The 72089-nt window shown below is 42.4% G+C and overlaps 2 protein-coding genes across 2 annotated transcripts; both read left to right on the top strand.

Moving 5' to 3' along the window:
• The first annotated feature begins 14103 nt into the window (after positions 1-14103).
• Positions 14104-27181, top strand: LOC141127260 (keratin, type II cytoskeletal cochleal-like). Its single transcript, XM_073613540.1, has 9 exons — positions 14104-14854; positions 14946-15166; positions 19408-19468; positions 19630-19725; positions 22980-23144; positions 25539-25664; positions 25774-25994; positions 26398-26432; positions 26521-27181. The coding sequence occupies exons 1-9, from the start codon at positions 14207-14209 to the stop codon at positions 26946-26948; spliced, it is 2001 nt and encodes a 666-aa protein (XP_073469641.1). The 5' UTR covers positions 14104-14206; the 3' UTR covers positions 26949-27181.
• Positions 27182-38529: 11348 nt separating this feature from the next.
• LOC141127259 (keratin, type II cytoskeletal cochleal-like) lies at positions 38530-59997 on the top strand. Its single transcript, XM_073613539.1, has 9 exons — positions 38530-39089; positions 40373-40593; positions 43765-43825; positions 44958-45053; positions 46845-47009; positions 54534-54659; positions 55356-55576; positions 56612-56646; positions 59534-59997. The coding sequence occupies exons 1-9, from the start codon at positions 38568-38570 to the stop codon at positions 59761-59763; spliced, it is 1677 nt and encodes a 558-aa protein (XP_073469640.1). The 5' UTR covers positions 38530-38567; the 3' UTR covers positions 59764-59997.
• Positions 59998-72089: the final 12092 nt, after the last annotated feature.

Raw genomic sequence — 72089 nt, 5'->3', positions numbered from 1 at the left:
ATCAGATATTGATCCGATCAGATACTATACCACTAAGGGAGGTGTACGGTGCGTGCGTGGGTGTTAGCGGTACTGGCGCTAACCTGACGCTGCCTGGTGCTTGCTTGCCAGTTCACCAAAATGCTACCAAAAAAACTGTTAGCGATCGCAGGGATCAGGCCTGACTCTGCGAACGCTGCAGTTATGCGTTTAGTGTTTTGTAAGTGACAGTGATCGATCGATACTGCACTTGGGTGGGCTGGGCGGAGGGGCAAAACGCAGGTGCTAGCGGGTATCTGGGCTGATCCCGCTAACACTGTGTTTTTGGGAACCCTAAACTGCTGGGGACGCTAGTATAGATCTGATCAGATCAGATATTGATCCGATCAGATACTATACCACTAAGGGAGGCGCATGCTGCGTGCGTGGGTGTTAGCGGTACTGGCGCTAATCTGACGCTGCCTGGGGCGACGCATATCACCGCCGGGCGATCAGGGGGCTAAACCTTTATTAGGTAATAAACGGCGGGTGCCCTGACACTATAAAAAATAAACGAACTAACCTGCGTCACCCGTAACGGTTATACAGTGATCAGTGGTGAAAGGGTTAACTAGGGGGCAATCAAGGGGTTAAAACATTTATTAGGTAGTATATGGGGGTCCCTGTCACTATAAAACGCTGACGGCGAACCTAAATATTTACCTCACTAACTAGCGTCACCAGCGACACTAATACAGCGATCAGAAAAATGATCGCTTAGCAACACTGGTGACAGGGGGTGATCAAGGGGTTAAAACTTTATTAGGGGGGGTTAGGGGGGTACCCTAGACCTAAAGGGGGGTAATATTCACTGTCCCAACACTGTAACTGTCACAAACTGACACTATGCAGTAATCAGAAAAAAAAAAAAAAAAAAAAAAAAAAAACACCTGCTGGTGTCAGTTTGTGACAGGGGGGGGGGTGATTGCGGGGGGATCGGGGGGCGATCGGGGGGGGGATCGGGGTGTTTTGTATGCCTGGCATGTTCTACTGTGTGTGTAGTGTGTTGTGCACTCACATTGATGTCTTCTCCCCTCGGCGCTGGAACGGAAACTACCGAGCCGAGGGGAGATGACATCATTTCCTTTGCTGCTGTTTAGCATACAGCAGCAAAGGAGTGTTCCCATTGGCCGGCGGCGATCGCGAGGGGGGGGCCACGAACGGATGGCCTCCCCCTCATCTCGGATCGCCGGGGAACAGAACGGGACCGCTTCGGGCACCGGGGGGGGGTCCGATCGGACCCCCCACCCGCGAGAGGCAAATCACGTACATGTACGTGATTTTGCCTGCCCGTGCCGCCTTGCCGACGTAAATCGGCGTTAGGCGGTCCTTAAGTGGTTAAGGACCACGTGTATTATTCTGGAGGAGGAAAAATGATCACATCTGTTAGTAGACATTTGGACCTTTACCATAGATTCGACACCTCGGTGGTTTCCTTTTTTGCCCTTGCGGTTATTCCAAGGAGCCCCCGGGGTGGCGACTGGGACAAACAAATTTTAAGGCAGGAAACTTTGTGGATAGAGCGGTTGAATGCGACTCGGGCCCCTGGCATTAACGAGTCGCAGTCCTATAAACCTTTTTTGTGACTACTACTGGGCTATAGGCTAGAGGTACAGGCTCTGAGGATAATCTAGGTGGGTCTACGTGTTTTTAGGTCCACTTAGATATATAGATTTGAGTTGAGGTCCATATATACTTCTGTATATAGTAAATATATCAATAATATAGATATGGAGATATTTACATGCAATAATAGAAATTTTTGTATTGCCTTATTGTATATAAATGTGTGTTTTAAAATAAAAACCCTCTTTAATGTATATGCATATGATTTCCTTTGTGTTGCTGAGCTCTACAGGTGCGGTTTGTGTTAGCGCCAGCTGGTGGTGCATTCTCGATTGCTATGCGGCCGCCCAGCGCCGCATCGGTTTCTCCTGATGTAGCGCGCATCGGCTGGCTATTCCAGCCAGCGGATGTAGCTCGCGGTGGGCGTGCGCCGCCCTCCTGCTGGAGGCACCGTCTGGATTGACGGCTCTTCCGGCTGGTCGGGGCGCATGCGCACGGCGAGTACTTGGCCGGTCCGGATGACGTCACGTCGGCAGCTGCCGATTGGACGACGACGGACGGGACGGGCACACAAATAGGACAGCGTCCTAATACAGTGTGCGTTCCGCTCCAGTTCTAGGAGGACATTACTTGCCACAGGCTTCCTTTCTACTATACTCAGGTACTTTTTCACCATAGTATCAACTACCAATATGTTGTATACTGCTGGATGTCTGTTTCCTAGTTTTAACCAAAGCTTTACTCTCCTCCCTTCCTCCTCCTTTTTCCCTCCCTCCCCCTTCTTTCTCTTTTTGACCTTACTTATGCTTTAGGAGAGAGTGTCTGAAGTCCATATTGGATAATACAATACTGATGCTGCGGTCTATGTCTGCCTGTATCCCATGGTGGAACTCAGAGGCACATAGACTATAAATCCCTATCTGTAAGATAAATAGTGGTGAGTGTCCCAGATTACAGTAAGGAATAGGATTACTTAAAAACTTACATGTTGTATGTTTTTTTTAAAAAACTTTCCTCCTTCCTTTAAATTCATTATTCTCCCTTTTCTAGGAACAGGTCCATATATATAAGAAAATAGTTAATACCAAGAACATACTTACCTTGATGCGCATATTCTACTATACTACCAGCTATCTGGTTCCTCCTTACTAGCGGACTATTACCCTTCTTTATGATTTCATAATTGTTTTAAATGTGAGTATCTTTCTTTGTATTATGTTTCCACTGTTTTTCTGTCCTATCTGGGGGCTGTCTTTGTATCTTATACTTCCTTTTCCCCTTTCCCCCCCCAATAAAGAATAAAGACAAAAAGAATAGGAACACAGCACAACTACTTACTTTTTTGCAGCACTCTCCGGATCTTTCGGTACTGCTCTGGCTCTCTCAATTTCAGGTCCGACCACCGCTTCCTGAGCTGATCTTTTGATCTTCGGACCCCGAAATTCCTCTCAAGACTCCTGACCACTTTCGCCATGATCTTAGCCTTTCGGATGTTCGGGTTGGGGTAAGGCCCATATTTTCCGTCATAGTCGGACTTCTTCATGATGTCGACCATCTCCAACATCTCCCCAAAGGACATATTTATGGCCTTAAAACGTCTCCTTCTGGATCGGGACGTGCCTGAATCCGGGCTTTCCTCCTCCTCCTCCTCGTTCCTGCAATTATCACGCACCTGCTGTGACTCCGCCATGTGCTCTTCCCCCACTGCGCCGAACGAAAAGGGGCGGGGAATAGACTAGAAAGAACGTCAGGGGCGGGCGGAGTTACACGCATGCGCAGTGTATATAAAGCGTAACACGCGTGTGTATTACGTACGATCTGTGAGCGGAGGAAGGAGCATTGGAGGTGCCGATCGTAAGAACGAAGGTAAGAGACAAACTTGTGCCTATACTGCTTCTACATTGAGGCCTATATTGTAAAAGATTAGGAGAGTTTTGTCTGACATTAGGCTTTGTCTTGTGTTGTGTCTTGCAGTGAACATGGATATGGTACTCAAAGATGATGACTTCATGTCAGTATTCGTAGATATGTTAAGGGAGCTGCCCTGTCTGTGGGAGATTAAACACCCCCATTTAAAGAACCAAGCAAAGAGGAAGGCAGCACTGGTGCAATTGTTGGTAATTGTGAAGCAGGTGATCCCCATGGCAGACATCACCTATTTAAAGATATTAATTGGTTGCCTGAGGAGCACATATCTAAGGGAGCGCAAGAAAGTCCTGGATTCACAGAGATCCGGAGCAGCAGGTGACATCTATGTCCCCAGGATGTTGTACTACGACAGGCTGCATTTTCTGGCAGGCCAGACTGAACCCAGGCCATCCCTCTCCAGTCTTCCTTCCACGCTTCCTTCCCCCCCGGCTGAGGCTTCTGACGCCCAACCTGGGCCTTCCAGGCCACATGTGGAGGAGCCCAGATTGAGCCAGGTATAGCATTCCTCTAAATATTTCTGCTTGTACAATCAATGATGTTAACTAGATGTTAGTTGGGAGTACTAATTTAGGATTGTGATTGATGATGCAAAAACTAAAACCATGTCCCTTTTTCATACACAGGGAAGTCTCAGCCAGGAGGTGGCCGGGCCGAGCCGGCTGGCTGATCTGCAGGTCCCTCCACCCCCTTGAAAATAGAAAGTGGCAGTAGGAGGAGTGCCCTAGAGGAGGCTGCTATAGGATTCTTTTGGAGGGCTACAGAGGTCCTGGGAGCACCACACACCATGGAGGAGAACATTGCTGCCTTCATAGCATATAAAATGCAGAGGATGGAGGAGGGCCAAAAAGTCTTGTGTGAGGCCCTCATATCGGAGGCTCTGGAGAAAGGTATGAGGGGCCAAATTACACCTCAGACACACCTTCGCCTTGGTCCTCCTCCTCCTCCTGCAGGTCCTCCTCCTCCTCCTCCCTCTCCTGATGTGAGGGAGAGCTCCACTGGGGACACCTGATGTGAGGGGGAGCTCTGCTGGGGACACCTGATGTGAGGGGGAGCTCCGCCGGGGACTCCTGATGTGAGGGGGGCTGCACTGGGGACACCTGATGTGAGGGGGAGCTCCGCCGGGGACTCCTGATGTGAGGGGGCTCCACTGGGGACACCTGATGTGAGGGGGAGCTCCGCCGGGGACTCCTGATGTGAGAGGGGGCTCCGCCGGGGACTCCTGATGTAAGGGGGGGCTCCGCTGGGGACTCCTGATGTGAGGGGGAGCTCCACTGGGGACACCTGATGTGAGGGGGAGCTCCCCTGGGGACTCCTGATGTGAGGGGGGGCTCTGCCGGGGACTCCTGATGTGAGGGGGAGCTCCACTGGGGACACCTGATGTGAGGGGGCCCCACTGGGGACACCTAATGTGAGGGGGGCTCCACTGGGGACACCTAATGTGAGGGGAGGCTCTGCCAGGGACACCTGATGTGAGGGGGGCTCTGCTGGGGACACCTGATGTGAGGGGCAGCTCCGCTGGGGACACCTGATGTGAGGGGGAGCTCCGCCGGGGACTCCTGATGTGAGGGGGGGCTCCGCCGGGGACTCCTGATGTGAGAGGGGGCTCCGCCGGGGACTCCTGGTGTGAGGGGGGCTCCGCCGGGGACTCCTGGTGTGAGGGGGGGCTCCACCGGTGACTCCTGGTGTGAGGGGGGCTCCGCTGGTGACATCTGATGTAAGGGGGGCTCCGCTGGGGGCACCAGATGCAAGGACAGACTCTGCTGGGACATCTGACGCAAGGACGGATGGCTGGTGGCAGGCGACGTGGCTAGTGACACGCTCAGGGATCCCACTGATTCTGCATTATGGTGAGTTGAATGATTTCATTTTATATTACAATGTAATAATAGAAATAATGCACTTCAATCATCCTGACACCAAAACAACCATGGTGCCGGGATGATTGAAGTGCTAACACCAGGTGTTTGGAGTATCTTTATCTGCTGATTGTTAAACTTTCTAGAATACACATATTTTTATTGTGTAGGATCTGGGGCTGCTGTCCCGTCAATTCCCTCTCCCCCTCTCCCCCACTCCCCCTCTAATCCCTCTCCCCCTCTCCATCCCTCATTCATCTCAGACTCTAACCACACCCTCTTGAGTCACGCCCATTTAAGCCACGCCCACGATGTCGCGTAAACCTTGCCCATTTTTCGCCGCGGCGCGCCGCACTTGTATATTTTTCCTAAGCCACGCCTACACATGAATGCCCCGCCCCCTAATTATTGTACGGCTCCACCTACAGCCACAAAAGTGTCCCACATTTTTTTTTTACAATGTTGGCAACTATGTTAATCTAACTCAAGCTATCTCTCTGTCTACACCAACAACACTACACATGGCCGCTCTGTAAGCAGCCTTATATAGTGTGGGGCGTGGGCTTAGTCCCCCTGAGCCATGATTGGCCAAAGGCACCCTTCCTTTGGCCAATTATGGCTCTCTCAGAACAGCACGCTGTGATTGGCAAAGCATGCAGGTTAGGTGCATGCTTTGACCAATCATCATACAGTAATGCACTGTGATCTCGCAGTGCACTATGGGACATTCCGCGGCGCTCGAATTTTCCGCAAACGCCCAATATGTTCGGTTAATTTTAGTGGCCCTAGTGGCCACACAAAGAAGTTGGATGAGAAGCTGTTCAATCTTAAACTGCATAAGTTGTTATTTGCCGTTAGAGCAGTAAAGATGTGGGACTCCCTTTCGCAGTTAGTCACATTAGTGGAGAATGTAGATAAATTCTAAAAACTATGGGGTTGATTTACTAAAACCGGCGAGTGCAAAAACTGGTGCAGCTCTGAATGGCAGCCAATTAGCTGCTAACTTCAGCTTGTTTAATTAAGCTTTGGCAATAAAACCCTGAAGCTGATTGGTTTCTATGCAGCACTGCACCTGATTTTGCACTCTTCCGTTTTAATAAATAAACCTCTATGTGTTTACATCTGTTTAAGTTCAGCTCAAAACACTGTTAGGGCTCATTTACACTGTTACATTGTGGTGCTGCAAAACAGTATTTTCCAGCAGATCTTATGATCCATAAAACACATTTAAATATTATTCGTCCAAATGAGAATGTCCTTTTTGCTTAGACTGACATGTTTAGTCATATTAATGTTTAATAAGTGTGTTCTGAACTATAGTGCCAAGAGGTTTAACGTTAGTTAATATTGGGATTTAAGCACTAGTAAGCAGGTTGTTACTATGAGTGTCTATGAGTAATTGATCTGTAATAGTGAGGAATTATTATGAGTAAAGCTCTGATACTGCTGATCTATGCACTCTCCCACAGATAAAGTGCATTTGTAATGTAATTTATACAAGACAGTGTGTAATGCTGAGCAGATTTATAGGAAAGTATTAAGTCCCCACAAGGTATCGTACAAAAGCATAATTTGTACCCTAAACCATAATTAATATTAAAAAAATTAAAGGTTTTCTTAGGACATATAGTCCACGTTAATGTGCTTGCACTAAAATATTGCAATGAAACAGCATAGTGTACAGGGGGCCTTATTGGGGCCCAGTGATAGACATCCTGTTAAACTAGAACCTAGACCTAGATTGTAGCAGACCAACAACAATCCATAACCACAAACATTAAAGTGCCTTTGGTGGCATAGCAAAAATCTGATTTAACAAGCTGTAGCTCAAAACCATGACATAGTTTTGCAATGGAATGTATTGATGTACTTTGCAGCATGGAGCATCAACATCAAATTCTGGACACCAAAAAAGAGCCTTGTTCTATAGTGTACTTCTTATGCAAAACTTCTATTCATGACACAGATTACATTATCTTGTACTTTTGTTTAACTTAATAGTTGTTGCTTTCAAATTAAAGCGGAGTTCCAACTGTACACATTTTTTTTTTTGGATGAATATTGTTTGTTTAAAACTCATTGTCACGGAACGTCCCACACTCCGCTTGAGTGCTTCCGTCAGTATACCGCTTCCTAAGTTCTGGAACACGAGTCCAATGGATCTGGCTATAGGAACCCCCAAGAATTAGACAACACCAGTCTTGGAGTACATCAGGACTAACTCTTTATTTGAGATCTCACACACATTTATACAACAGGCTGACCCAAAGCTAACCTAATTAACATGAGCTAATTTACTACAAAATTTACCCAGACCAGATGACAGACTTGTGGGCACCGAGCTTCACACAGTAGTATAAACACAATAGCTGGAGCTAATTACAATTAACAATACAAACAACAATCTCCCCCCTCCTCAGCCTAGTCATCAACAGTTCGTCTCCTAGCCAGTCCTGGAGGCTAATGTGATCAGCTCACGCAATTAACAGGTTGAGTTCAGAATCAACCAAACCAATAATAGTCTCTACATACATCCTGGGAGATATTGTGGACAAATATTACTGTCCCATTTTAAGTAGTCCAAGATATATTTCCTCACTCACCCTGTGCCAGGATGGCACAGGGTGACTTAGACATAAGATGTATTCTGAGTTCCACGGGCCCTCCCGTCACACTCATATTTATAGTACTCACATTTTAGGGATCTATCGCCGCTCGATTGCCGATTACCTATCGTAAGATATCTTATATTCTTCTCTCCTGGCATTTTCCATAGTGCTTGTGGGCATGTGAAGTCCACAAGCACTATCTTCCGGGATACGGTGCATCTGAGCGACCAGCATGCACCACCGCGCATGCGCAGTATGTACGGCTCGCAGCGCCGTACACTTCTGACGTTGCCATTACAACGGGTGGCGTAGTCAGAAGTGCCCGCCCTGTTGTGATGGCAGCGATGAAATCTTGCGATGCTGAGCGGCGGTGATCCACACTGATTTCTGGGAATTATGACACCAAGCTCCCAGGAAACAGTGAGCCGCCGGGAAATGACGTCACTAGCCATGGGTGGGAGATGGAGTAAGTGCAATAGATCAGCTTATAAACAAGGTAAGGAGACGGAAAAAAAAAAAATAACCGATCAATGAGTAAATTATTAGCATTAATAGATTGATTAAGAAAAAGTAAAAAAGTGGGTGGAACTCTGCTTTAAGTCTATTACTATTAACCTCCCTGGCGGTATGATTATGTCAGATTTTTTATGCTGAAAGCGGTACAATTATTTTGTTTTGCATAGAAATTTGGCGTTTCATATTGTAGGCCTGTAATTCTTAGTAATAACACACTTAAATCTGTCCAAACAAGAGTCTAGTAGATATCCCGGGTATGATAAAGTTTGAAACACGAAAACATAAAATTATAATATAATAAACAACTATAAATAATTATAACAAATAATAATATAATAATAATAAAAATTATTCAAAATTATTCAATAATGTAATCAAATCAAAAACACAGAAATCTGCTCAGTTGCAGAATTGTCGCTGTCATTACTTTCAGTGTTTGATGACGGATCTCCCCACAAATCACTATCGCTCAATTCTGCAAGTGATTCTAATTTATTATCGCTGTTTTCTAGCTGGTCTAAAACCACTTTTGATGCAAAGGGATGGTGTTGGTTGCTATGGACATTCTTAAGTTTCCAGGCAGAAAGAACAGTATTTATAATATAAAACTACATGCAGGGCACTGGACAAACCACTAGGGACAAAAGGGAGGTGAAATTATTTGATACAGTAAGTAATGTAATCTGTAAGATTACAGTGTACTGTATGTGTTTTGTGTTTTTCACTTTTTGAATTTGTCGCAATGCTCGCAGGGAACGGAGTTCGGCACTGTGATGAATGGAGCAGAGGACACAGCTCGCAGACACAGTGGGGAGACATCGCAGGATCCTGGGGACAAGGTAAGTAACTTTGCCTGGATCCTGCGATGCAATCCCGAGTGTAGCTAGGAGTTATCGCTTTTGGTAATGAAAATTCACCCCGAGCCACACTCAGGAATACCGCCAGGGAGGTTAAGGGATTTTCCATTATTCTTTTTATTATTATTATACAGGTTTTATATAGTGTCAACAGTTTGCGCAGCGCTTTACAACATGATGGCAGACATTACAGTTACATTACAATTTGGTACAACAGGAATCAGAGAGCCCTGCTCGTTAGAGTTTAAATCTAAAAGGGAGGGTCAATTGATACAAAAGGTAATTGCTGTGGGGGATGAGCTGATGAAGTAAAACAGAGTTAGTTAGAAGCAGGATAGGCTTCTTTGAAGAGAAGGGTTTTCAGGGATCGTCTAAAGATGGATAGGTTAGGGGACAGTAGGACAGATTGGGGTAGGGAGTTCCAAAGGATGGGAGAAGCTCTGGAGAAATCCTGGGAGGAGGTGACAAGGGAGCTAGAGAGTAGGAGGTCTTGGGATGACCAAAGAGAGCGGCTTGGTTGGTATTTTGGGACTAGGTTAGTGATGTAGCTGGGGGCAGAGTTATGGACGGCTTTGTAAATTATTGTTAGTACTTTGAATTTTATTCGTTGGGTGAGTGGAAGCCAGTGGAGGGATTGGCAGATAGGGATGGAGGACACTGAATGGTTGGTAGGGTGGATGAGTCTTGCAGCGGCATTCATTATGGACTGAAGGGGGGATAGTCTATGTAAAGGTAATCCAATGAGAAGGGAGTTGCAGTAATCAAGGCGAGAGATGACCATGGAGTGAATTAGAAGCTTGGTGGTGTCATTAGGTAAAAAGGGGCGTATTCTGGAAATGTTGCGGAGGATAAGGCGGCATGATTTGGACAGGGATTGTATGTGGACCTGAAAGGACAGTTCAGAGTCTAAGGTTACCCCTAGCACCCTGGCATGTGGGGACGGACCCATAGATGTGTAGAGGGGCACGTGGGGGAGGAAGTATTAAGAGCTCGGTTTTGGATAGATTCAGTTAGAGGAAGTGGTTTGACATCCAGGCTGATATGTCTGTTAGTAGATCAGTGATGTGTGAGGAGACTGATGGGGTAAGCTGAGGAGTAGAGAGATAGATTTGGGTGTCATCAGCATATAAATGGTAGTGAAAGCCATGGGAGGCTATCAGCTCATTTTACACTAAACTAAAGGTACAACAAGAACTACTTCATGTTGCAGAAATGGTATAGTAGTTCCCATTTCTTTCATCTCTGCTATCTTCTCATTTCCGTCAGTAGTTGCCTGGATTCAAAATGATCTGCCTTGCTGCAGAAGAAATCTGAGGCTGCATCCAATCCATGTCTAAATACACTCACCGGCCACTTTATTAGGCACACCTTACTAGTACCGGGTTGGACCCCCTTTTGCCTTCAGAACTGCCTTAATTCTTCATGGTATAGATTTAACAAGGTGTTGGAAACATTCCTCAGAGATTTTGGTCCATATTGACATGATAATACCACGCATTTGCTGCAGATTTGTCGGCTGCACATCCATGATGCGAATCTCCTGTTCCACCACATCCCAAAGGTGCTCTATTGGATTGAGATCTGGTGACTGTGGAGGCCATTGGAGTACAGTGACCTCATTGTCATGTTCAAGAAACCAGTTTGAGATCATTTGAGCTTTGTGACATGGTGCATTATCCTGCTGGAAGTAGCCATCAGAAGAGGGCTCATCATATAGGAATGGACATGGTCAGCAATAATACTCAGGAAGGCCATGGCATTTAAACGATGCTCAATTAGTACTAAGGGGCCCAAAGTGTGCAAAGAAAATATCCCCCACACCATTACACCACCAACAACCTGAACCACTGATACAAGGCAGAATAAATCCAAGCTTTCATGTTGCTTATGCCAAATTCTGACCCTACCATCTGAATGTTGCAGCTGAAATCGAGACTCGTCAGACCAGGCAATGTTTTTCCAATCTTCTATTATTCAATTTTGGTGAGCTTCTGCGAATTGTAGCCTCAGTTTCCTGTTCTTAGCTGACAGGAGTGGCACCCGGTGTGGTCTTCTGCTGCTGTAGCCCATCTGCTTTAAGTTTCGATGGGCTGTGCATTTAGAGATGGTATTCTGCATACCTTACATAGTTACATAGTTCTTACCGCTCTTACAGTAAAGAACCCTCTACATAGTTTAGGGTTAAACCTCTTTTCTTCTAATTTTAATGAGTGGCCACGAGTCTTGTTAAACTCGCTTCTGCGAAAAAGTTTTATCCCTATTGTGGGGTCACCAGTCCGGTATTTGTATATTGAAATCATATCCCCTCTCAAGCGTCTCTTCTCCAGAGAGAATAAGTTCAGTGCTCGCAACCTTTCCTCATAACTAAGATCCTCCAGACCCTTTGTTGACCTTCTTTGTACTCGCTACATTTCCGGTACGTCCCTCCTGAGGACTGGTGCCCAGAACTGGACAGCATACTCCAGGTGCGGCCGGACCAGAGTCTTGTAGAGCGGGAGAATTATCATTTTATCTCTGGAGTTAATCCCCTTTTAATGCATGCCAATATTCTGTTTGCTTTGTTAGCTGCAGCTTGGCATTGCATGCCATTGCTGAGCCTATCATCTACTAGGACCCCCAAGTCCTTTTCCATCCTAGATTCCCCCAGAGGTTCTCCCCCAGTGTATAGATTGCATTCATATTTTTGCCACCCAAATGCATTATTTTACATTTTTCTACATTGATCCTCATTTACCATAAAGTTGCCCACCCCATTAATTGGTTGTAATGAGTGGTCATTTGAGTTACTGTTGCCTTTCTATCATCTCAAACCCGTCTGCCCATTCTCCTCTAACCTCTGACATCAACAAGGTATTTTCGTCCACACAACTGCCGCTCACTGGATATTTTTTTCTCTTTTCGGACCATTCTCTGCAAACCCGAGAGATTGTTGTGTGTGAAAATCCCAGTAGATTAGCAGTTTTTTAAATGCTCAGACCAGCCGGTCTGGCACCAACAACCATACCACATTCAAAGTCACTTAAATCCCCTTTCTTTCTCATTCTGATGCTTGAACTTCAGAAAGTCATCTTCACTGTGTCTATATGACTAAATGCATTGAGTTGCTGCCATGTGATTGACTGAATAGCGATTTGTGTTTCCAAGAAATTGAACAGGTGTACCTAATGAAGTGGTCGGTGAATGTAAATGGCATGCCTTTGAACCTACAGATAAACATATTGCCTGCATTCAACAAGCTGACATAAATAACTGCAGGATAAGCATTTATGTCCTGCTTAGAATTTTTTAATCCCTGATATTTTATCCATTTGTGTCATTATTCATTCTCTTTTCATCAGTTTATTATTCTGATGTGTCATCAGCTCTTGTGCAAAGTAGTGTGGTATGCTCTGTCAAAATGCAGTTCAAAAATCATCTCTACAAAGTTAGAGGAATTTCTCTAATCTCTATTGGAAAATTTACCCTAACCTCCTTTTATGGTGACAACTCAAAATTTTGCATTCATTATCACTTTCTATCTCAGTGGTAATGGTTCAGAGGACAAATAGAGATGGGAAGTTTACCTAGCTACCTTGCTACTCTATTAAAAAATAAAAATGATTATGGGTATATTTACACTCTGAAGAGAATATGTAAGATATTTTTAAAGTCAATCTAAGAGCTGTTATTACAAGGTGTTGGCTATAATCAATGTTAGTACTAGAAACATCCTCTGATTCAGATTGCACTTTATTATCACAAAAGCAACATTTATAATATGTTCTCATTTGACAGCAACAGAAGGGTATGAGGTTGAGCCTTAAAATCAGGTAAGTCAAGACCTTAGTAAAAAGCGACACCAGAATTCATGAGTGCACAGAAGAAGCTTTTTTTTTCTGTAGTGTATGCTCTTTGGCAGGATTGGTCAAATTTTTAGAGTTCAGAGTCAAAGGTACATTCTGCGTTTGAACTGTAAACTTGTTTAAACATACTGTACAAATACTTTAAGTATATATTTTATATAATTTATTATATTTTCAGACTGAAAAAAAATACTAAAACAATAGAGTCGTATATTATGAAAATGTCATCTAACAAGTCAGCTAGATAACTGTTAATTCTAACCTGTTTTAATTTGTTTAGGTTTATTTTTATTCTTAGTCTGAAAAATGTTTCCTGTGCAAAATATAAAACAGGAAAATCTGCAACTCTAGGTGTTTTAGAATTATAGAAACACAATGTTTTGATTGTTCACTATGCATGCTTTTGTTAATGTAATTTTTTTATCTTGTATCTTGCAAGGTTTCTTGTTTATATTCATTTAGATTTCTAATTCTAAAGATACTGTTACACCATTAGTGTTTTAATCACAGCGTAATTTGCATATTAATGTGCTGGCACAGAAGAAAGTATGCATTTGGATGACATAGTTAGGTGGGACATGAATAAAATTTATGCTTGTTCTGCACATTGATTACAAAATAAAAAAACCAGTAGCCTGGAGAGCTTTTCTGGAATAGGTTCGCTAATTAATAGATAAAAGGATTTCATAACCCTAGAGCAATGAAGTGAAGTAATATCTCATACCATCATTTTTTTTTCTTGCGCTTCATTGAGAGGTGTGTCTAAATTTATCAATCCACTAAACAGCTAAATAAATGTTGTGCTGCCAGGCATGCCAAACTTGCCAAGCCCAGGATTACTGTAAATTGATCTTCTGGTTCCCAAGGCAGCCAAGCCCACTTATCAAAAGATATAAAAGGTGTCAGAAAGACTTTTGGGCTCAGAGGGGCTTAGACTTCTTCCCTCTGCTTTTTTGCTTCTGTGGTTCAACTTGTTAATTTCTTCCATAATCTGCCTCTCTACATTTGCTAAAATGAAGAGGGTCCAGTCAATGGGCAGTAAGTCTGTAACAGGCAGTAGAAACTTTTCATCTGCCTCACTTGGTGCTGGAGGTGGTGGTGGTGGTGGAGTTAGGTCCAGTTTCAGTTCATTCTCTGTGGCTAGAGGTGGTGGTGGTGGTGGTGGTGGTGGTGGTGGTAGTGGCTATGGCTATTCACATTCTGGAGGTGGTGGTGGTATGACTTCCAGAAGCTATTATAACCTTGGAGGGTCTAAGAAAATAGCAATGTTCCATGGTAACCGTGGAAGCAGTGGTGGCTTTGGGATTGGTGGTGCAGGAGGAGGTGGAGCAGGCTTTGGAGCAGCTTTTGGTGGAGGAGCAGGTGCAGGATTTGGGGGTGGAGCGGGGGCTGGTGGAGGTGGAGGAGGATTTGGTGGACCTGGAGGATTTGGTGGACCTGGAGGATTCGGTGGACCCGGAGGATATGGTGGAGGAGGCTTTCCTGACAGTGGCCACGATTTTCCTGTGTGCCCACCTGGTGGAATTCAACAAGTTACCATTAACCAGAGTCTTCTAGCACCACTTAACCTGGAAATTGACCCTCTTATTTCAAAAGTGAGAACAGAAGAAAGGGAGCAGATCAAGACTCTCAACAACAAGTTTGCATCTTTCATTGATAAGGTAAAAAATACATACAAGAATTGCTAATTACCCTGATGTATGTTTTAGTTTGTATGACATTGTTACCTTTAACTGTATGTTGGAATTTTAGGTCAGGTTTTTGGAGCAGCAAAATCAGGTCCTCAAAACAAAGTGGAGCTTCCTGCAGGAGTATGGCCAAAAAGGGGGCACAAAAAGAAGCAACATTGAGCCCCTTTTTGAGACTTACATCAATAACCTTAGGCGACAACTGGATGCAATAAATAATGACAGAAGCCGCCTGGAGGCAGAACTGAGAAGCAACCAAGACATGGTAGAAGATTTCAAAAACAAGTATGCTTTCTATTTTAGAAAATTGTCTGATTTATCATATTGAAACTATATCATGTTATCTCTCTATAGGGTTGATTTACTAAAGACAAATAGACTCTGCAAGGGAATTATCCCCAGTGCTTAGTGAATGAGGTGGAGCTCTGATGACTTCCATCAGCCAACCATGTGCAAGCAATAATGCTGTTTTTTTATTTTTCCTTGCACGTAATTGGATATTCGTTGCATAGTGAAGCTTCACCATATTAGCTAAGCTAAAGGAAAATGAAGAGTGCAATTTACCTTTCGTAAAACAACCCTTTGATTTTCTTGAGAACAGGGCTTTAGAATTGCTAAAATAACATATATTGTTTAGTGACTCAGGCTATTGTTGATAACTGGTTATAATTCCCATTTTTCTAAGGTCTTTGCTTTCCCATTTTTCTAAGGTCTTTGCTTTCTCTTCAAGGTAACAATATGCTTTTGTGCAATGGATTCAAAATTGTATGAATTTGGTCTGTTACATAAACTATTGTATTATATAATTATATAAGTAATATAAGATCAGTTTAGAGAATATCTTTTTTAGAATACTAGCTACTGTTTTTATAGTACATAAAGTTACATGTATATGGTCAAAACAGTTAGCTTTTATCCCCCTCTGCAATCAAACAATAGCTGTAAAATAACTGTAACGATAGAGCTTACTTATGCATATATAAAAACTTCAGACTGATGGATCGTATGTGTTTTTTGTGCTTGTACCAGGGCTGCTGGAAACATTTATCAGTGATGTCACTGTTGCCCTGGAGCAAGCATACTTAATCACTTCAATACAGGGCATTTTCACCCCCTTCCTGCCCAGGCCAATTTTCAGTTTTCAGCGCTGTTGCACTTTAAATGACAATTGCGCAGTCATTCAACACTGTGCCCAAATGTATCATTCTTTTCCCCACAAATAGAGCTTTCTTTTGGTGGTATTTAATCCCCTCTGCGATTTTTATTTCTTGCGCTATAAACAAAAGAAGAGTGACAAGTTTGAAAAAAACACAATATTTTTTACTTTTTGCTATAATAAATATCCCAATTTAAAAAAAAATAAATAAAATGTTTTCCTCAGTTTTTTTCCTCATGTATTCTTCTACATATTTTTGGTAAAAAAAATTGCGATAAGCTTATATTGATTGGTTTGCACAAAAGTTATAGCGTCTACAAAATAGAGAATAGATTTATGGCATTTTTTGTTTTTACTAGTAATGGCAGCAATCTGCGATTTTTATCATGACTGTGACATTGCGGCAGACATATTGGACACTTTTGACACTATTTTGGGACCATTCGCATTTATACAGCGATCAGTGCTATAAAAATGCACTGATTACTGTATAAATGTCACTGGCAGGGAAGGGGTTAACACTAGGGGGCGATCAAGGGGTTAAATGTGTTACCTAGGGAGTGATTCTAACTGTAGGGGGAGGGGACTCACAAGGGGAGGAGACTGATCGGTGTTCCTCTGTACTGGGAACACATGATCGGTCTCCTCTCCCCTGACAAGACGTGGATCTGTGTGTTTACACACACAGATCCATGTCCCTCCTCTGTATTACTGGCAATCGCGGGTGCCCGCGGACATCGCGGCCGCCGGGCGCGCTCACCAGCTCCCGAGTGACGCAGCGCGCACACGCCCCCTGGATGGCCAGGAAGCCAAGGATGTCATATGACGCTCGCCCAGGATGGGAGATCCCTCCTTCAGACGTCATTTGACTATGGGCGGTGAAGGAAGTGGTTAATAATTGTATAATTGTAAATAACGTTTGTAAAGCAAATGAGATGGATGTTCACTAGGATATAACTGATGTGTTAACTGCATAAAAATGATTTCATGTACTGTACATGTCCTAGAAGTTAAACCCCCATAGCTTTATTAAAAATAGTGTGTTAGATTCAGGGTAAAGTGCAATTAGCAGATATCCATAGCAGTCGGTGAGATCTCTGTTTAATTGAATCAAAACAGATATCTATATTTAAAAAATGCAATAAAATCTGCACAGCCTTATCAAAGTAGTCTTGATGTACTCATAGTAAAACCAGAAGTTGTGTCACATTCCATAGTAATCAGTTGCCTTTATTTTGCAAAGAAGCATTGGCTGACAAAGGTTGAAATGGCCAGATGCGAAGTAATAGGATTTTTGGTCTAGATATTGCGGTTGATTTATTAAAGGCAAAAAGGCCGTTCACTTTGCAAGGGAATTTTCCCTTAGCTCACAGATTGAGGTGAAGCTCAGCTGACTTCCATCATCCAACAGTGTGTGAGCAAAAATACAGTTTTTTATTATTTTCTTTGTAGGTGATTGGATATTATTTGCAAAGTGAGTTTTAACAACATTCACTAAGCTAAAGGAAATGGCAGAGTAAAACTTCCTTAGCAACCGTCTATTTGCCTTTAGTAAATCAACCTCATTATTTTATGTGTTCTACAGTACTGTATAGAAGTTGAAAAACTTCCATACTTATTTAAAGGAGTGTTCCAGGAATTATCTCTGGAAAGGACAGCAAAAGCCAAGAGCCACTTATCTCCATGCTGTTCTTTCTGAGATACAGCTCTTTGAAAACCAGGACCAGAGTACAAAGGTACAGTTAGCTCAATGCTTGTGGTCCGCGCTCTCTCTTTATCTGGTGCCTGCTGTTTTCTGAATAGTATTAGGCACTGAAGAAGTTACCCCATAGACTACTACTGCATGACCTATTTCAAGACCAGAAGTAGAAAGCACACACACGGGAAGCAATGAGCTAATGGTACCACTGCACTCTGGTCCCAGTTCTTGGAGTTGTGGTGGAGCTGTTGTGGTTATGTACTAAAACTGAAGGGTGCAAAATCGGGTGCAGCTCTGCATAGGATCAGCCTCCAGGTTTTATTGCCAAAGCTTAATTGAACAAGCTGAGGTTAGAAGCTGATTGGCCACCATGCACAGCTGAACCAGAATCTGAGCGCACTAATTTTAGTAAATCTCTCTATGTATCTTGAACAGACAGCACGGAGGCAACTTAATCAACCTTTTATACTTATCTCCCACTTGCCACTCTTTTTTTCAGATAGAATTCCTGCCGCTATCCTTAAACATGCCTATAGATTAGCAACATGTTTGCCATTTAATTACTGAAGACCACTGATTATTATTGTAACACTGAGCTTATTTTATAGCAAAGAACAGTAATGGTGTGTGGTAAGCCATTTTAACCTAAGGGGTATAGCACAGAGTTGTGTTTTTGTAAAAGTCACAATTTTTTTTACCAGGTTGGAAAATAAGCCCTTAGAAAACGTACTTTGCTATTTCAAATTATAAGAGGCTCTGTGCAATTCCACAGCTTTGATCATTCTCATCCAGAGTAATTTCCTTTCCTATACCTTAATGCTTTTGTGTCTTCTACAGGTTAAAGTGTTATATTTTGTAGCTTATCAGCCCTTAGTTGTGGTGTCTGCATTCTTTTTTTTCCCAAGTTTTTTTTTTTTTTGCCCAATGACTTGGCCATTAACACGCTTACAGATCTAGGATGACAAAGCCCACCCTACTGTATCCGGACAATGGAAACAGAATGGAATTAAGAACTCCACCCCTCTCCTCTTCTTTGTAACATAGATGGGTGTGGTCCTGTAGCCCTCAGAGATAGCTAAGAACATTGGGGTTGATTTACTAAAACTGAAGAGTGCAAAATCTGGTGCTGCTCTGCATGGAAGCTTCCAATTTTTTTTTTTGTCAAAGCTTAATTGAACAAGCTGAAGTTAGAAGCTGATTGGCTACCATGCACAGCTGCACCTGATTTTGCACTCTCCAGTTTTATTAAATCAACCCCAATGTAACTAAGGCTGGCCATACACCTATAGATTATCTTCAGATTTTCTATGGTTAGATGGAAAAAGTGGGAGATTCCTCCATCCACACAGTTTAGCGAACATGGAGAAATCTGTTGCACATTTTCTATCTAACCATAGAAAATCTGCAGATAATCTATAGGTGTATGGCCAGCTTTAGTCAGCATGGGCAGAGAGCACAGGAAATTATCAGCTCACAAGATTTCTAGTAAGATCAACAGGAAATTTTAGCACTTATCAAACAAATATCACGAAAAGCTTTCAATGGTTTATTTACCAGACCAAAAGAGACCAAGTAAAAGAAGTTCACAGTTAGGGTTTACATACCCTTTAAGGACTTTTGCTACTTTACAATCTATTTTGTACATTTTAATTATGTCATACTTTCTGATAGGTATGAAGATGAAATAAACAAACGCACAAGTGCAGAGAATGAATTTGTGGTATTAAAGAAGGTGAGTAATGCTAAGTTAGTAAAAAGATTATTGAAGAATAATACTGACACTTGCAAATATTACTTTATTTATTGTAGATCATAATAGCAATGCTATATGCCATGAAGATCATGTTGTAGAAACTATCTGTACAATGTCCTAATAAATTGACTCTTCTATAGGATGTGGATGCGGCATACATGAACAAAGTGGAGTTGGAGTGTAAAGTGGATCAGTTAACTGATGAGATTAACTTCCTGAGAACCCTTTATGAAATGGTACAGTTGTCCAACGTCTCCCATGAACTACCTTGTGCTTTATCCATATACAGTAATATACGCTTCTTTGTTATAAATGATACAAAGATCACAGCTAGTTGAACATTTTGTGCAGGGTATCACCTGCATCTTAATCAGCTGAGAGAATGACACACCCAGTTTAGGTATAAACATCTAGTAATTATTACTGTCCTCTAACAGAGCATGTTAAATGTGTGTTCAATAAGATGTAGTTATAGATGAATCATTACAGAGAACTGGTTACCAGTCTGCAAGCTTTTACAAGCTTCATGCACCCATGACCTCCAGGCAAACAGCTAACTACACAGATAAAACTCATACAGTAGATGTAAGCTGTTTTACTTGCTAAAGGATTTGTCCATTCAGTTCTGAGATTTACACAGCTTTGTCACACAGGACAGCCTAGTCAGACAGGGCAGGACACCTGATTATTTTTTTGCTGTCAGAAAGTAACAATTACCAGTCTTGTTTTTCCCCCAGCCTGTCAGTGGATAGGGAAAGGAAAAGCTCATATCTCTGTTATTCTGCTCTCTCCCCCTATCAGCATGCTCCTGGTTAGCACATAAGCACTACGTCACAGTTGATTGGCTCCTTGTGCTGCTTCTCTCTCCAGTGTGAGCTAAGTTTTACAGTGGTCTGCAAAAAACCGATAGCAAGTAAAATCTATTGATTGCATTAATGTGTGCTTTTTATATATGCCTGAAGTTCTTCTTGAAAGTTAAACTCCAGGCAGTTAAAACACAGCTAGAATACATATACACTATATTACCAAAAGTATGGGGACACCTGCCTTTACACACACATGAACTTTAATGGCATCCTAGTCTTAGTCTGTAGGGTTCAATATTGAGTTGGCCCAGTCAAATTCCTCCACCCCAAACTCGTTCATCCATGTCTTTATAGACCCTGTTTGTGCACTGATGGGCAGTCATGTTGGGACAGGAAGGAGGAATCCCCAAAGCATGAAATTGTCCAAAAGTCTTGGTATACTGACGCCTTAAGTGTTCTCTTGACTGGAACTAAGGGGCCAAGCCCAATCCCTGAAAAACATCCCCACACCATAATCCCCCCCACCAACCAAATGATTTGGAAGGGTGGCCCAATACTTTTGGCAATTTACTGTAGTGTGGATGAGCGAGTTTGGGGTGGAGGAACTTGACTGGCCAGCACAGAGTCCTGACCTCAACCCAATAGAACACCTTGATGAATGAGCAGAGACTGCGAGCCAGGCCTTCTTGTCCAACACCAGTGCCTGACCTCACAAATGCGCTTCTGGAAGAATGGTCAAACATTCCCATAGACACACTTCTAAACCTTGTGGACAGCCTTCCCAGAGGAGTTGAAGCTGTTATAGCTGCAAAGGGTGGGCCAACTCAATATTGAACCCTACGGACTAAGACTGGGATGCCATTAAAGTTCATGTGCATGTAAAGATAGGGATCCCAAAACTTTTGGTAATATAGTGTATGTATGTTACTGTAGAAGCCAAAAGATTTGTAATTCTGTTTAGCCTGCCATGTAATCTAGGCAACCTTGGCACATTACACAGCAAAGTCCTGCCAATCTTGTGACACCCCTGCAAACGACACTGCAGTTGATCAATACAACCTGACCTAAGACTCGTCAAAGCCTGTTGCTAAATAGTGAATAGGAAGTAGCTCATTAATTAGATGCCCCCCTTTTGCTCTCACCTCTTGCCTGGAGGCTCTCTGTGTTAGACTGAAAACACTGCAAAGCATTAGAGCTTGATTGGCTTAGGCCGGCCATACACGGAGCAAACTTCTTTCTTGCAACCACAGGTTGTGGGAAAGAAATTTTCTTGATTCCCCCATCAACACAGACAGTGTTGAAGCAGGAATCCCCCATGCCAGGCCATTGTCTTCTCCCAGCGGGGGCAGAAGACAGTGATTATCACTAGTGGCTATAGCAGCCACTTGCAATAATCGCAAGTGAATCCGGCAGGCTGATTGTACCCAAGTTGATCAATCGATCAATTTGGTACATTCAGCCTGCCCATTAACGATTTGAATCTCAGCCGCTTGCTGCTGAACCAGCCGAGATTCGAACCGTGTATGGCCAGCTTTACAGTTCCTTTATCTGATGAAGCTATGTAGAGATTTAGGTACATTTACCACCTGTACTGTATGTACAAAATATATTTTTAATGAATCCTAGGTTAAACAGTTATTTTTAGATCTGCCTGGAATTCAGCTTCAATTTTTTAGAGCGGACACAACGATACGCATCCACCTGTGAATCCAACTGCAGAATCCCACTGGATTCTTGCCGCAGCTGTCACTAAAATACCCTGTTAATGAATACCATGCCTTCACCAGACATAACCCTTATTATTCAGTCTTTCGTTAACAAATGAGCGCAACCACGCTGACCACCTTTGCAGCTCTCTACATAACATGAAAAAGCTGCAAATGAAGTCGGTGCTGGAAGACTTCCCTTCTGAAAATCACTGTGATTGTAGGTCTGGATAGAGGGAACATAGCTGTAATATGCCCAACAGCTCCCGCATACTGTAAATCCCAATCTGATTAAGGTCTAAGCCTAGGCTCACTAGTGCTGCTTCATAAACATGCATTTTCAGTGCATTTTATGTGCATTTTTAATGCTTTTTTTTGTAGGAGACTGGTTGTTAAGCACAAAACTATGCCAAAAAACACAACAAAATACATTTTCATGTGCTTCCATTGAAGTCTTTGGGGAAAAAAACACAGGATGCTGCACTAAAAGAAGCACCTACACCTTTTAAAAAATCACACTGCGCCATGTTTCATTGATGTGAACGGGCACCATAGGGATGTGATTTCCATTGTCATGCACTGCAGTGTGAGGACAGACGTAGGAGAAATTGCACTAGCGCAAATGGGGATTAGTGGGGGAGTATAACATATATGATTATTGGCCCTGGGGAAATTGCCTCACTTCTACTTTCAGCTTATTCTAACCCTGCTTACAGCTATAAGGCCAAAATGGATAATTTTCTAAATACTGTAGATAATTTAGTGTCAGCATGACTTTTTAAGATTTTGAGCTGTATGAACCTGGAGTGTATCAATATTATTCACTATGCCCCCAATATAAGTAAAATGTTATTCCTGTAACAAAATAGTCCTCCAGCTAAAGGAAACTGACATACATAAATGTATAGATGGTTTATATTGTAACCTTCTCCTTGATCTTTTGCTAAAGTTCCATGCACGCTTGTGTATCAATTTCAGGAACTGAATGAACTTCAAGGACAGATTGCAGATACCTCTGTCATCTTGTCTATGGACAACAACAGAAGTCTGGATCTCCAAGGGATCATTAATGAGGTTAAAGGTCAATATGAGGAGATTGCCCATAGGAGCAAACTTGAGGCTGAAAATGCTTATGCCATGAAGGTAGGTAAAAAACATGAACACCAGAATTACTCTAGGAGCTGCATGAATATCATTTGTACTGGCATCATCTAAGGTCTAATAATTAGTGCTCACAGTGTTCTGTAAAGTTGTGTTTGGTGGGCGGACATACTATAGAAAGAGAAAATCCTTCTTCATCTGTGGCTGAATTTCCTTACAGCAGACCAAAACAAAAAACCTCACTTTGTATCTGCTTGTATTGAGAAAAATTGTAAGTGTTAGAAGTTTAGCACTTTAGTTATACTAGCAGAACGATTTTGGGTGTGGAGTAATAATTGAAGATGGTACATCTGCTCTTTTTCCTGTAAGAAAGAAACGAAACTGCTACCAAACTTGTACCTTTGATAGGAGCCTCTGGCCATATGACTGGGCTTGAAGAGATGTCTGGGGACATTAGTTCACAGCACGTATGTCACCAATTTGCATAGTGATTACAAAGTTGCGGGAACATTGTCATATAATCTCCATAATAGACCTACAAACAAATATTTTTTCAGGTTGATAAAGTTGTGGCAAATCTGTCTGTCTTAGTTTATCTCCAATACATGGTGAATTGATTGGACTAATAGTTTACTCAAGAAAGATAAGGTTGTATGTGCTTTCTTTTAAGTGGACCTTGCTTCAGAAAAATTGTGTGGCTCCACTGTAACATATTAACCAGTTCCCGCCTGGCCTATATTCAAATTACGGCTGGGCGGGCCATTCGTTATTCCGGGGGGGGCGTCATATGATATCCTCTCAATACACATCTTGTGTGCCGTGCTGCGGCGCGATCTGTCACTGGTGACATGTCATTATTCTGGGCTGCTGCCGGTACCATGTGATCGCTGTGACCCATCACAGCAGATCACATGACAATTGTAAACAATGAATGGCTTTGATTTATGCCATCCATTGTGTACAATTGTGTTGCTAGATGTTATTGATCACATGGTACAGACAGGGCCAATCACAGCCCATCTGTACCATGTTGATTAGCTGTGGCCAATCACAGCTAATCACAGCAATACACACTGAATGAATCTGTTTCATTCAGTAAAAACGGTTGCTTAAAGTACAGCTTTTTTTTTTTACCGAGTTAAATACAACCCATTAATTGCAATGTGCCGATGCAAACAAATGCTGCGCATTCTTCAGTAAAAAAAAACAAATCACTTTTGGTCAGTAATTTACACCTCATGCACGATTGCAAGCAAAATGTGTGCAAATGTCCATTTACATATTGTGAATAGCAAAAAATGCGAGAATAAGTTTTTGTGCATGTGCACGAATTAGCACGAAATTGCGCGAATGCATGTGCGCGAAATTGCACACAAATACATACAAGAAAAAAAGTCTGAAAAATTAGATGCTCAAACAGGAGTATCGTGTGCAAGAGGCCTAAAAAAAAAATTCTGATCACTTCCCCAGAGTAGTACAGTGTTACTATGGCCACAGTGTGTTAAAAAAATTGTAAAGAAAAAAAATTAATAAAGAAAGATAAAAAATTATTATTGATTATTGATCACCGCCACACCAGTTATATGATGACGCTGTACTGCACTAGTGACAGTATGTAGAAAAACGAATTGATAAAAACAATTTTTTTTATATTTCTTGACTTCTATATTTCTTGATAAATCTGACAAAAAATTACAACTTCAAAAAATTCGCCATGCCTCTTACTATATACCTTGGAATGCCTGCTTTCCAAAAAGGGGTCATTTGAGGTTTATTTGTACTGTCCTGTCCTGGCGTTTTCAGGCCTCCAGAAATGAGACACTGTCAGTACATCAAGATTTATCAGCTTTCAGATATATACCATTGTTTGTGAACTTTCCTACAGACTAAATAATGTACACAGATTTGGTTTATTTTCTCCAAAGAAATGTAGCAGAATACAGTTTGGCCTACATTTATGAAGAAAGATTATTAATTTGCAAAATTGTATAACAGAAATGAAGAAAAATGCAGTTTTTTTTTTTGTCAACATTTTTAGACTGTTTTTATTTATTTAGCAAAAAATAAAAATCCCAGCGGTGATTAAATACCATCAAAAGAAAGCTCTATTTATGTGAAAAAAAAAACGATAAAAATTTCATATGGGTACAGTGTTGCTTGATTGAGTAATTGTTATTCAAAATGCGACAGCACTGAAAGCTGAAAATGTGCCTGGGCAGGAAGGGGGTAAAAGTGCATGGTATTGATTGGTTAAATTTAACTTTACAGTGTGGGAGAATATAAGGGGGGACTTAATGAGTTAGTAATGGGTAAAACATGTTTTTTGAAGATATTTTGTCTTGGGCACTTTCACAAATTATGTTTATTTTTGTAGGCATTGTTGCTTTTGTATATGTGTGGTGTATCTAACCATATTTTCCACATGTTTTTGTTCAGTTCCAGCAGCTAAAAGAAACTGCAGGACAACATGGCACTAGCCTAAAATCCAGTAAGACAGAGATAGCTGAGCTGACCCGAGCAATCCAGAGACTAAAAGCTGAAATTGAAAACTTGAAGAAACAGGTGAGCTATCACATAAATTACTTTGGTGAACCATTCACGAATCAGTCACTCAGAATAGCTTACCCACATGTTATACTTTATAATTGATTGATCACTCTGCTTTTGCTAGTGTGCCAGTCTGCAGACAAGTATCTCAGAAGCTGAAGAGCGAGGAGAGCATGCTGTAGCAGATGCCCAAAAGAAGCTTGATGAGCTCAATGCTGCACTCAAAAAGGCAAAGGAAGACCTGGCAAAGCAGTTGCGTGACTACCAAGAACTGATGAATGTGAAGCTGGCCCTGGATGTTGAGATTGCCACCTACAGAAAATTGCTGGAAGGAGAGGAGTGCAGGTGAGTTCTAGTTAAAAACCCTCAAAGGGATGACACAAATTGGAGAATTCCCCTCTGCAGCAGCATTAGTTGCAACAGAAATATGGGCTATTAATGAATATTTTTTGATGTCCCTCCACTTAATTAGGCATTGCTACCAGTACTAAAACTGTGTAGGTTTGATCAGCTAGCGATTTATGATAATGCTATGTTTGTAGTCTTTACTTACACCCCAAAACAAATTGAAACTATTAGAAATGAAAAAAAAAACACATTTTGTGTCTTTAAGATGGCCTATATTCTGAGAATCTATAATGTTTTGGAGTTGTATATATATATATATATATATATATATATATATATATATTGTGTTCCCATTTCATAGCTACTTATAACTACATTTCTTGTCCCTGTTAAATTACAGGATGTCTGGAGAGATTGTGAATCCTGTTAATATTTGTAAGTATACAGAAATTGATTTCTAAAAGTTTTTTTAAACAGCAGTGCTTGAAAATATCCCCTAAAATGCTAATACCTCTCTCTACAGCTGTGGTGAGTGGCTCCACTTCATACAATATTGGAGGAGGAGGAGGAGGAGCAGGAGGAGGAATGGCCATGGGAGGCGGTGGTGGAGGTGGATATGGAGCTGGTGGTGGAGGTGGATATGGAGCTGGTGGTGGAGGTGGATATGGAGCTGGTGGTGGAGGCGGATATGGATCTGGTGGTGGAGGCGGATATGGATCTGGTGGTGGAGCTGGCGGTTCAGTATATGGTGCTGGAGGTTCAGGATATGGAGCAGGAAGTGGAGGATATGGATCAGGAGGTGGTGGATATGGAGGAGGTGCTTCAATGGGTTTTGGAAGCAGTGGAGGAGACTACAGTGCTGGAGGTGGCAGTTTCAGCTCTGGAAGTAGACAAGGCATGACCATCATCTCAAAAACGTCTACTGGATCTTCAAACAGAATATCATACTAAACGCAGCTTAAGCTAAATATCTTCAACACATGTTTCTTTCCTATCTGATAAAATAGCGACTTCTTCCATAATTCACCACCCTCAAACCACAGATCTACACAATCATATATGGTAACAGCAATAAACCTTTCAAAAATGGTTTCCAGGTTCCAGATTCCATTATGTTAAGCCGAAGTTGAATCTCATACTTTATGTGTTACGACACTGAATAAAGTTCTTACATTATATTCTAACTGCGTAATCCTTCTTCCACCATCACTGTATCTGAACACTTGTCAGGGTTCTGATAAAGTCTTATGAACATATAGACATTCACAAAAAGAAGAAGACCAGCTGGACCCCCCTGTGCATATTCTGCCCACAGGAAGGGAGCGATGAAAAATACCTAAGATGTCACCCTACCACATATTTTTGTAGAAGAATTCAAGTTATTACTACATGCCTACAATACTTCCATATAGCTCCAGTGCAAAAACAGGTGTTGTGTGAAAGTGTATCCTCCCTGCCCTGTCTGGTATAACAGGTGAAAGAGACAAACATACCACACCTCCTTCAAAATGAACTAATGTATTCAGCGGATAATGACCAAATTTCATAATACCATAGAGTTAAAACGAATAAACCAGATATTGTTTGTTATCTTTATAACCTGCAAAGGTGCATCCACATTAGCAAAAAACAGATAACGGTCGTTTGAAGTCATTAAGTAATGGAAATCACACCACTGATGCATGAATAATAATAATTCCCTATGTTCCAGTATACATAACATTACATTAATATGGGAATTTGTATTTTAGCCATGAAAACTACATGTACTTTTCTCTGAATTGCTTACATCATGTCTACATTTCCATTTCTCTAGCAAGTTTTGTAAATCTAGAGCTAGCCATGAATATTCATAGATAATTGGCTCCATTCTGAATGGTAAAGACAATGAAATAATATTGAATGTTTTTCTACATGTGTATAGTGAAAGTTCTGCTTATATCACTGTACCATTTTTAAGAAAAATATACTCAGTCTGTAAAAAAATGTTATTACCTTTGGACGTTGTTTAAACTTCTGAACTGTCTGTGCTGTTGTCTAATAAACTGCATTATTAACTCAAATTCAGTATGGTTTGATTATTAGTTGTTTTCCCCTTATATTTGTATTTCTGGCCAATAATAATACAAATGCAACATGTGTGTTACCTAGGTTATGTAGACTGTGGTCGAGATGGGGGTAGGGCAGATGATAAAAAAAATGGAATAATAACATCAAATGGTTTAATGAGCCTCAGTTTCAGCTTTAATTGCCAAATATAGTTACATAATAAACACTAAAGATTCACCTTGCTTTTGAGACTTCAAACCTGGAGAAGGCATGGCTCTGGGAGGCAAAATGTCAAATGATATCTTACTTTAGCACATTTTATTTCTGTATAAGTGTGATTTTAACATAAAACTCATTTTCCATTACTTTAAATGTTCTACATCAGGGGTAGGCGACCTCGGCCCTCCAGCTGTGGTGAAACTAAAATTCCCATGAGACATCGCAAGACCCTGACAATCATAGGCATGACTCCTAGAGGCAGAGGCATGATGGGATTTGTAGTTTCACCACAGCTGGAGGGCCGAAGTTGCCTACCCCTGTTCTACATGATACTCTCAAGCCACATTAAATTGCATAAGCCATCAATAATAATGTAAAGGAACACTCAGTTGATCCTTGCCACAACAGCACTTCCTTAGACTTCTTACATTGTTTTCTTCATCATTGATGGCAAGAATAGGCATTGGTGTCCTTGGCTACACTCACCACTGTGTGCCAAAGTCACCATACATTCAACTACAAACAGGACACGTGCAGAAGGTCTTTTTAAAGAATAAATAACAACAAAAATTTTTTGAGATTTGCATAGAATGGTGAGGAGTTAAAGCCAATGTCACATGCAATAAATGTGTGGGTAAATCTAAAATTCTGTGTTGTCCCCAGCACTGGAATAGAGGGTAATCTTCTAAATGAGACACCTGTTCCCATGGCAACTGTCTAGAGAGGATTTCTATCACATTCAAAAGATGTGTTCTCACTTCCTGTTGAGGCTACAGAACAGGGAGTGAAGGGAAATCTCCCTAGAGTGTGGAGGAACAGAGAGGGCGACCAGATCATTGTGGAGGAAGAGAGCCGGCTTGTTCACAGAGTGAACCGCCATCCTGACCCCACACCTGTGACAGACAGAACGCCGGTCCAATGCCATGGCGCGTTCTGTCTGTCACAGGTATGGGGTCAGGAGGGCGGGGCTGTGTGTGACCAACGGTGCGCGGACTGCAAATGTAATGTAAGCTGATACAGTGGGCAAACCCCACTCTGCGAACAAGCCGGCTCTCTTCCTCCACAATGATGCGGTCGCCCTCTCTGTTCCTCCACACTCTAGGGAGATTTTTGTGTGACGGCGCGCGGACTGCAAATGTAATGTAAGCTGATACAGCTGGCAAACACTGCTCTGTGAACAAGCCGGCTCTCCTCCACACTATAATGATCCGGCCGTCCTCTCTGCATTGGTGAAACTGCACGATGGACACGGGTGAGGCTGTATTGATGGGCATTGGGTGATAAAGTTGTTGTTAATATTTATTTGTGTAACTTAATTCTGCATAAAACATTTAAGTGTCATTTCATGAGAATTTTTTGAGGTCGTGTATAGGGGCGGGGTTAGGGACGGGGCATGGTTGGGGTTAGGTGGGGCAACTGGTGGCGAGTAACCCTTAAGGCCTGGCTAGTAGCTCAGGACTTGAAATTTTGAGCCCTGTTGTACAGGATTGTGATAAGACAGACAAACAAACACTCATACACTCATAAAAATATATATAAAACCACTGCTCTACCCCTTCCCATAGTGGCAGTAGCTATTAATGCTGATATTCAGGCAAATATAAGACACACATTATAACTTAAAGTGGTAGTAAACTGGGGAAAAAAAGAAAAGCTTTTTTCCTGCAAGGCAATGCCATAATGTGCATACTACCACATAATGAATCGCTTACCTTAAAATAAAGCCCTCCAGTGATGTGTTGTCACCGCTGACAGGGCTTCCATCTTCACCTGGTTTTCCTTCTGGGTTCACGTGTTCCAGCTTCCTGACTGGCTGAGCCGCGATGATGTCATCATGGGTATGCCGTGGGTATGCCGGGATGAGGTCATTGTGGGTATGCTGTGGGTATGCCATGGGTATGCCGTGATGACGTAATTGTGGGTATGCCGTGGGTATGCCGCGATGACGTCATCGTGGGTATGCTGTGGGTATGCCGCAATGACGTCATTGTGGGTATACCGTGGGTATGCCGTGATGATGTCATAATGGGTATGCCGCAATGACACCATCATGGGTATGCCGTTCCTTCAGGGCGCATGAGCCTGTGATGTCACCGGCATCTACAGAAGTAAATATCTCCAAAACATTCAGGAGATATTTACAGTAACTACAGGTAAGTTTTACAGGCTTACCTGTAGGTAAAAGTTAAACAGAAGACTTTACTACCATTTTAATGTTGCTATGCATTCATTAAAAATCATTGAATGAATTATTTTTAAATGCAGAAAGTGTAACTACTTCATTCTGACCTGCTATCAGCCTCTTGCAGTTCTCTGTACAGCAGATCTCAGACTGGGAAAGGGAGTAGAAAGGGAGCCAGTCAGCTGTGTTGTAGTGGTCATGTGCTAACAATAAGCATGCAATTAGAGGGAGAAAGCAGAATGACAGAGATATCAGCTCATCAGTCTGCTGCTTTTCCTTTCACTGTCCTGTCATGGGCCTGAAAGACTTGAAAGGATTACCTAAGTAAGCTCAAAGATGTGGGTGGGCAGCATTAGCCACATTGTGCAAGCATGCACAACATACTTGCACGCTGTGCCACACTTGCCTTGGGGTGTGCTATTCTCCAGCGACGTGAGGTTTAAGCTCTCCAAATCCACTCTGTCACCCCCATGTTCTCTTGTTCTGGGTCTGGCATCTTCTTGCTTTAGAGAAAATAATGAAAGAAACTGCGCTAAAAACCAAGTACAAAAATAAAATACAGTGAAAAGCAGCAATCCTCACAAAAACATCAATTGTAAAAAAGCATAAAAAAATAAGAGGTTGCGCTAATGCTAGTGGAACACAATAAATAATTTACAGTGAAGAAAAAATTCATATGGGAATTATAAATAAATCAATGTGCAGAACTTTAGTAGTAAAGAAAAAAAGTCCATAAATTAAAACCTCAATTGAGTGTTATAAAAAGTCCAAAGAAAAAACCATCAATGAAGTGTTGTAAAGCGTCCAAATCACCAACAAAAAATAAAAATAAAAGTAAAAAAATCCAAGTGGTAAGCAATGAAGATCAGTGATAACGAGGAAGGGAAATTTCTAAATGTGAAATGTCTTGGATTTACCGACTCCGAACTTATACCCCTTTTGGGTTAAATGTTGACACTGACGTCAATGCGTTTATTAATAACTCTTAACGTATGTTGGCGTCAGTGTCTGGAGGGTCAGAGTGTAGATCACACATATGCACGATTTTCTTCTTTTTTATTTTATGGGCGCATCCAACAGTGCAGGACCCACCCATTATCAATAGGTCCTTTTTTCACGACCTCACGGGGTACTATAAATGCAGGAATTGCCAAGTCTGCTCCCATAATAGTGACAGAGGTAGGAAAATAAATCAATTTATGTCTACCAGTACCTCACGAGTCTATCAGGTTAAACCCTTTATAAGCTGTGCGTCCGAGGGGGTCATTTATCTTATCCAGTGCCCCTGCGGATTGCAATATGTGGGCAGGACCAAGAGGGCTCTCAAAATCAGACTGTCCGAGCACATTGGTAATATCCGCAGGGGTTTTGATAAGCACCCTGTGTCGAGACACTTCGACGAGGTACATGGTAGGGACCCCTCCAATACTCTGTACGTTGGGATTGACAAGTACAGACCACATTGGAGGGGGAGTTCTCTTGTAAGGGAAATTTCTAAATGTGAAATGTCTTGGATTTACCGACTCCGAACTTATACCCCTTTTGGGTTAAATGTTGACACTGACGTCAATGCGTTTATTAATAACTCTTAACGTATGTTGACGTCAGTGTCTGGAGGGTCAGAGTGTAGATCACACATATGCACGATTTTCTTCTTTTTTATTTTATGGTTTGTTGCGAATGCCCCTTTTTGCACATTATACGTCTATTGGCTGAAGTCCATTCCTAACTTTTTTTATTTTATTTTATTTTATTTTTCATCTTACTTCATTTCTAATCTTCTAATTTAAAGAAACATATTTTATATATATCTCTTGGTATTTTTGTTTTTGTTTACACCAGTGGGCTACAAACTGACATTTCCATTTAGAATATGGATTTTTGTTGCATTCTCTGACACACCCACTAGATGGCGCTATCCATTAGGTGTAGGTGGTTGGTGACTACAACTGTCACAATATTCCACTTCCGGTTTAAGAGCCCCGGTGTCTGGGGTGGAGAGGAACAGTTTTGGAGTTATTGGATTATGTTGGAGGTCCTGAGTGTTGGATCTTTGATGATCCCCTTTGCTCCAGTTCCTATCCACCTATCTGGAGTCAATTAACCTCATTTTTATTCATGTCGTTTTTATTTATTTTTTGTTTAAAGTCCAATTTTTTGTTTAAAGTCCAATTTTTTCTCCGATCATTAGGGAGAACGACATACGCCTTCTGGCGCTGTCGTTTGCAGAAGATGTGATTGGGTTGGAGGCCCTCACCGGCCCCCCACTAATCCCTCTTTTGGAGGCTCTTACTGGCCCCCTACCAATTCCCCTTCAATGTTATTAAGACTTCCGTTTGGCTCAATCCATTCAACCCAGATTGTTTGTTGTTGATTGGCGAGTCTATGGTGGTACGAATCGGAGGGATAGTTTATTTCAGTATGTTCTGTCCGTTTTGTGTGAAATTGTGCACATGTGTGTATATACATTGGTCATTAGGTTCATCCTGCACTAGGCACCTTGTTGGTTAACAGTTTAATGCACAAGGTTTTGTGAATATGTATTGATTTAGATCTGTGCTGTCTGGGCTGTGTGGTCTCCGCTGGTCGCTTGCACTGTGGAGCGCAATTCGAAACCGGAAGTGTATGCGGTGGTCCGTGCGGTCCATCGTGTATGGCGATCCATAGTGAGGCTTGGTCCGGCTCAGCACTACTTAAGTGGGGTGACGCAGTGCGCCGCCTGTGCCCCTGGAAGACGTGATGATGTCACGAAACGCGTAGGGCGGAGCCAGACGACGCGCTGACGTCACCCCCAAGCGAGTTGCTTCCCAGTAGGACGGGTTTGTCCGAGCTCCGGTGGCCACGGAGCCGGACTTAAGGCTGTTTATCCATCTGACACTTTGTAAGTGTATATCTGTTTTTTATCTATTTTAATAAAATGTAAAGTGGTTTTACACTATGTGAGCCCCTTTTTATTTTATGGTATCAATGCCCTGGGTTGTTGGAGTGGCTGCTGACGAGATGACCCCTGGTGGACACCGCTGCTAATCCCCATTCTGGCTTTAAAAGATCTTCTTGCTTTGCCCATTTGGCAGGCACTCATGATGATATGTCTCTACATGTGCGCTTCTCACTTGGCTTCATTTTCCCATAATGAGCTAGGACTGTACACTGTACTGCATGTGCACTGTGGTTAGTTAAAGGAGAAGTCCAGCCTGAGCTTTTTAGGCTGGGCTTCTCCTCCACGTCACAGGAGTGCAATTTGTTTTGCTCTCCTGTGACCCATTTTCAGCAGAGAGCGGTCTGAAGTCCGCTCTTCTCTGACGTCAGTGCAATCAGTCGAGGCAGCGTGTCACCCCGACTTCCCAAGTTTGGATTGGCCAGCTGCCTGGACTGATGGCAGTCTCAGCATCTCAGCGAGCCACTGAGAGCCTGAGACGGCTGCTCCCCTCCCTCCACAGCTCAGCGGTCCAATGAGCGTGCAGGATCAGAGCAGGAGAGATGCTGACTGACAGGCAGCAACTCTCTGCTCAGGTTGGGGAGAGAACCGAGCCATCACCGGTGTTCGGTGGCTCGGTTCTCAGTGCAGAGACGCCAGGGGACAGCTGCAGCATGGGTCTGATGATCCATCCACCTAGGTAAGTATGAATCTGAAAAAAAAAAAAAAAACATACTTCTCTTTTAACAGATTAAAATAATACTGGCAGACAGGTAAACAAGTCTACTGGTAGAAGTTTCTTTTACCAAAAGACTCTACCTGTTGTATACTAAAGGTTTAGTTCCACTTTACCTGTAGCCAGGGCTTTTTTTCTCAGAAAATAGGGGCAGGAACTCCTCCTTTCCGGGTCACCCCTGGACCCCGCCCCCTATCCACCTCCGAGCACCGTTCCTTGATTTAAACCCTTATACACCTCCCAGTACCACCCCTTTTAGAGAATTTAGAACCAAGTATTTTGTATAGAATTTGTTAATGATAACAAGAAAGGCAGTAAAAAAGATCTAGCAACAATAAACACTTAATGACAATAGATCCACCCCAGCAACAATGGACTCCCAACAGCCAGCATCAATAGACCCTCCAGCAACATTAGACCCCTCCCTCAACAGTAGATGCTTCCCACCAATGATTGACCACCTGCAACATAAGACTCACCCTCTGCAAAAATAGATCCCCCCAGCAACAATACATTCTCCAGCAGTCAGCAACAAAGTCCCCTCCCTCAACAGTAGATCCCTCCCAGCAACATTTGACCCCAGTAGCATAAGACCCACCCCCAGCAACAATAGATCCCCTACAAGCAAGAGAACAGCTCCCCTGTAGCAACAGACCCCCTTCCTCTGCAAAAATAGATCCCTTCCAGCAACAATAGATTCCCCAGCAGCCAGAATCAATAGACTCTCCAGCACACCCCAGCACCCCATGCTATTACATAAATTCAGTTCTGGATGTGCCGGAACTACGTTCCCCCACGTTCCTGCTGAAAAAAAGCCCTGCCTGTAGGAAAGAAAAATCATATCTTCTATTCTGCTAGACAAGGTTGTGCTGTGTCACAGAGCTAAATTTCAGGACTGGGTGGACAGAAATTCACATTTTTTACCAGGTAAAATAGCTTCTTATATGTCATATTGCATCTACGTGTAGAGCTGTTTGCCTGGAATTTCACTTTCTAGATGCTCTAGTGGATCTGTACAGGTAAAGGGCATATTCAGATTGACCTGGGAGAAGCCTTAAAATATAAATTCACCTTTCCAGAAAAAATAATAAATGCACATATCTTTTCAGAAAAAAAATGCGCATTTATTATTTTTTCCTGCAGGACCTGGAAAGCATTGCACCCTTGATCATTGGATCAGGGGTGCAATGTCGGGCTTCTGCAGACAAACCCTACAACATTCTGCTCATACCTTCATACATGTTGTCTGTTTGAAAGCTGCAGGGCTTGTGAATGAACTACAAGAGCGCACATAAGCACCCTCACAGTTCATTCAGAACTGCAAGCCATCAGCCACAGTAGATGATGGTACTTGTATTGCATTTATTCACAGGAAACTGTGTGAGTGAAACCCCGCATGGCCACAATCTATTCAAAAAGTGACAGCAGGAGTGGAGAGAGGATCCCCAACCAGCTGTCACACTGAGTGGGGGATTGAGGGAACTTGTGGCAGGAGTTGGAACATATAACATGTTCCACCCTAAATACTGGTGGAAGATGAAACATGTTCTAAAAGGTGAACTTTAACTTTGGCTCCTAGTGGAGTTTATGTGCCAGAAAAGGAAAGAGCACATGAGGATTTTGGAAGTTTTTTCCCCGCTATAATGTGTATAAGCATTGCCTGAATTCTTACAAATTTCTATATTTTACACTTCAGTAAGCTAACTTTTTGATACTTCACAGGATGCCTAGAAACACCTAACTGTTCCTATGACCCCCAGTGAATAAATAAGTACTGTCAATGATTTGGTGTTCTGGTTTGGCAAAGGATGTGCAATGCTTTAAAATATTACCTGGTTCGGCATTCACTTATAGTATTTCCATGTAACAAATCACATTTACCTAGAAGTCCTTTCACCTTTTAGAGATGATTTTTTTGCTATGCAATTTAGACACTCCTACGTAAAACACATAGTTAGAAAACTTTGCATAGCTACCACACCACACCTTTTGCATTAATTTCTGAAATTGTTTGTCACTGTTGCCCTGAAGTGTGTCATGTCTGTTTGATGAATTGGTTGTTATTTTAAGGAGTAGCTAAAATTGCAAGGGCATTCTATTGGGCTTCTAAATGCTAGAAGAAGCCAGGCACAATGTGCAGCATTAGTGGTAGCCTACCTGGCCTGCCAAAGGGAACTGGCTGCTGTGGGTTAGTGTGCCTTCTGCTGTGCTCTTTACTCATCTCACTCCTTATTGAATAAGCCCACATACATAATAATTCTTCTTCTACGCAAATACAAAAGCAAAAATGTATGTAAAAGGCATAGTACATTGTGTAAATTTGAATCAAAAATGGCTGACTCAAAGGGTAAGGATGACCTTTACAAATGGGTATATCCTCAGCATTAAACTCCCAAGGGGAGTTCTACTTTGAGACTTTATTTTATTATTTTCAGACTTTTAGACAAGTACCTGCATTGTAGGCTTTCAAATGGCGCGTACACACGATCGGACATTCCGACAACAAAATCCTGGATTTATTTCAGACGGATGTTGGCTCAAACTTGTCTTGCATACACACAGTCACACAAATGTTGTCGGAAATTCTGAACGTCAAGAACGCGGTGACGTACAACACATACGACGAGCCGAGAAAAATGAATGAAGTTCAATAGCCAGTGCGGCTCTTCTGCTTGATTCCGAGCATTGGTGGAATTTTGTGCGTCGGAATTGTGTACACATGATCGGAATTTCGGACAACAGATTTTGGTTGTAGGAAAATTTGAGAACCAGCTCTCAAATTTTTGTTGTCGGAAATTCCGACAAGAAATGTCCGATGGAGCTTACACAAGGTCGGAATTTCTGACAACAAGCTTACATCGAACACTTGTTGTCGGAAATTCTGACCGTGTGTACGCGGCATAAGTCTAGAAGGGAGAAACGTGCCAAGTATTATGCCCCGTACACGCGGTCGGATTTTCCGATGGAAAATGTCCGATCGGAGCGTGTTGTCGGAAATTCCGACCGTGTGTGGGCTCCATCGGACATTTTCCATCGGATTTTCCGACACACAAAGTTTGAGAGCAGGCTATAAAATTTTCCGACAACAAAATCCGTTGTCGGAATTTCCGATTGTGTGTACACAAATCCAACGCACAAAGTGCCACGCATGCTCAGAATAAATAAAGAGATGAAAGCTATTGGCAACTGCCCTGTTTATAGTCCCGACGTACGTGTTTTACGTCACCGCGTTCAGAATGATCGGATTTTCCGACAACTTTGTGTGACCGTGTGTATGCAAGACAAGTTTGAGCCAACATCCGTCGGAAAAAATCCTAGGATTTTGTTGTCGGAATGTCCGATCAATGTCCGACCGTGTGTATGGGGCATAAGACTAAAAATAAACCTAAACAAATTAAAACAGGTTAGAATTAACAGTTACGGTGTACGGGGCATTAGAATCTGATCTAAACTACAGGGCGGAAGTACAAGGAGAAACTGACCAAATTACATCTGAAATGCATACTGGGAAATTCAATAAGGCGTTTACAACGAAAAAAAGATACCAATAAGCGTATATTGACTGGTTTGCACAAAAGTTATAGCGTTTACAAACTATGGGATATTTTAATTTATTTATTTTTATTTTTTATTTTTTACTAGTGATCAGCGACCTTATAGCTGAACTGCAATATTGCGGCGGACAGTCGGGACACTAACTGACACTTTTGATATTTTTTTGGGACTAGTGACACTAATACAGTGCTAAAAACAAATGCACTGTCACTGTACTAATGACACTGGCTGGCAAGGGGTACTCACTGATCAGCTCCCGCTGTTTCTAATCACAGCGGGAGCAGGCTACCTGCAGCACGCATGCGCGCCTCAAACCCGGAAGTGCAGGATCATGTACTAGGTACTTGATCCTGCAGCAGAGCTGCCTTGCCATTGTATATATACGGTATAAAATCAGCAACCAGTTAAACATGCAGAGACTGGGGTTGATTTACTCATGTTGCAAAGAATATCCAATTACATGCAAGTAAAAGAAAAAAAATGATTTTTATTTATACATGATTGGATGATGAAAGTCAACAGAGCTTCCCCTTATTCCCTAAGCTAAGAGAAAATTCCCTTGCAAGGTGAACAGCGTATTTGCCTTTAGTAAATGTACCAAAAATCATTTTGTTGCTAGAAAAAATGTTAATTTGTATAATTTCTCATGAGAATGAAGTTATATAACTTTACAACCCAAACAACCTGTAAGCCTTCCAGCAAAACAACATATTTTCCTCCAAGTATGTTTAGCAGGTTGACAACAAGAAATTGCTTTAAGGCACGGCAGGGACACAAATGTAAACTGATCACCTTTAAAAATGGCCAAGCCCATTATTTTATGAAGATAAAAGGATAAGAGCAGTAAAGAAAGTGCCCTTGCTCACTTATCTAACTTGCCCACAGTGCATCTCCTACTCTACTGCTGCAATCATGAGCTGGAACAACCAATTGGCATCCTCTAATGTATCATCTTCCAGAGGTTTTAGCTCAACCTCTGTAGGAGGAGGAGGCTCCAGCAGGGGCACTATCAGATCATCCTCTCAGTTTGGTGGTCTCCGGGCTGCCCCAAGTTCTGGATTTGGCAGTAGAAGCCTCTTGAATGTAGGCTCTAACAGAAGAGTCTCATCACTAAGCAGTTCCCGGGAGTCTGGTTCTGGTGGTGGCTTTGGTGGTGGCTTTGGCAGTGGCATTGGTGGTGGCTTTGGTGGTGGCTTTGGTGGTGGCTCTGGAGGTGGCTCTGGAGGTGGGTATGGAGGTAGCGGCAGTTTCGGAGGTGGTTTTGCTAGCTTTGGGCCTGCCCCTCCATCTGCAGGTATTGTAAACGTCACTATCAACAGACAACTCCTGACTGCACTATCCATGGAAATTGATCCAAACATTTCTGTAGTCAAGAAAGAAGAAAGGGAACAGATTAAGAACTTGAACAACAAGTTTGCTTCTTTCATAGACAAGGTACAGTGTTATGTGTCCGATTCTTGTCATGCTTTTAATATACCGTATTTAAATTTCTTCTATTCAGCCTTTCACTGAAATTCAAGTTCTAAATACATCATTAAAGCTTTATTTAATGACATGATGCAAAACACAGAGGTGTCTAGTGTCAAAGCAATCGGATATCAGTTTTTACTGGGCTAATGCAGTTAGTCCAATGAAATATGATCTTTTATTGGTTACTATTAGAAATTGCTTATCAGTTAGCATATTTTTGTTGACTAAAACTCTGTAATATGCTTACTTGATTTTTCAATACAAAGGACAACATATAGCGCAGCAGAGCAACAAATCGGAACTCAGCTATAAGCTTTTCTTTGTTTAGAATATTTTTATATGACCTGTGATTGCTAAACTAAAATCAATTTGCTGGCTATGGGTTACTGTACTGTGGGGTTGATTTACTAAAGGCAAAATGTCTGTTCACTTGCAATTTAAGTTTTCCTTAGCGTAATAAATGTTGTGAAAATTCACTTTGCAAAGAATACCCAATCACGTGCAAGAAAAAAAAGAACAGTATTTTTGCTTGCACATAATTGGAAGATGGAGGTCATTAGAGCTTCACCTCATTCACAAAGCTAAGGTAAAATAGCTTTGAAAAGGTATAGCCTGTTTGCCTTTAGTAAATCAACTCCATTGCGTATCGATTTTACTCATTGCAATGTCTTCCTGATTAAACCTGTTAATGTGCCATTCGTATGTCATGATGATGATGTGCACAGAACAATGGTACTGTGTCAGTCATATCAGATTCAAGACCACTGTGGTCATATGAGTGAAAGATAAATGTCGGTTGGCTGTATGAGTGCACTGCGCTCTTTGCATGTCTACATGTCTTTGAATATGTAGAAATGTCTAAATATCTGCAGTCACTGGGTGTGAAGTGTGCTTATACTAGATCACAATGATGTTCCCTGTGGCTATCAGTGTCACTGGTCTATTACTTAAATAACATGTCTAAGGCTGGGTTCACACCATCACCACATCCGTCTCACAGCAGGGGTCTGGTGCGTCCTGGTTCACAGTTTCAGGTCCGGTTTCAGCCCAAATTTTGGGCTGAATTTGGACCTGAAATGGACCAAAAGACTCAAAACGCACCGGCTACATAGAGAGGTGGTCAAAATCTCCTGCTATTGCGAATTGGATACGGGGAACCCGCATCCAATTCCCAATGGTGTGAACCCAGCCTTAAGAGAGCTTGACAATAGTATAATATGTTTTTCTGATGACAATTTTTTTGATAGGTGAGATTCCTGGAACAGCAGAATAAAGTGCTTGAGACCAAATGGAACCTGCTGCAACAACAGGGTGGTGGACAATCAGGCCAAAAAAGTAACATTGAACCCCTTTTTCAAGCCTATATAAACAGTCTAAAGAAACAGCTAGATAGTTTTACAAGTGATAAAGGACGTCTGGAGTCAGAGCTTCGTAATGAGCAGGATCGCGTTGAGGAATTTAAGCGCAGGTACAAACTTATGATTCAGGTGCCAGTCAAAGTTATAGTACAGTAAATTAGGATAATATGCTATAAATTGTATATATACACTCTATAAACATAACATCTACAGTGATGGTAAAGTCTTTTTTTTTTTTTTTGTTTAAAAAAAAAAAACATGTTATTTATCTGTGCAGTTGGTTTTGCACAGAGCAGCACAGATCCTCCTCTTCTCGGGTCCCTCTTCGGTGCTCCTGACCCCTCCCTCCTGCCGAGTGCCCCCACGGTAAGCAGCTTGCTATGGGGGCACTTAAACCAAGCTGCAGCTCCCTGTGTCCATTGAGACACGAAGCTGCGGTTGGGCCCCACCCCCTCTCTCTCCTTATTGGCTAACTGACTTGAGCCAATAGCGCCGCTGCTGTGTTTCAGCAAATCAGGAGGGAGAGTCCCGGATGGTGGAGGCACTCGTGTACATCACTGTATAGAGATGAGGCTCAGGTAAGTATTAGTGGGGCTGAAGGGGGGCTGCTGCACACAGAAGGCTTTTTATTTTAATGCATAGAATGCATTAAGATAAAAAAAAACCTTCTGCCTTTACAACCACTTTAATAAAAGAGTGCTGAGTGAAATGATGATGTAAAAAATGCAGTCATTCATAGAAATTATGTGTATTTTATTTCTGTCAGTTCAGTAAAATGAGCTACAGACTTTGCACATTACCTTTTATTCTTGGACACACCAGGGCAAAAATGGGTTGTCTGGTTTGTCATTCACATGCCTACGTTAGTGCAGTTTGACCTAAAGTGGCGCTAAACAATATCCTTATTCTTCAAAAATAATCCAAAGACATCCACTATTCAATGGCCATGTGAACTATTTTTCATTTGCTGCCTCCTTGTAACATGCTCTGTTAGCTCCCAAACCTTTCCTTCCCTCCCTCACTTCCATTTGTTTGCCATGAGAAATGCATGTTAATTTTTTCCTATGTGCATTGCTCTTTCCACACTACACATCCCATAGTCCATCTCAATAGTAAGCAACATTCCCGCATACAGTGGGATGATGGAGAGCAAATGTAGCCACCCTCTAACAGGAAGTCACATCACAGCAACATAAAAATATACATTTGAATATTTTGAAGGAGCAAGAGCCTTTTTTGAGTTAAAGTAGAACTAAAGGCAAAACTTTTCTTTTCTTTTTTTTTGGATCATTTTTTTTTTGGGGGGGGGGCTACCTTCACTTCCTTCACTTCCTGTCCCATAGCCAAAACAGGAAGTGAGAGGAAATCCCTGCAAATTAACGGGAATCCATTGGGGTCCCCTAGGTCAGAGTAGAGTCCTCATTGGAAGACTTCCCATCCATTACCGTTCTGGGGACAACCCAAAATTTGGGATTTTCTTTTACTTTCACTTTACTTTTTGATGATAACAGTAAACAGGACAAATAGAGAGGGTGCATCTCCCAAATGTGGGCAGAGTGTTTTAATCTCACTCAAATCTGTCCAAAACAAAAAAAAAAAAGTTTTGCAAAAGTTTTGCCTTAAGTTACAGCATATTTTAATACATATTAAATAGTTTTTTTTTTCAACCACAGTTTAGTGTTACTTTAAGGGCTGGGTCACACAATAAAATGCTCTGTGCATTCCTGTGTGATTCACATGCAATCCAGGTGCAGTGCAATTTCAGCCCATTCGTTTAAGTGGGTTGACTGCATCAAAAATAGTGCATGCGCTACTATAAAAACGCATAGCAACTGGATCACATAGTACTACTGTACCATGTAATCTGGTACAGGCAAACACACTGCATTTGCGACCTGTGTTCTGGGTGTCGCTAAGTAAACACTGACACCAGCTGCAGATTGCAAGTGCAGTGTGTTTTGAACATGATACAGGAAACCCGTGTTCTGTGCGCATTTCCTGCATCATGTTCTGGTGTGAACTAGCACTCAAGGGTAACTTCATTTTCGTGGAAAAAAATATTGCAAATAAAAAAAAAAAATTATATAGCGTATACAATTGCAACACAACTCATATTGTAATATTATTAATGTAATGTTATTAAAAATTATCTTTCCATCTGCAGCACTATAATTTTATGTAAAATGCAATGCAATATGGCAACCTGGAGGCGTTCTGTACACAGATGGTGTATAGAACGCCCCTCAGAAATGTAATTCATTTCCTGCTTGTGTGATTGGCTCACTGATTTTCCACTAAGATACTTATCCGATTTTGGGTTTGTCTGCAACAAAAATTTCAGTTTTAGTGAGGGTTAATCATGTGTAAAGGGATGCAAACCCTGCCACTTTCCTTGATATAACCCTGCAAATGCAGCAGCTGATTGATAACTATAAAGTCACTCCCATTCACATGGACACAAACAGCTATTTCTTCAGATCTACAAAAGGTAAGAATCAGCAACAAAATTTGGTAAAATCTGTGCAAAGATCACCCAGGTGGGAATGTTTTTTTCTTAATGAAAGTGGAGTTACTCTTTAGCACTAAAAGGCAGCACTGAACAGATCAATCATGGGTGGTGCCTGGGTAAACCTAAGGCCCCTTTCACACGATCAGACCGCTCAGGTCGCCTGTCAGTTTTGATGGCGGACCTGAACGGGCGCTCCATGTTAGTCTATGGAGCGTCGGATGTCAGCGGAGACATGTCTGCTGACATCCGACCCTGTCCGATCCGCTAAAAGCAGACGGATGGCTCTACGTCCAGGTCCGTCGCTGGCGGATCGGATCGGGTGAGATCTTACGAAAACAGACATGCTGTCCGTTTTTGTCCGATCCCTCCATAGGCGGCAGCGGCGCCTGACAAGCCCCTCCCCGCTCAGTGAGCAGAGATGGACCTGTCATCCGCCGGCTCAGCGGAGATCAACGGACAGATCTCCCGCTGAGCCGGCGGACCGAGGCGGGCTCCGTAGAAACGGAGTCCGTCTCGTGTGAAAGGGGCCTTAAACTAGATAATTAGCTCCTACAACAGGTAACTGCCCCCCCCTCCCCCCACACTCAGGAAACAACAATCAATGTAAATCAGCAGATGTTCATGAAGATACGTGATGTGTACTTGCTGAGAGGCTGCTGCATCAAAGAAAGCTGATGACCACAGTTGTTTCCCAAGTACTGAAGTGATTTAAGATTTATTGAATACAAGCATTTGTTTCACAATATCAAATTTAACCTGTATTTCTTCATAGATATGAGGATGAAATTAACCTGCGATCTGCAGCAGAGAATGAATTTGTAGTGCTCAAGAAGGTAATACTATACCCTGACCTTCATAGAAGTACGTGTATATTTTGCAATACCTTCTGAGCTATAGAAGGAATATAGATGCTTGCTTGGTATTAATCTTTTTCCAAATTGCATGAAATTCTTTACATCTCCATGATCTCCAAGAGCTCTGAGACTTGGCCCTCAAGAAGCATCAGATGACTTGTACCTACTGTACTTTGCTGTAGTTTACTGCCGAAGTCCTAATATTAGTCCTCCAGATCATGGAAATGTGAAAATACCTGGCATTTGGAATATGAAGGTAATACATCTGTGATATTTGAGAGTATTTTATTGAATTTTGTTCAGAAACTACATACAGTATACTGCGCTGTGTTCCAGTAGCCACACAGAGACTTCTTGTCCCGTTCCCTGGAACAAACTCTAGGCAGTGCTCAGCCATTCACAGGAAGCTGTGTATTATATCAATAACTACAAAGCTTCCTGTGAATGAGTGAGATCGGAGATGGTAACATCATCTTCCCACCTCTCCACTTTAGCCAATAAAAGGAAGTCTTGTGGTTCCAGGGCTCAGGTAAGTAAAACAGGGGGGCTGGGGAGCTGGTCACTGCCAGTTGTTTTTTCACACAAAAAACACAAGGGTTTACAAGGGTTTACAACCCCTTTAAGGTTTTTACTTTAATGCATTCTCTACATTAAAGCATAGTATAAAAAAAACCTGGTTCCCCTGCAGGCTCATGTCATATTGTGATAGTATGCACATTGTGGCACAGCTCTCTCCATGGACAGCATGCTGCCACTGGAAATCAAAATTATATGACAAGGAAGAAGGGGGCGGGTCTGAGCCGCACTGTCTCTGTCTATAGACACAGGCAGCACAGCTCACGATCTATCCTGCACGAGTGCCCCCATAGAAAGTGGCTTTCTATGGGGGCACTTGCTGAAGAGAAGGAGCCAGGAGTGCTGGCAAGGGACACCAGAAGAAGCAGATTTGAGCTGCTCTATTCAAAAACACTGCACAGAACAGGTAAGTATGACATATTTATTATTTTATTAAAAACAAAATTAAAGCTTTACAATCATTTTAAGTATTGAAAGGTCTGTATTTCCTTTTCATGTTACCATTAATTCATTTGACAATTTTTTTCTTTTCAAGGATGTGGACGTAGCTTATTTAAACAAAGTGGAACTTGAGGCCAAATTGAATGCACTCAATGATGAAATTGCCTTCCTAAGAGCGCTTTACGAACAGGTAACAGATAATCAGTAATGAACATTTTCTGTGGTTATGTAGTCTGTGATTGTTTGTAGAGCTGACTTTTGAAACCTTAGCACAAATCCAATAAAGTGGAATTACGGCCTAAACCTGTTTTTTAATTGAATAGAATGGAGATGTGTCAGTAATAATATAAAAAAAAAACCTTTTAGTAATTCCCTGCAACATTTTCTATTTTTGATTAAGCCCCAGTAGGAGAACTTTTCTTGCTCTCCCTGTGACAGGGATCACATGTACAGGAAGAAATGAGAGGTCTCCCCAATGAGGTTACTGACAGCAATAAAAATCTGAGAGAAGTTTTATCTTAGAGCTGGAATCCAAGATAAGCAAATGTTGACTAAACTTGAGAGTCATGTGAATTCTCAGTTGAATTTTGGGTGCTGGTTTCATACTTCATATCTGCGCAGTATTCCAGTGTGAAATATTGCTCTGTGCATGAGCTTCCTGTAATGAAGACCGGCCACTGCTGCTCTCTCTTCTTGTGCAGGGTGACTGGTCTTGTATCCACCCCCTCCTGTAGTTCTCTGCAGGCAGCCTGTAATGGCTGGGCCTGCTGAGCTCCTCCCACTACTCTGCTCCCTGCAGAGGATATGTACAGCCCAGTGATAATGTTACTTCTAATTTTTCAAAGTAATTCCTAGGGATTGTAAACATTTGTTGCACACCAAGTGGACTTATATCCTTTATGGCTTTAGAGGAATAAATGTTAATTAATGTTTTTGCCTGCCATTCTGCTTTAAAACAAAATGCTTCTGCAGGAATTACACTTTGAATAAGAAAAAGAAGCAATATTCATTAAAGTGGTCCTAAAGCCTCACGTTGTTTAGCCTTCTCTGCATTAAAATGAACTAAAATCTATGTTTTTTTCTAATTAAAAATAACAAACATGTTATACACACCTGCCCTATGTAGTGGTTTTGCACAGAGCAGCCAGGATCGTCCTTTTCTTGGGTCCCTCTTTGGTTCTCCTGGCCCCTCCCTCCCGTTGAGTACTCCCACAGCAAGCAGCTTGCTATGGAGGCACCCGAGCCGAGCCACAGCTCCTTGTGTCCATTCACCCCCTATCTCACCTCATTGGCTGACTGACTTTGATTGACAGCAGCAGGAGCCAATGGCTGTTTGAGCCAATGAAGATGAGAGTCCCGGGCAGACGAGACACTACTGCAAAATCACTGTATCTAGATAGGGCTCAGGTTAGTATGGGGGGGGGGGGGGGGCTGCTACACACAGAAGGCTTTTTTATCTTAATGCATAAATGCATTAAGATAAAAAGAATTCTGACTTTACAACCACTGAGTAAAAAAAAAACTTCTGTGTCTAGAAACTGCTAAGACCATTAAATATAACATTTTTTTTCTTCTAACTCCATTGCTTGCAATAGCAAAGCAGTTACAATATAGTCTTGGACCCTCTGTACCCACCATCTCATGCTGATAATATACCTTACCTACAACTTACATATGGCATAAAAAGAATGACAAACAGAACATCAATGAATCATGACAAACCAATTTTGCTTTATTCCTGATCTAGACCTCCTAGCACATCCACAACTAGTGTCTAATTTTCACCATATTCTAGTTTCTCTCTTTATAATTTGTATTTCCCCTCTCTTTATGTAGTAAAATCAAATCAGTCATTTTAGGATGTTCGCAAATTTGAAACTGTAACACTTTCACGGTTTTCTTCTCTCTTCCTGTTGTGTCTCTTATCTTTCATGTTCCTTACTAGTGCAGTGAAATAACTGGATCTTTGTTGAAATTACAGGAACTGAATGAACTTAAACAACAAGTGTCTGACACCTCTGTCATCCTCTCTATGGACAACAACAGAAATCTCAACTTAGATGACATTATTGCTGAAGTCAAGGAACAATACGAGGATCTTGCCAACAAGAGCAGAGCTGAGGCAGAGGATGCTTACAAAAACAAGGTATGGACTGATCCTACAATGCATTAAAAAGATAGATTCCAGTGAGATTCAATTAATTGCTTAGTATTTGTTCCTATATTTATATAGCATCCATGTAAAAAAAGCGAAGGTTTATCTAGAATACAGATAATACCCCCTCATACAAGGACACACATGCCAACACAAAGGTTACGTTTGCTCAGAGGCTAAAAGTATGTTCTGAAGGTTAAAAGTATGTTCTGGTGTGTAAAACATCAAGAGTAGGGATGAGCTTCGTGTTCGAGTCGAACCCATGTTCGACTCGAACATCGGCTGTTCGATCGTTCGCCGAATTGCGAACGTTATGGGCCGTTCGCGCTAAATTCGTGTGGCGCGTCACGGCCCATAATTCACTGCGGCATCGCAGTGCATTGCTGGCTGATGATTGGCCAAGCATGCACTATGACCCGCATGCTTGGCCAATCACAGCGCTGTCAGTAGAGAGAGCTGTAATTGGCCAAAGCCAGGGTGGCTTTGGCCAATTACGGCTCAGGGCATTTAGTACACACCCCACACTATATAAGGCCGCCTGCACGGCGGCCCTGTGTAGTGTGTGTTCCGGTGTGCTGAGAGATAGAGAGAGAGAGAGACAGTGTCATTTGATTTGAGTTAGATAGATTAGGCAGAACAGTCAGTCAGTTAGCTGCACTTACAGTGTATTGTGTATATATATGCATCCCAGGTGTTGCATATATATATATACACTGTATTCAGTTTAGCTAGATCCGTTCCTGTTATCTTCTATCTAGACTATTTACATTTAATGCAGTGCGTCCTGCTCACAGTGTTCAGCTAGATCCGTTCCTGTTATCTTCTAGACTATTTACATTTAGTGCAGTGCGTCCTGCTCACAGTGTTCAGCTAGATCCGTTCCTGCTATTTACATTTAGTGCAGTGCGTCCTGCTCACAGTGTTCAGCTAGATCCGTTCCTGTTAAATTCCTACTGACCGGCAGGCTTGTCTGGTTACAGTATATAAAGCTACCTGAAGAAAATTACAGGTGTTCTATTTGATCCTATTAGTACCACGGTCAGGCAGCTAGACTATTTACATTTAGTACAGTGCGTCCTGCTCACAGTGTTCAGCTAGATCCGTTCCTGTTATCTTCCTACTGACAGGCAGGCTTGTCTGGTTACAGTATATAAAGCTACCTGAAGAAAATTACAGGTGTTCTATTTGATCCTATTAGTACCACGGTCAGGCAGCTAGACTATTTACATTTAGTACAGTGCGTCCTGCTCACAGTGTACAGCTAGATCCGTTCCTGTTATCTTCCTACTGACAGGCAGGCTTGTCTGGTTACAGTATATAAAGCTACCTGAAGAAAATTACAGGTGTTCTATTTGATCCTATTAGTACCACGGTCAGGCAGCTAGACTATTTACATTTAGTACAGTGCGTCCTGCTCACAGTGTTCAGCTAGATCCGTTCCTGTTATCTTCCTACTGACAGGCAGGCTTGTCTGGTTACAGTATATAAAGCTACTTGAAGAAAATTACAGGTGTTCTATCCCAGCTTAGTGCAGCTACAGGCCATTAGTATGTCTGGAAGGCCAAGAAGGAGAGGCAGACAGTCACAAGCCAATAAGAGAGGGCAAGCAGGCTCTGTGTCTAGTGCTGGTCGTGGAGACGGTGCATCCTCATCAGCACGTGGCCATGGGACACGCTTGGCCTTTTTTTCGGCAGCTGGCCATGTTGAGCCGCAACATGCGGAAGACTTGGTCGAGTGGATGACCAAGCCGTCCTCATCCTCCTCATCCTCTCTCACCCATGCCCAGGGTGCTTTGTCTGGCAAAGCAGCGGCCTCTTCCCTCAGCTCAATGTCATCAGTGACTCCTTCCCTAGCTCCACCATGTCCTCATGAGGATTCCCTCGAACTGTTTGACCACAGTGTTGGGTACATGCTCCAGGAGGATGCCCAGCGTTTGGAAGGCTCTGATGACGATACTGAGCTCGATGAAGGCAGTAACATGAGCGCGGACAGAGGGGGTGCCCAAGAAGGACAGCAATCTGGCAGTCATGCTCCCCCTGCTGCAGCATACTGCCAGGTTTGCTCCAGTGATGAGGAGGGAGGGGATGATGAGGTCACTGACTCAACGTGGGTGCCTGATAGGAGAGAGGAGGAGGAGGAGGAGGAGGAGGAGGAGGAGGAGGAGGAGGCGGCAGCACATCACCAACGAGGCAGGATGCCCTCCAGGGGCCAGCCTAAGGGCAACACATTGACTGCATCACACCCCAAAGCTCCACATGTGCAGGGCGCTGCAGTCTCTGCGCGTTATTCAAAAAGTTCTTTGGTGTGGGCCTTTTTTGAGACGAGTGCATCAGATCGCACCGCTGCTATTTGCAACATATGTCTCAAGCGTATCTCGCGTGGCCAAAATATCTCCCGCTTGGGTACCACATGCTTGACCAGACATATGTTGACCTGCCATGCAGTTCGTTGGCAAGCGTATCTAAAAGACCCACACCAAAGAACAAAGAGGATCTCTCCTTGCTCCTCATCAGCTGAGATTTCCAACCCCACTAGACCTTCAGTCCTCTCTGAGACCTGCAGTGAGAGGAATGAAGGTGTAGAATTAGGTGTGTCACAGCCAAGTACTTGTGGGCAATCTGCTTTTGGTACACCGACGTCAGATTGTACCAGGCAAATTTCCCTGCCCCAGCTGCTGCACCGCCGAAAGAAGTTTGCTCCCAGCCATCCACATGCCCAGCGGTTGAATGCTAGCTTGGCAAAATTGCTAGCACTTCAACTGCTGCCTTTTCAGTTGGTAGACTCTGCCCCCTTCCGTGAGTTTGTGGAATGTGCGGTTCCTCAGTGGCAGGTACCCAAACGCCACTTTTTCTCACGGAAGGCGATTCCGGCTCTCTACCGGCATGTGGAAGGCAATGTCCATGCCTCGCTGGACAGGGCGGTCAGCGGTAAGGTGCATATTACCGCTGACTCATGGTCCAGCAGGCATGGACAGGGACGTTACCTAAGTTTCACGGCGCATTGGGTGACTCTGCTGGCAGCTGGGAAGGATGCAGGACAAGGTGCAGTAGTGTTGGAGGTTGTTCTGCCACCACGCCTCCAAAATGCTGATTGTGACACACCTCTCTCCTCCACCCCCTCCTCTTCTTCTTCCTCCATGGCCTCTTCCTCGGAACCAGCGGTGCTCCGTAGGCGTTCAAGGGGCTACGCAAGTACGCAGGCCAAAAGATGCCATGCGGTGCTTGAGCTGGTGTGCTTGGGGGACAGGAGCCACACTGGGGCAGAGGTTCTGTCAGCTCTGCAGGGGCAGGTTCAGAGGTGGTTGACGCCACGCCAACTTAAGGCAGGAATGGTGGTTTGCGACAATGGCACCAACCTCCTCTCTGCCCTCCGACAGGGACAAATGACCCATGTGCCCTGTTTGGCTCACGTCCTTAACTTGGTGGTGCAGCGGTTCTTGGGCAGGTACCCGGGCTTACAGGATGTCCTGAGGCAGGCCAGGAAAGTCTGTGTGCATTTCCGCCGGTCATATAATGCCAGTGCTCGGCTGACGGACCTCCAAAAGGAGTTTAACCTGCCCAAGAACCGCCTAATCTGTGACATGCCCACCAGGTGGAACTCAACGTTGGCCATGCTGCAGCGGCTGCACACGCAGCAGAGGGCCATCAATGAGTACCTGTGCGACTATGGCACCAGGACAGGGTCAGGGGAGCTTGGTTTTTTTTCCCCACGCCAGTGGGCCATGATCAGGGATGCATGCACTGTCCTGTCACCATTCGAGGAGGCCACGAGGATGGTGAGCAGTGACAGTGCATGCATCAGTGACACTGTCCCCCTTGTCCACCTGTTGGAGCACACGCTGCGTGGAATAATGGACAGGGCACTTGAGGCAGAACAGAGGCAGGAAGAGGAGGACTTCCTTAGCTCTCAAGGCCCCCTTTATCCAGACAGTGTTCCTGCGTGCCCGCCGATCACACAGGAAGAGGACGAGGAGGAAGAGGAGGAGGAGGAAGATTGTGTCAGTATGGAGGTGGAGCCTGGCACTCAGCATCAGCAGCAGTCTTTAAGGGATCAGTCCCAAGAAACACATGGACTTGTACGTGGCTGGGAGGAGGTGGCTGCGGACCATGTCGTTCTTAGTGACCCAGAGGACTCCGGACCGAATGCCTCAGCAAACCTACGCTGCATGGCCTCCCTGATCCTGCAAAGCCTGCGTAAGGATCCTCGTATTCGTGGTATCAAGGAGAAGGACCAATACTGGCTGGCAACCCTCCTTGATCCACGTTACAAGGGTAAGGTTGCGGACCTTATCTTGCCATCGCAGAGGGAGCAGAGGATGAAACATCTTCGGGAGGCCTTGCAGAAAGGTCTGTGCAACGCGTTCCCAGAGACTGGGAGGTTACAAACTCCTGTTTCTGGACAACGTGTTGCTGAGGCTTCGGTCAGTCAAAGAAGGAGCGGTGGAGAAGGTGGCCGTCTGACCGATGCGTTCAGACAATTTTTTGGTCCGCAGCCCCAAGGTATGATCGGTTCCAGCAACCATCGCCAGCGTCTGTTTTACATGGTGCAGGAATACCTAGGGGCAAGATCAGACTTGGACACCTTTCCCACCGAAAATCCTCTGGGTTACTGGGTCTTGAGGATGGATCACTGGCCAGAGCTTGCACAGTATGCAATTGAGCTACTGGCCTGTCCTGCATCCAGCGTTCTTTCGGAACGCACATTCAGTGCTGCTGGAGGCGTGGTAACCGATCACAGGGTGCGTCTGTCCACCGACTCGGTCGATCGGCTGACCTTCATAAAAATGAATGAGTCTTGGATCACCACCAGCTACCAAGCACCTGATGCTGATGTAACCGAATAATTTTTTTTGAAATCTCAGATCCCTTCAAAGACTGCCTATGCTGATGCTGAGTGACTATCCCTGAGTAATTATCCTCTTCCTCCTCAATCATCACGCTGATAGCTTGTAAGAACATTTTTGGTTCTGGGCGCCACCACCAGTGCCTAAGGCACAATTTTTCAGCCCCTGTTTAACAGGGGCGTGTAATTACAATTTTTGATGTAATACTTTGCAGCAGGGCTCGTTCCTGCATTCCAACTAGAGTGTCTGTGAGGGGTTGCAGTGTTGTGGCACCAGCACCAGTGCCTAGGGCCCAATTTTTCTGCCCCTGTCTAACAGGGGCGTGTAATTACAATTTTTGATGCAATACTTTGCAGCAGGGCTCGTTCCTGCGTTCCAACTAGAGTGTCTGTGAGGGGTTGCAGTGTTGTGGCACCAGCACCAGTGCCTAAGGCCCAATTTTTCTGCCCCTGTCTAACAGGGGCGTGTAATTACAATTTTTGATGCAATACTTTGCAGCAGGGCTCGTTCCTGCGTTCCAACTAGAGTGTCTGTGAGGGGTTGCAGTGTTGTGGCACCAGCACCAGTGCCTAAGGCCCAATTTTTCTGCCCCTGTCTAACAGGGGCGTGTAATTACAATTTTTGAAGCAATAATTTGCAGCAGGGCTCGTTCCTGCGTTCCAACTAGAGTGTCTGTGAGGGGTTGCAGTGTTGTGGCACCAGCACCAGTGCCTAAGGCCTAATTTTTCAGCTCCTGTTCAACAGGGGCATGTAATTACAATTCTTGATCTAATATTTCACAGCAGGGCCCTGTGAGGGCTTACAGTGTTGTGGCCACAGCAACACCTAAGGCCCAAATTTCTGCTGAGTATATAGGGCAGGACCCTACTTTCAAACATCTAACTTACAAACGACTCCTACTTGCAAACGGAAGGAGACAACAGGAAGTGAGATGAAATCTACCCCTAGGAAGGGAAATTCTCTCCTGTAAGAGTTAATATGGGAAAACAATTTCTCCTTTCCACTGATGCTTTCCAATCCTTGTTCCACAAAAAAACCCAAATTTTCAAAAAACATTTTTCATTGGGACAAAAAAGTGAGGTGAAATCTTCTGAAGAGGAGGAAAGACAGCAAAACAAATGTCACAGGGGTGATAACCCTTCCCTATGTTTTCCAAAAAGCTTAGAAAAGATTTTTTGGCTGGAGCTAAACACGTTAAAAATGTTCAAAATTACAAACAGATTCTACTTAACAACAAACCTACAGTCCCTGTCTTGTTTGCACCGCCTGTATACTGCTGTTCAGAGTATATAGGGCCTGGTGGCCCCACACCTTTCCTTATTTTAATTTGGGTGCGGGGTTCCCCTTAATATCCATACAAGACCCAAAGGGCCTGGTAATGGACTGGGGGGTACCCATGCCGTTTGTCTCACTGATTTTCATCCATATTGCCATGACCCGACATGACATTAAACCCGCAAGCAGTTTTAAATGAGATTTTTTCCTTTAAAAATGACATTTGGTGCAGGGACTGTTCTAAACATGGGAAACACGCGTCACTTTACAGGCATACTATAGACACCCCCCAGGTACGATATTTAAAGGAATATTTCACTTTTTTTTTTTTTACTTTAAGCATCATTAAAATCACTGCTCCCGAAAAAACGGCCGTTTTTAAAAGTTTTTTTTGCATTGATACATGTCCCCTGGGGTAGGACCCGGGTCCCCAAACCCTTTTTAGGACAATACCATGCAAATTAGCCTTTAAAATGAGCACTTTTGATTTCGAACGTTCGAGTCCCATAGACGTCAATGGGGTTCTAACGTTCGTGCGAACTTTCGGTCCGTTCGCGGGTTCTGGTGCGAACCGAACCGGGGGGTGTTCGGCTCATCCCTAATCAAGAGTTATCCTCTAACACTATAATCCTTTAATACTGGACCTGAGCATAAAGCTCTATGAAATAATTGTTCTTTGTTTCTAATCAATTGCAGTAAAACCTTGGTTTGAGAGTAACTTGGTTTGAGAGCGTTTTGCAAGACAAGCAAAATTTTTAAATAAATTTTGACTTGATATACAAGCGATGTCTTTATATAAGAGTAGCGTCATGTCACAACTAAGAATAAAAGAGAAGAGAGACACCTCTAAGTGTAGCAATATGGTTACATTTATTGAAGGTACAACATTTAGCAACATATTGCTAAACTTAGAGATGCCTCTCTTTTTAATACTCTGTAGCTCCTGCTGGATTTTGCTTCTATGCCCTTGTGGAGGCTTCCATTTGTGGATGGACATTTTATGGTTATACAACCTGGTCATATTGCTATAATCTTTTTATATGGACTATAAACTGAAGGACCTATGAATAAATATTTGTGGAATGAATCATTTGGGTTTACATTATTTCTTATGGGGACAATTGCTTTGATATATGAGTGCTTTGGATTACAAGCATGTTTCTGGAACGAATTATGCTCGCAATCCAAGGTTTTACTGTAATATAAATACAATTGGCAATAAATAAGGTAATTTGCTAAGACTCAATTGAGATTCTTAGGCTATGAAAGCATAACCCAGGCTCCAGTGCTGGAAGGCAGGAGTGCTAACCAAAAAGGCAGTACAATAACAGATCCCACACTAATTACTGTATTTTTATTGTATATATAACTATAGTTATTTGTGTTTCCATCAACAGGTCCAGCAGCTGCAGAGCGTTGCAGGGCAACAAGGAGATGAGCTTAAAAACCAGAAGAATGAGATTTCCCAACTTAATAGAGCTATCCAGAAACTTAAAGCTGAAATTGAGAATGTTAGGAAACAGGTAAAAATATTCTTCCTGAAATGCACTCAGAAAAGAAAAAAAAATCCTATTACATTTACTGGTCAGTGGTCACCAAACGTTACCTAAATCAGAGGAGTATTTCTGTTATGAGCATGTGTGTACAGTAGGTAATAAATATACATGCCAGGAGTCTCCAGATTCTTTTATGCTGAGGCTTTGACCACACATAAGCAGACTCTAGTTGTTTCTTGGGATGGCACTGTGGAAAAATGTGTCCTATCTACTTTCATCAGGAATCCAAGACTGTTATAGGTTAAAACTGAAAAGTTATACATCTTTTTGGTTAAAGAAATAACCGTGTTTTAAATTTTTCCCTAAGAAGAGTAAACATTTAAACACATTGGTGATTGGATGAGGTTTAATTCCCAAATATTATTGAATGAGTAGTACTTTTTCATATAATTGTTTATTCGTAGGAGTGTTTAATGCTTCAGCGTCGATAATAAAGGTATTTCAAAAGTCAATTATTAAAATCTAAATCTCAAAAATAAACTTTATTTTTATGGACTTTCCCAGATAAAATAGTTTATTTTTAGTGGTCTTTGGTTAAAAACAATTATACTTTGCTTGTTTATTAGGCAAAAAAAAAGCAAATCTGGAATTCACTTACAATTGCTATGTATTTTTTTAATATATCTGAGTAGGTTATCTGCTTTGCATTTTGCATATTTTTAGATTGCAGCTCTGGAAGTCTCTATTGCTGAAGCTGAGCAAAGAGGAGAAAATGCTCTAAATGATGCTCGTGGTAAATTGGCAGAACTAGAGGCTGCTATGCAGAGGCTGAAACAGGACATGTCTCGCCAATTAAGAGATTATCAGGAACTCATGAATGTGAAATTGGCCTTGGATATTGAGATCGCAACCTACAGAAAACTGCTAGAAGGAGAAGAAAGCAGGCAAGTTGGATTTAAACTTGGATCTTAAGTTCATTCTAAATTTGTTTGGTTGCAAATTTTTCTCTTTAAAATAAGTCATCAGACATGAATATATTTAATTATCTTTCTTACAAGTCAAACGATTACCTTATTCAGCTAAAAAAAGGTTCCAAGCTCTCAGTAAGGATTGAATCAATGTTTCCTTGTTAGAAAAATCATGATGTATGTATTACAATAAATATCTGAGTGTCAGTTTCCTCATTGCAGACTATATTTGAAGAAGCTTCATTGAGCGTAGAAAGGGTTGTCAATACAGTACTAGGAGAAATTCTAACCTTTTACCTACAATACATATAAAGCTATTTGGAACGTTATCACTTTGTGGGGTTGATTTACCAAAACTGGAGAGTGCAAAATCTGGTTCAGCTGTGCAGGGTAGCTATTCAGCTTCTAACTTCAGCTTGTCCAATAAAGCTTTGACAAAAAAAAAACCTGGAAGCTGATTGGTTTTTATGCAGAGCTGCACCAGATTTAGCACTTTCCAGTTTTAGTAAATCAACCCCTGTGTTCTTTCTTCCAAAAATAGGTAAATTTGACAACTGCTGTATGCAAGCAGCACAGTGATTATAAGTGTAGATTTATAAATTGTTCCATTCCTAAAGTAGGCAGATGAAGACAGAGGAGGTAGAGTTTGTTTGACATTGGTTCACAAAGAATATCTTTGCATAACAAACCCCCACCTGTGTTATCTTTATCTCTAAATAGGGAAATTGAGCATATACAGTATAGAAGATGTAAAGACTGCGCAAATCGTGCAATTAAACTATTATATTCATCATCTAACTCTGCATTATTGGCCTCTGGCCTTCTTCACAATTAATTGTTTTAAAAAACGAACTTTTCTTTAAAACGTTCACTGCAATGGATTTTCAGTCAATGTCATGTAAAATATATAATTTAGACAGAATGTGATAGAATTTAGAGTTCTAATTCACTCTATGTCCATGTCTATGGTTTTTTTCAATTGCTTTATCTTTTTCATTTTTTTTCCAACAGAATTTCAGGGGAAATTAGCAACCAAGTGAATGTTTGTAAGTATCTTTATAATATGACGAATTTTATATAAATATCAAGTCACTAAATCAAAACTACGGTACTTACACTTCAGACCCTTCCCATCCAGATCCCAAAGTTTCTTTTACTGCGTTATATATTGCTATAATTTCTTACTATCAAAGCTAACTTCTCTTCAGCACTGACAAATCCATAATAACTGCAGTCATGCCTTTTGATTATAGTAGGGGACTCTTCACTCTTTGGCTGTAGAGATGAAATCCATTGGCAACTGTTTGCCTTGGCTTTAGGACAAATATAATAGAATTAGCTGCAACAATGGATAGGCACAGAATTTCTTTTTCTGAAGCCCTGGACAAAAAATAAAACATATTTTCTCACCCACAGCTAAATATGTATTTGATGAATTGTAAAGTTTCAAACATGAGTAATAAAACACACAAACACTGCTAATTGAGACTTTCCATGGGAGTATCCTGATGCTATATGAATTGGATGTTGGAAATGGGCATGGATAATTGTACTGTGATTTTATAGGGGTGGGTGGGATGGAACTGGAATTGCCATAACTATAGAATGTAAAATATTTTTCCCAACACTTAGACCCCTCTCACACTGAGGTGCTTTTCAGGCACTTTCGCGCTAAAAATAACACCTGAAAATTGCTCTAAATGCACTTCCCATTCATCTCAATGGATGCTGGCGGGGTTTTGAGAAAATTCTTGCAAGCAGCATTTTTGGAGCATGTTTAGAGCGCTGTAAAAAGTGCCTCAAAAATGCCCATCTCCATTGAAATGAATGGAAAGTGATTTAACCACCTCAATATAGGGCACTTTCACCCCCTTTATGCCCAGGTCATTTTTCAGCTTTCAGCGCTGTAACACTTTGAATGACAATTGCGAAGTCATGCCACATTGTACCCATATGACATTTTCATAATTTTCTTCACACAAATAGAGTTATTTAATCACTGCTGGGTTTTTTATTTTTTACTAAAAGAAAGGACTGAAAATTTAGACATTTCTGTCAGTAAATTTAGTAAATTTTGTAAATAAGTAATTTATCTCCTTCACTGATGTGCGCTGAGGCTACACTGATGGGCACTGATAGGCTGCACTGATGAAGTGGTACTTATGGCCACTGATGAGGCGGCACTTATGGGCAGTTTTAGGGGGCACTGATGAGCACTGATAGGCGGGACTGATGGGTGGCACTGGTTGGCACTGATAGGTGGCACTGATAGGCAGCACTGATGGGCACTGATAGGCAGCACAGATAAGCGGGACTGATGGGCAGCATTGATGGGCATTGATGGGCAGCACTGATGGGCATTGATGGGCAGCACAAATAGGGGGCACTTTTGGGCACTGAAAGCCAGCACTGACTGGCACCACTAATGGGCACTGATTGCTGGCACTGGTGGGCACTGATTGCGGGCACTGGTGGCGCTTTATTGTAATCAGGGCACTAATGATCAGTGCCCTGATTACCTGTCTTGCTGTCCCCTGCGAGGAGATGCCGCTGATTGGCTTTCCTCGCCACACACTCTGTCAGTGTGAGGCGATGAGCGGTGATTACCGCTACTTCCGTGTTTAAATGTGACCAGCTGTGTTTGGACACAGCCGATCACATGATTAAAGAGCCGTGTCATCGGCTCTTTCCAGCAACACGGCGCGGCATGACTGGAGTGCAGTGTAGGATGCTGGGATATCAGGAAATCCTGTTGAGAGGTGAAGAGGAGAGAGGGAAGATAAGGTGGAGACAGAAAACCAGCAGGGAATGAAGGCCAGAGCACAGGTTGTTGACAGACCGGCAAGAACCTCTGCCTCTGAACCGGAGGAGTTTATACATTTCCTGTGGACCCATCTAGAAATGTGGGATCTCCAAAAAAATGGATAATGCAAACCAAAATCACAAAAACAACACGTGGAATGAAATTGCTTAATATCATATACAAGATTAGAGTGTCCTTCCACGGAAGCAAAAATCCAGTAAAAGTGAGTGCAAGGGTGCGGGTATAGGAGAAATCCCAATCCCCTAATCCCAATCCCCTAGTATAGGATTAATCTCTATCCCCTAATCCCAATCTCCTAGTCCCAATCCCTATTCACAATCCCCTAACCCTAGTCCCAATTCCCTCATCCCAATCCCCTAATCAGAATCACTAGTCCCAATGCCTTAACTCTAACCCTAATCCCGATCCCATAATCCCAATTTTTTTAAATCATGGGGTACATATTGTTATGCGACTTTGCAGTCCAAAGTTGCAGGACATGTCGAACAAGTGTGAAAAGGGCAGACCAAACAAACAACATAAATCAATATATTCACTTACGTTGCAATGCTCATCCAGGTGTAATTTTGGAACTTTTCAGGGTGCACTCTCAAGTCCTGATAAAGCAACACAAATTGTCCTCTTGAGCGCTTGTAGGATGGGTTGAACCCACAAGCGATATCGTCATCTCTATATTTTCCCAATATAGTAGCACAAACAGCAACATCAGCTCAGCACACTCTTCTCTCTCTTCCCTCTTCTCTCTCTTCCCTCTCTTCCTTCCATGAAATACAAGGAAATGCACAGGAAGTGATGTGTGGGGGGGGGGGGTTGTTAGCTAATACCAACACTTCTACAGTGCTTCAAAAATGCCTTAAAAAAAAGGCAGAATCGCAAAAAAGTGCTAGGCGTTTTTAAGCATTTTTGAAGCGCCTTAGTGTGAAAGTACCCTTAGATAAGAATTCTTATGAAAAATGGAATGGACTATTGCATAGTGGAACAATCTAAGAATGTATAGGTGGTTGTTGAGCCACAGGCAAGACTTCCACTTCACATAAGCTAATGTTAAAGATTAATCTCAATATTCCTAGACTGTATCTGTTAACAATGTATGTACTTTTGTTCTGCAGCTGTTGTAAGCGGTGTTAGTTCCTCAGCCAGTGGTGGTTCTGGCTTTGGTGGCGGCTCTGGCTTTGGTGGCGGCTCTGGCTTTGGTGGCGGCTCTGGCTTTGGTTCTGGCTATGGAGGCAGCATCTCAAGTTCATCGGGCACCATCACCAATGCTGCAAGACCAAAACGACCAGCAGTGAAGATCATCTCAACAACTGAAAGCCTTAAAAGTTTCCATGCTACCTCATAAAATTATCTGAATATGCTGTGAATCAAATAAATGGTCTATGAAAGTCTCTTGGCGATCACCGTGATGTTCAAATCACTCTGTATTTGGACAAAACTTCCTGAGATCTTCTCCACCATCCAGATTTTGCAAGTGGAGGTGGTTGGTTTAGGAATTCTAATTGTCTTAAAATGAGATGCTAATGCACACTGCCTTGTCTTTAATGAAACAATTAAAATAAATCATTCATATACAACATTTCCAAGATTTACTGGGTGATCTCTAGAATACTACCGTATTACTTTTTGGCACTTATTAAAATAAAACATAAATAGAGAATTAGTACCACTCTTTTTTAGTTAAAGGTATGAACTTTATTACACTTATTTACTTTATCAAAAGATAAAACTACAGTTGACTTTGAAAATAAAACAGTGTCTTTGGCAAGCTCCATACCCAATGTGTTCTCTTTCTGTGCATAAAGCACACTGTTAGATAAAATATTGACATCCCCAATGGCCTTCTTTACTTTGAAAATTTTGTGCAATAAATTGCTACTAAATAGATATATCCACATATCCATGAGTCAGAAGTATACCTTACACTGCAGCCCACAATATCTAGCCTTTGCATAACATTGTGTCATAGAATGACACTTCAGTCTCATAGAGATCAATCTGCATATGAGGAGCCAGGTCATCCATTTTGTATCATTTAACTATTCAGAGTTTGTTCAAACTCACACGCTCTCATGTTGAAGAAAGGTTCTGTTTGGAAAGAAGGTGGCTTTAGTGTCACTTTATGCAGGGCCCTCTTTAATATTGATTGGACCCTGGGCAAACATTTTCTTGGGCCCCCCATGCAATTTCACTCTCCACCTGCTCTGAGTCTACAATAAATAGCAGCTAGACTCAAAATCAGTTTACTGAATCAGATCAGGCAGCGATTGCGATTGGTTTTCAGAGCTTACAGTGTATCATTACCACTCACTGACTGAATGCTAGAGGTTACAGCACACATTATGGCTCACTTATTATTTGCTAGAGGTTACAGCACATGACTTCTGCTTGTTGATTGGTTGCTAGAGATTACTGCATCAATACGACTCACTGATTCGTTGCTACAGGTTACTGAACATCATTACCACTCACCAATTGGTTGCTAGAGGTTACTGCACATTATTACTGCTTACTGATTGGTTACTAGAGGTTACTGCATATCCTTACCACTCAATGATTGGTTGCAAGAGGTTAGTGCACATCATTACTGCTCACTGATTGGTTGCTAAAGGTTACAGCACATCATCTCCTCACTGCCTGTGCACCATGGACTGGGGAGGTGAGGGGACCCATCAATAGACATAAAACTCCTAGGGATTCTAGGACTTCTGGGATCAGTGGCAATGCTGGGGGTGTGTGCGATAATCAGTGGCAAAGCTGGGGGTTTGATGGGATCAGTGGCAGTGGTGGGAAGATGGGATTAGTTAGGAGGCAGTACACTGTGGCAAATTCTGAATCATGTAGAGCAAAGCTGGACATCTTTGGCAAGTATATAGTGGGGGGTTCTACACTGACCACCAATTAAAGGGGGAATTTACAATGACCACCAATGTGAGAGGGGATTTACACTGACCACCAATGTGAGGGGGAATTTGCACTGACCACCATGTAACGGGGGATTTTATGTCACCCACCAATATAAAGAGGGATTTTTACACTGACACCAATATAATAGGAGCATTTACACCAACCACCAGTGTAAGGGGGAATATACAATGACCTCCATGTAAGGGGGAATTTACACTGACAACCATGGTCGAGGAGATTTGTACTGACCACCAGTGTAAAGGGAGATTTACACTGACCCCCAGTGTAAGGGCAATTCTGTGTTTAGAACCAATGTAAAGGGAAACGTACACAATGTAATGAAGAATGTAATGGGGAATTTTACATCAACGCCCAAGGTAATGGGGGATTTTACATCAACAATCAAAGGGGATTTCTACACTGTCCACCAATGTAAGGGGGATTTACACTCACCACCAATTTAAAGATGGCTTCTACATGGACTACCAATGTAAGGGAGGATTCAAAACCGACCACAAATGAAAGTTTGGATTTTTTTACTGATTACCAATATAAAGAGGATTTTTTACACTGGCCACCAATGTAATGGGGATTCACATTGATCACTAATGTAATGGGGATTTACAATGACCACCAATGTAATGAGGATTTACATTGGCCACTAATGTAATTTGGAGCATTCACAGGAACCACTAACGTAAGGAGGGATTTACACTGACCACCAATGTAAGGGGGACCTTCACACTGGCCACTAGTGTAAATGAAAGGATTGTAAACCAAGCCCCAATGTAATGAGAAGATTTACACTGACCACCAATGTAACTGAGACATTTAGCCTGCTTTCACATTTGTGTGTGTCGGAAACGCATACAAAATCGCTTTCCTGACACCACAGAAACATGCTGCCCTTTAGCAGATACACAGCAGTGCCATTAATTGTTAATGACACCCTCACGCATCTGCTGTGATGTGTGTTTTCACATGCACCACAATTCACGGTGCTGTGGCACCATGCTGTTTTGAAAAAGGGTTCCACCTCCAATTTGCTTACCTTTGCAGAACAGGCTGATGTTAGGCTTAATGACCACAGTCTTAGGCAAGACTTTCAAGCATGCCCCTTTACCTCCTCTGTGGGCAGCATTCAGCAGAAGTGATGGTGGATATGACCTCAGGGGGGCATGATATACATATCAATGCCACCTCTATGTACATGTCAATGCTGCCAATCTGCAGCTATTTATATTATATAATATATATTAATGCTGCCGCTATTTACATATCAATGCAGGTTATTTACATGTAAACACAGGTTCTACAGGTGAGTCAGCTGTACATGGCAATAGGCAGATCTGAGCAGAATTTGTAACAGAACTTCACACTGAGATATTGGGACACAGAACGGGACTAAAACTTCAAGTGACAAGGGAAATTTAATTGTGATATTTGGCAAGTATGAGGCAGCTGCTTTGGGCCCCACAACAATGATGGGGCCCCAGGCAGATGCCCCTTTTGCCCTGCCTTGTAGACAGCCCTGACCTTATGTTATGTGATTCTTACAGGTTCTTCCCATCCAAACACAACCCCCTTTTATTTCTTTGAAACAAATACATTTGCTTTTGAACAAGTCAATCTGAAAATGTATTTTTATCTACTGAATCTGAATCTGCATATGTCAGTGACTAAATTCTATAAATCAGAATCCTCTCTAATCCCTGGGATATGCAAATACACATTCAAGAATTTTAAGATATCAAGTTTTCAAAAAAAAAAAAAAAAAGCACATCAAGTTTTGCAATGCAAGCTGCTCATAATTTCTTTTTCTGCCAGCTTTCCTGCACAGTGAGTACAAATGACTTCTGAGCATGCAGCAGCAATTCATAAATCTCAGGTATTGGGGATGTATTGCAGTGTGTTTTCTTAGCTGTAGAGGAGGGAATGAAACTAGAAAGAAATAACCCCAAATTAGTGATGGCGAATTTGCCCAGGTACAATAAAGTCTATAGGTGGTGAATCTTATTAATTTCATTTCAATTTAGGGACAATTGGCAAACCCCCAGTTTTGTTTTACAATACTGTACAGCAGGGAGGGGTCTTTTCATGTTCATTCAAAGGCAGCATTGAATATAACATGCTTGGGAGGTGCCTTGAAACTGTAAATGGTGTTTATAACAGTACAATTTTCATGAACAGTATCAGATACTGGGGTTTATTTACTAAAACTGGAGAATGCTAAATCCGGTGCAGCTCTTCAGAGAAACCAATCAGCTTCCATGTTTTTTTGTCAAAGCTTACCGTAATTGAATTGTACTCGGAGTCAATCTGTGATAGTGTAACAAAGGAACAAAAAGCAACAAAAACATAGACCTGAGTTGTGCCCTGGTCAAGTGGTCAGTATGCCTGAAAGGGGGCATACCCAAGTATGAATTGAAATAAAATGAAAAAGAAAAGAAAAAGGGAATGGGTGGGTGGGACACGAGATCCTACGACCACAAGAAGGAGAAGAAGGAGGGCAGGCTTTATGCATCCTGACTCCTCCTACAATAACAGGCTGACCTGCGGTCAGCCTTACACTTGTACTCGGAGTCAATCTGTGATAGTGTAACAAAGGAACAAAAAGCAACAAAAACATAGACCTGAGTTGTGCCCTGGTCAAGTGGTCAGTATGCCTGAAAGGGGGCAAAAAAGACCAGTAGGATGAATATGATGCCAAATTATAGCCCACTGAAATAACGTATAAACTATCAAATTACAACCGCTTATGGTATCTCAAAAAGTGGCTCTGGGCCAAACCCAGAGAAACAAGACGACCTCCACCTACCCAAACGAGCCGGGGTCCCTGGCACAAATACACCGAACCTGCTCCTATCACTTATGACCCAAACCGGGTATAAGCCTGCCCTGAGCACCGAGCTGGTACCCAACATGAAGGAAACCATGAGAATGTGATAGATACCACACGGAAAAAATGACCCATGATGAGAAGTCCGCTGATCACAGCAGGAGGGCTACTCTTCAAGAACCCTGAGGATTGCTTATAGAATGCGCAGCAAATAAAGAAAGTCTGTCGGGGTTTCCAACAACATGAAATGCTGAGTCCAACCAGATACGCCCTGACAATGTCATGCCGATATGAGATAAAAGGGGCAAAAACCGAACCAAGTAGGAAGCCTACTGATCCTGACCTAGAGACTGAGAAAATTCGGAATCCACTAACCCCCTGAGCCTGTAAAAGCTGCTGGAGCTGCCATGCTGACTTATCATAGTTTCATGCTTCTGCCAACCCTAGCCAAAAGCAACTAGGAAATAAAAGGTTGTGTGCATACAAGAGGGAAAAACCAGACCCCTGGGTAACCTACTTCGCGTAAGTGACATGCCACTGGGACAGCAACATGAACTACGAAAGAACGTGAGCATGCTGAGAACCTGCGCCAGGAACGTAAGCTGCGTGAAAGAACGAAACACATGTATAATGCAAGCTATGAACCGTGAGCAGCCTAAGCACCGAAGCTGCAAGAAACCGCAAACTACATGAAAAACCCCGGTAGCACGAGAACGTGAATTGATGAACAGCGTGAGAAACATGAGAACGAGAGTAACCTTGGGAAAACATGAGAAAACCTAGAAGAACGAGAGAAACATAAAAGTGAGATTATCATAGAAACAACAAATTGCAAAAGACACGTAAAATGCATGAGACACGTATATTGCATGAGGCACGTAAATAGCATGAGACACGTAAATAGCATGAGACACGTAAATTGCATGAGACACGTAAATTGCATGAGACACGTAAATTGCATGAGAAACATAAATTGCATGAAAAACGTAAATTGCATGAAAAACGTAAATTGCATAAGAGATGTGAGTTTGTATGAAAAACATAAACAGCGTAAGAACAGATGAGGAGACTTGCCACCGAACAAGCCAATTAAAAACGATCACCTCAATCTGTCAACCCATAGACGTGATGGGTAATCTGCAGTGGTAGAACATGAACAACCCAGCTGTTTGACAGCAACCAAATAACATTACGTACAACCAGCCCCAAGACAAAACACCCCTGGTACCTGACAATGATGATGTGGGTGCAGGAATGGCAAGACCAATAGCGCAAGAATGTGAACCTAATGATGACACCCCCCTACTGTATGCAGTGAGTGAGCCCGAGCAACCTGCAGCGCCTGGACAGGAAATTAAAAACGAACACTCAGGGCTAAGATACCCGCAGACCGTGGTGGGTAGAAGTAAATGTGTAATGGTGAACGTGCACGTATGACGTATGGAAAACAGGCGAGAAGATTGTGGGACAACAATCAATTAAAAACGAAACCTCAGCCTGTACAGATCTGTAGACGTGACAGACCCTGAATGTGAGCACTAGCTAACGGAAATGCAGCGAACGAAAAGCTGTGACAAACATATGACATAAACATATGACATAAACGTAAAATACATGGGAAACCGAGAGAAGCCTGGGAAAACGAGAGAAGCATGGGAAAACGAGAATCAAAGGAAAAATGTGAGAATCAAGGAAAAAACGAGAGAATCAAACGTGAGCACCAAGGGAAAAAACGTGAAAAGATGAGAAAATTAAGAAAAACATGAGGAATGTAAGAAAACATGAAAAGGCATAAGAAGTGACACATTGCACGAGAAACCGTAATTGCATGAAAACACTGTGAAAATTGCATGAAACACTGTGAAAATTGCATGAAACACTGTAAACTGCATGCAAACACTGTAAACTGCATGCAAACACTGAACTGCATGAAAACACTGTGAAACAAATGACAGACCATGACATAAAAAACACATGACATGAAACGTAATAGACCTGTAAAAATAATAAAAAACATGGAAAAAACGAGAGAAGCATGGGAAAATGAGAGAAGCACCCGAAAGCAACATGGAAAAACGTGAGAACATGGGAAGACGTGAGAAACATGGGAAGACGTGAGAAACATGGGAAGACGTGAGAACATGGGAAGACGTGAGAAACATGGGAAGACGTGAGAAACATGGGAAGATGTGAGAAACATGGGAAGACGTAAGCATGAACAAATGTGAGAGGCATGGGAAAACGTGGGAAGCGTAAGAAACATGGAAAACGTGAGAACCAAGAGAAAACGTGAGAACCATGTAAGACGTGAGAAACATGGGAAAACATGAGAAATATAAGAAACATGAATAGGCATGAGAAGTGACAAATTACATAAGAAATCGAACATTTCATGAGAACACCGTAAATTACATGAGAACCGTAAATTGCATGAGAAACGTAAATAGCATGAGAAACGTAAATTGCATAAGAAAATGTAAATTGCATGAGAAACGTAAATAGCATGAGAAAACGTAATAGCATGAGAACCCGTACCAAGGCATGAGAGATTGAAAAATGCATGAGAAACCGTAATTTAATAAAACCGTGAAATGCATTAAAAACGTGTAAAATGCATGAGAAACAGTAAAATGTACGAGAAACAGTAAAAAGCAGGAGAAACAGTAAAAAGCACGAGGAATCGTAAAATACATGAGAAACCGTAAAAAACACGAGAAACCATAAAATACACGAGAATCCGTAAAATACATGAGAAACCGTAAAAAGCACGAGAAACCGTAATTTTTAATGAAACCGTAAAAAATGCATGAAAAACTGTAAAATGCATGAGAACCCATAAATTATATGAGAAACCATAAATCGCATGAGAAACCGTAAAATGCACGATAACCGTAAAATGCATGCGAAACTAACATGCATGAGAACCGTAAATAGCATGAAAACCGTAAAATGAATAAGAAATCGTAAATCGCATGAAACCATAAAATGCATGAGAAACCGTAAATTTAAATCGTAAAATGAATGAGAAAACCGTAAAATGCATGAGAAACTGTAAATCGCATGAAAAAACAAAAATTACATGAGAAATCGTAAATTGCATGCCCCCAAAGGACCCCCACAGAAAATAATGAGATGACAGGCAATGAGCAAGAGTCATGACAACCCCACAGCCTGAATTAACCCCTGAACCCTGTGCTAACACATGCGTAGCATGAGGTAACCGGGTGCTAGCAACATGGCCCCATGCAGGTGAAAAGGCAGCATCCGCAGGCTGCCCTGTCTGCAACTGTACCATAGACACCCCCAACCACACCAAAACATTAAATACCTTGCAACAAACAGCTGAACCCCTTCCCCCACAGCGTGAGTACCGGGATGCCGGCTCCCACGTGGAGCTGGATCTGCACAGGGAGAGGAGCAGACAGGTGGCCGATTACCCCCACGTCAGCATCAGAAGGAGCGGACAGGCGGCCCGGAGCAGCACACACCCGGAGCCCACTGACACAACCCATGTGCAGTAGTACAAAGCACGGATGCTGGAGCTGATAGTAAGTGCTCAGTCCTGTATGCGATCAGACAGAATACACAATACCTGGTTGGCGGTATCACTGGTGGTGTACCTGGGCGGGTGTGCGGTGTATACAAGCAGACTCGGATCGCAGCGCCCCGGGAGTCTTCCGTATCTTTTGGCCATAAGGAGACAGAGCATCCCACTCTCTCTCTCCTTTACATCCCATCTGCCGTCTAACACTTCCTCTTTCCAGCCCCCCCCCAGCCCAGGCCGGCACCTGAGCGGGACGGGTGGCATCTGATGTGGATCCTCCGTTGATGCCACCCGCCCACACCTACCGGAACCGCGACCACCAGGAGAGAGAACCAAAAGAGAACCTTGCAGCCGACCATGCTGCCGCCCTGCAAGCCGAAAACAGGAAGTGATCTGCCGTGACCTGCCCTAACCCGGTAGTGACCTATTGACACGAGATCCTACGACCACAAGAAGGAGAAGAAGGAGGGCAGGCTTTATGCATCCTGACTCCTCCTACAATAACAGGCTGACCTGCGGTCAGCCTTACACCTATCTGAAATTAGACACTGATTGGCTACCATGCACAGCTGCACCAGAGTTTGCACTATTCAGTTTTAGTAAATCAACCCCACTGTGAACACTGGCATTGCGTATGTGGGTGTGGAATTATTTTTTTTTCTTTTACAATTAGCTTGGCCTACATACAACAGCATTACCCCAATCTTATCTATTTTTAAATAAAGCCTTTTTTCAGGGAGCTCTTGCAGCAACACATGCTTTTTTAGTGCTTACTTTTCCCTTTCAAATGATGGAGCATCATTCTGCAAACAAAAGGCAGCTTAAAGAATAAGTGGTCAGTAACAAGTGAATGATCCGCTTTGAACTAAAACCATAAAAACAAAAAACCCACCAAAAATGAAAAGCCCAAAATATTACCCCTTAAACAAATGCTAACTTTTTTTTCAGGGAAGCCTTGCTGAAAAAACAAAATAAACATTTTAAAGTGGTTGTAAACCTTTTTTCTTTTGAATAAAAATAACAAACATGCCTATACTTACCTGCTCTGTGCAATGGTTTTGCACAGACCAGCCCCAATCCTCCTCTTCTGGGGTCCACTGTCGGCGTTCCAGGCCCCTCCTCTTCACCGGGTGCCCCCAGGGTAACACCTCAATGCACTTTAATTGGGCGATTATGTGGGAAATTAGGTTTAATATTGATGAATGTAAAGTTATGCATTTGGGGGCTGAGAATATGCATGCATCATACATACTAGGGGGAGGACAACTGGGGGGATCCATAGTAGAGAAGGATTTTGGGGTTTTGGGAGATCATAAGCTTAATAACAGTATACAATACCAAGCTGCAGTTTCCAAAGTGAGCAAAGTCCTTTCTTGCATTAAAAGAGGTATGGACTCCAGAGAGAGACATATCATTTTGCCCCTGTACAAATCCTTAGTAAGATCGCATCTGGAATATGCAGTTCAGTTTTGGGCACCAGTTTTCAAAAAGGATATGGGGGAACTGGAGAAAGTGCAGAGAAGGGCAAAAAAACTGAAAAAAGTCACGGAGGAGCTCAGCTATGAGGAAAGATTAGAGGAACTGAATTTATTCTCTCTTGAGAAGAGAATACATAAGGGGTCCATATGGTGAACTTGGTGTTGAGTTATTCACTTTAAGGTCATCACAGAGGACAAGGGGGCATTCTTTATGTCTAGAGGAAAAGAGATTTAATCTCCAAATACAGAAAGGTTTCTTCTCAGTAAGAGCTGTGAAAATGTGGAATAGACTCCCTCCAGAGGTGATTCTGGCCAGCTCAGTAGATTGCTTTAAAAAAGGCCTGGATTATTTCTTAAATGTACATAATATACTGGATACTAACATTTATAGGTAAAGTCGATCCAGGGAATATCCAATTGCCTATCGGGGATCAGGAAGGAATTTTTTCCCCTGCTGTAGCAAATTGGATCATGCTTTGCTGGGGTTTTTGCTTTCCTCTGGATCAACTGTGGGTATAGGGTTGTGTATATGGGATTGTATAGTTTTTTTTTATTGGTTGAACTAGATGGACTTGTGTCTTTTTTCAGCCTGACTAACTTTGTAACATAAAAGAAAACCCCAAAATAATATACCCAGAAACAGTATTGGACTTTGTAATGTAACTTCAAGCAAGATTTTTAACCCCCCCCCCCCCCCACAGGTCCTTACTCACCGCCTCCCAGTGGGCGGCTGGTGTTTTTTTTGGGGGGGGCAAACAACCATCACCCCCCCAATCGCCCGACGGCACCTCCCCCCTCCTCCACCCCCCCGGTCGGTCCAGCACTTACCCTATCTAGGCAGGTAGCGGGTGGCGTGCAGCGTGCAGCAGCTCCGTGTCCTCTCCTCCATCTGCGACTTCCAGCGTCCAATAGGATCATCTGTCCTTTCAGCCAATCAGGTGATGAGTCTCAAAACCCACTTTCTGATTGGCTGGGAGGAGGATCAATGTTACAATAGCGAATATTAATTCGCTGTTGTAACACACCTGGGTGAGCTCTGAGCGCATTCTCTGCACCCCGACCTCACCCTATTTTGAAGCCTATTAGAGCCTCTGGTTCTAATAAGGTGCTTCAAGAAAACACCCGCCCTACATTGGAATTCATGCATCTGGTGTCCTGCCGGACGTAAGGATAGGGGGAGGCAGCAATGGATGGGGGGGGTGGCGCCCTTGCACCCTTAATGGACAGGCCGCCCCTGCCATCTCCTGTGTTCTTTACATCCCATGTCTAGTGCAAAGACTTGAACAGGAATTTACTTCTGCAGTATGGGTGCATTCCATTCAAGTCTATGGGGTATTAGTGCAAAGCATGGTCAGCCAGGCACTCAATATTTTGCATCTGAGATGTAGAACATGGGGTTAATTTATAAAAGGAAAATTGGCTGTTCACTTCGCAATAGAGGTTGCACTTTGCAAGGGAAACTTTACCACATTCACTAAGCTCTGGTGTACATTCCCTTGTAATGTGCACACTATTTGTCTTTGATAAATCAACCCCAATGCGCACAAGCATTTTTTCAGATTAATTTATTTAGAGGGCTAGGGAGAGTGCCTGAGTTTTATTTTTTAGCTAATAACCAAAATTGTCCTTTAAAATTTTGGGTCAATAAGCTACCTATTATTATGTGGCTAATGACAAAAACATGAAGGTTTATCTATAGAGTTTACAGTCTTTGGAAAGGTGAACCTCTCCTGCTTCTGATTAAGAACTGCTCCAAACCCATCCCGGAACACACTGGAGGAATGTCTTTCAATCCACTTTAGTAACAATTTGACAATCCTTGTGAAAAAGTTGGGCAAGAATTCAATCTGACTTGGTAATCTCAGGTCTGATTATATATATATTTTTAAATACTCTTTATTACATATGAAGATATACATAATAATAAAAAAATACATTCTTATACATATTACAATATTGATCATTCCATACATTTAATCTACCTCCCAGTTACTATCATCCTATCTATTACTTTTCTTATTTAATTTTTATTGCATATGTATGTCGATCATATCTCTTGCTTTCCTTCCCTTCTTATATCAATAATTGGTCATTTCCTCCCTACCATTTATTATACATTTTTTGATACTTCTGTGGAGTTCCCCAGTTTTCATACATATTTTTTTTCATATGATATAATATGGTTAACTGCATGAATCCATTCTTTAATAGAGGGAGTTGTAACTTTCATCCACCTCATGGCAATCTGTTTACAAGCCTGAAAAAGCATTTTTTGCAAAAAGATCTTTACATATTTTGACCATTCTTCATCATTTAACACCCCCAACTTCACCAGTCTTTTAATTGTTTCTGATAATTTTTTTATTACTCCAGTAACCCATTACGAGAGATGGGCCGAACACACACCCCCCCCCTGTTTATTTCACAGCAAAACTACTGAATGGGGAAAAGTTCTAACCTGAACGGCGTACCCCATTGAAGTCTATGGGAGCCGAACTGGAAAAATTAAAGTGCCCATTTTGAAGGCTTATATTCAAGTATTTGGCCATAAAAGGGGTATGGTGGTTTGGTTATTGCCCAAGAGACATGTATCACTGCAATTTTTTTTTTTTTAAACAATCATTTTTTCAGGAGCAGTGATTTTAATGATGCTTAATGTGCAACAATAAAAATAAAAAATTCCTTTAAATATAGTGTCTGGGGGGGGCCTTAGTCTGCCTGTAAAGTGGTGCATCTGTAGTATGCACAGAACATGCTCTAGCAAAAATGTCATTTCTAAAGAAAAAAAATGAGTCAGATCACATTTAAAATTACTTGCGAATCCAAGGGGGTTTCGATCGCATTTCATAGGTCTTTTCACCCTGAGGTTATTGACTCATATATTGATGATCACGGTCGCTTTA

Source organism: Aquarana catesbeiana, linkage group LG02, assembly GCF_042186555.1.
Source record: "Aquarana catesbeiana isolate 2022-GZ linkage group LG02, ASM4218655v1, whole genome shotgun sequence".
NCBI classification, from domain to species: domain Eukaryota; kingdom Metazoa; phylum Chordata; class Amphibia; order Anura; family Ranidae; genus Aquarana; species Aquarana catesbeiana.
This window is presented reverse-complemented; position numbering and strand designations above follow the sequence as displayed.

Excerpts from the sequence above, each read along its gene's own strand:
- LOC141127260 (XM_073613540.1), top strand. The coding sequence starts at position 14,207 with ATGAAGAGGGTCCAGTCAATGGGCAGTAAGTCTGTAACAGGCAGTAGA. Across the intron at positions 15,167-19,407 it reads GTAGAAGATTTCAAAAACAA|GTATGAAGATGAAATAAACA; the intron begins GTATGCTTTCTA and ends ACTTTCTGATAG. Across the intron at positions 25,665-25,773 it reads TTGAAAACTTGAAGAAACAG|TGTGCCAGTCTGCAGACAAG; the intron begins GTGAGCTATCAC and ends TGCTTTTGCTAG.
- LOC141127259 (XM_073613539.1), top strand. The coding sequence starts at position 38,568 with ATGAGCTGGAACAACCAATTGGCATCCTCTAATGTATCATCTTCCAGA. Across the intron at positions 40,594-43,764 it reads GTTGAGGAATTTAAGCGCAG|ATATGAGGATGAAATTAACC; the intron begins GTACAAACTTAT and ends ATTTCTTCATAG. Across the intron at positions 56,647-59,533 it reads TAGCAACCAAGTGAATGTTT|CTGTTGTAAGCGGTGTTAGT; the intron begins GTAAGTATCTTT and ends TTTGTTCTGCAG.